The 51,329-nt window shown below is 35.3% G+C and overlaps 1 protein-coding gene and 1 pseudogene across 1 annotated transcript; both read right to left on the bottom strand.

Moving 5' to 3' along the window:
* Positions 1 to 24,823: 24,823 nt before the first annotated feature.
* Positions 24,824 to 26,064, bottom strand: LOC130933585 (uncharacterized; annotated as a pseudogene).
* Positions 26,065 to 26,648: 584 nt separating this feature from the next.
* On the bottom strand, positions 26,649 to 28,873 carry LOC130933594 (glutathione S-transferase T2-like). Its single transcript, XM_057863222.1, has 3 exons — positions 28,666 to 28,873; positions 27,314 to 27,456; positions 26,649 to 27,230 (listed from the first exon to the last, which is right to left on the bottom strand). The coding sequence occupies exons 1-3, from the start codon at positions 28,871 to 28,873 to the stop codon at positions 26,649 to 26,651; spliced, it is 933 nt and encodes a 310-aa protein (XP_057719205.1).
* Positions 28,874 to 51,329: the final 22,456 nt, after the last annotated feature.

Genomic DNA, 51,329 nt, shown 5'->3' on the forward strand with positions numbered 1-51,329 from the left:
TGAGTTGAGGTCTTAATATTAAAGAGGAACATTATTAGTTTAATAAGAATTGGAATTATCTATTAATTATTATTATTAATAGTAAGTTAGAAATAATTTTTAGGATTATTAATTAAATTTAGAAGTTAAAATTATTTGTTTTAGTTGGATTTAGTAAAATAATCTATGATAGTTGTGTGGTTTCAATTAATATGTGTTGTTGAGTTAGTTGTGCAAATTTTTTAATAATGAGAGTTAATTAATTGGTAGGTTGAGTTAGTAATTGTTAATGAACTGACTAATAATTTATTATGTTTTTGTAGAGTTTACGGATGTTGACATGTGATCACTCAGTCTCTCCGGATCGGTACAATGATAGGGTGGATGAGCATTTACGATTTACTGGTTTTTATCATGTGTCCCAAATTGGGGTAGTCCAATGTCAGAAAGCACTAGTAAATGCTCTAGTCAAAAGGTGACACCCAGACATACATACCTTTCACCTTCCGATTGGTGAATGTGTTGTGACGCTTGAAGATGTGGTTATAATTCTTGGTCTTTCGACGGACGGTCTTCCAGTCACAGGAATGACTATGAGTAGTTTTGAAGCCTTAGAGGTGGAGTATTTACACCAATTTAGAGTTGCACCGAGAAAGTCGGACTGTAGAGGAAGCTGCATAAAATTGACGTGGCTTCGGGATGAAAACAGTATACAGAGGTACGTTAAGTGTCACATTATGTTGTTGATCGGAACGATCTTGTTTGGGGGCAAGTTTGGGGCATCTGTGTACTGGAAGTTTCTGCCTTTGTTTCGTGATTTTGGCAGTATTGAACAGTACAGTTGAGGATCAACATTCCTAGCACACCTCTATAGGGCGTTATGTATGACATCTCGTTTTGACTGTAAGAAAATTGATGGTCCACTAACACTTCTGTTCAGTCGGACTTGGATCCGCCTGCCATATCTAGCGCCAGTTCCTAGAAAACCCCATTGTTTTCCACTCGCAAACAGGTAATATTATCTTACATTTACCCCATATCTTCATATTTAGAATCCATTTGTGTTAATAAAATAAGTCGTATTAGGTGGCATAACTGGGAGCGTGGAGACCGACACTATGGATATCTTACACTTGCTCACTTTAGGAAGGCCTTCGATGATTTTCAGGAAGGCCAGGTGTGTTTTCATTAAAGAAGTATTCGTTTCGGGTTTAGTGTTACTATTATTGTTATTGTTATTGTTATGTGGATTGTAATAATGGGTTTTCTTTATTTTTTTCAGTTTGTGTGGGGTTGCTTATGCTGTGGATCGCATGGATTCGGACATAATTCTTGCAGACATCTACATGCACTCAGTTGTGTGGAGTGCTACGGTGCCGTTAGTGTCTTTTGAATACATTGAGTGGCATGCAACCGATAGGTATAGGCGACAGTTTGGTTTTGTCTAGGAAATTCCTCATCAGGAACGAAATCTGGACAAGGCACACAGAGAAGTCCTGACTGGTCCTAAGGATCTTAACTGGGCCACGACCACAACTCATTCATTTTGGGTGATGTAGTGGACAAACAAGTATAATCACGTTCTTACTGAGCTTCCCATGCCTTCACAGCATCCCTTAGATACTTACATGTACTGGTACCGTACAAAATATTGGGGCCATTTGAACTTGTCAGATCTTATGGTTCAAGAGAATGACAAGGGTAATCAGGTTATGGATGATGACAATTAAGAGCAGAAGTCATAGTCACCGCCACCTCTACCTCCAAATCCAAATCCACATTCCTAGCACACCTATACATAAATCGTATCCAGCGATTAGTTTCAGCTCATTCAAAAAAAATTATAATAATCAACTCGGACTGTGTGATTTGATTTTCTCATTATTAAAAATATTAAATATATATACAACACGGATGGTCCAATTAGCTTGCTCCAAAATTAAAATTTTGCCTCCTTTTAAATCGGACCCTCCGATTTTTTCATCCAATTTTTTAACCAAAGAACTCGCATAGTCCGAGTTCTTCACACTGTAACTCAGAAAAGCTACCCACACATTTGTTTAGCACCCCCAGAATCCATTACCAAGCACAACACATACATAGCTTCCATAACAAAAAAAATGAGCCTAAATTTAGTATTGCTTATATAGTGTTTTCTTATACAAATATGTCAAGTTTAATCAATGACGATGTCAAAGAAAAAATTATAAAAAAAAAACTCTGGCATTTATTTCTTTACAAAAATAGCCACCGATTTTAACGACCAATAAAATCGGTTGTTATTAACGACCGATTTTGCGACTAATAAAAATATTTTAGAAAAAGAAAAAATTAGTTGCTAAATCGGTTGCTAAATTTTAATTAGCGACCAATTTAGTAACTACCCACTCTTGGTCACTAAAATTGATCGTGGTCAACAAAATTAGTCGCTATTTTTTAATTTAGTGATCAAATTAGCAACCAAAACAACAAAGGCTTTTCATGTCCGTTGGTAACTAAATCGATCGCTATATTTAATTTAGCGATTGATTTTGTGACCAATATAAAAACAAGCTTAATAATTGTTGGTCGCTAAGAAGTTAGTCACTAAATCTGTTGCTAAGTACTAATTTAGCGACCAACTTTAAAATGCTGCTTTTAAAGTAGTTGGTCGTTAAATCGGTTGTTATTTTATAATTTAGCTACCGAATTAGCAACCGATATTTAGTTGCTAAATCGGTTGCTAAGGGATAATATAGTAACCGATTTTAGCCTCCAACTATAAAATATGGGGTTAGAGCAATTGGCCACTAAATTGGTCGCTATTGTAATTCTTAGCGACCGAATTTGCGACCACTACAAAATAAGTTATAAATTAATTGGTTGCTAAATCGGTCACTATTTTTTTTGTTGATTAATCAATATATTAAATAAATTAAATTTTAAAATAAATTAAAAGAAAACATAACTTTTGAACCCTAATTTACACTGAGCTCTCTCCTCACACAGTGTCCTTTTCGCCGCCTCCTTCACTCTATGGCAAGTCCTGGTCGGCGTCGTTCTTGTTGATGCCATTCTCGTTGGTGCCATCTCGTCTCCTCGAGTCTTCATCATCATCTGCCCCCTCGCTGTGTTCTTCCTCTGCTTGTTCAGCCATTGTCGCAGATCGTCGCATCCCCATCCAGATCTGTCGTTGCTCGCATCGCGTCGTTCTTTTCTCAGCGCCGCCTTCTATGGTAACTTTTTTTCCGGTAACAACAGCAGTCTTCCGGTTAAGAAGATTTTCTCCTTCAGTCAAGGTACTTTATCTTCATATCTCTAATTCTGATTTCTCACTATAATTCAAGAAATTTTTTCACTATTTTGATTTTGATTTTGATTTGGTTTTATCTATTAGGATATTAATTAAGCCTCTCTAACTTGTTGTTGCTTATCTATTTCTCTGTCTTTTTGTCTATTATGTGCTTTAATTTCAAATTTTTAGCTTTGTCACAGATCATTGCATCACCGTCTAGATCCACTGTTGCTCATCGTCCGAATTCTCTAATGAAGATGACATGTATATAATTTTTTATTTTGTACTATTTTCGTTGTTATTTGCTTTTGGCGCTCTTTTCAAATTATTTACATTATGCAGTTTTTCATTTCTGGTTTTCATTTCTAATTCATGTACATATTAGGTCAGATTTTAGGTACTTCAATTTCTCCTTGAGGAATCGAGCATCAATTTCAGTGTCCTTTTCTCCTTGTGAAGGAGCTAGTGCAACTAATGCAACCTGGTGATCTTGAATTGCAGGACAATATAGGCAACACTGCCTTTTGCTTTGCTGCAGCGGTTGGGAATGTGCAAATTGCTGAGATAATGAGGAGAAAAAACAATTTGTTTTCACAAATTAGGGTGGAAGTGGAGTGACCCCTCGTCATTTTGCTGCTTTATAGGACTTTTCATTCAGATTTTAGGTACGTCAATTTTTTCATTTGGATCTTGATTTTTATGTGATTATTAGATTTTTGTTATTATGTTTCTGATTAATACATTTCGAGAATCTATGCAATTGAGTCAAAAACACTATCAGATAAAGGTACAAATAATGACTTTGACCCTGATTATAGTTGCATACAATTATGGTTAATGTTCATCTTAATAATGTGTGATATTGATTAAAATGTGGTTCATATTTCAAGAATCGGTCACTAAATCGATCGCTATTCCGATAATTTTTTGTAGTGTTTTTTTTTTTAAAATCTCGTGGAAAAATTACAACGGTTTAAACAGCAGTAATTTAAAAAATAAAACTACAATCGACAGTAATTTTATTTTTTAAAACTAGTAAAAAAAATAGTGACGACTATAAATTGTTGCAGCTTAATTACCTGCTTAACAACAATTATATGCTGAAAATCGCTACAAAATTGTTTTTTGGCACCTTAAAAGATGGCGCTTCATTAAACACCATTATTTTTTTGTGTGTGACGATTTGAAACCCCTATTAAATCTTTAAAAATTTGCTACATTATCTGTCGTTTTGCTGGTAGCTAGTGATCCATAAACATTTGTCATCACATTTCACTAATCAACTTGGCAAGGAGAACAATTAAATAATGAGTGAATCAATAAAATTATATTGTATATGTAAATGTTAATTTAATCCCCAATTTGTCAAGGAACTTGTATGTAAGAAACAAAAAATATAACTTTGATGTGAAATATTATTATCTTTGAACAATTCTTTGTAATGAAAGAACAATGGAGTTGAAAACTTGAAATACGATTAAAATGCAGAACAATTTATTGGACATTTTGTAATGCGATAAAGTATAAATTGAAGCACGAGAGTTTTCAGTTTTATAAGGTAATTAAAGATTGTTAGGAAATAATAATATTTAATTCTTTTATAATAAGGAGATTTAGTAGTAACTTTTTTCGTTAATTATTATTATTAATTTCCTAAAAGGTTGGTGACTTGCGTGAACAATAATTTCACTACTAAAGATTGTTAATATATAAAATTATATGAAATATTTTTTTTAGAAATGCTAAACAACTCAACTTTTTCTTTAACCAAGGTCAACAAAAGCTAAATTTATAATCAAGTTGGGTTGATCTAATAATTAACTTATTAATCTATTCAAGTAAGTGTCTAAAATTTAAATCTCGCGTTGTGAATACAACAAACCAGCAACTCATTCGCCAACATCAAACCCTTAAATAGAGCTCATAATCGCGATAGATTAGTTCTTGACTTGTCGAATTGGAAGTTAAATTTACATACGCGTATTTTTTATATTTTCATTCTAATTCTTTTTCTTCTTCTTCTTCTTCTTTTTCTTTCTCCTTCTCCTCCTCTTTTTTCATCTTGATTATCATTAACATCATCATCATCTCTTCCTCTTCAACCTCTTACTTTTTCTTCTTCTTCCACCTCGTTCTCTTCCATCTTCTTCTTTAATTTCTTTTTTAAATTATTCTTTTCTTTCTTTTTCCTCTTTCTCCTCCTTCATTATCATCATCATCGTCATTATTATCATAATCTTCTTCTTAATTCAATATCACACGATTAGTTTAATGATAGCAAAAGTAACACATGAATTTTTTGTTAATAACACAAGAAATCAGTTAAAAATGACACCAGAATTTTCGATAAATGATTCAAAAAATCTTTAAAGAACACAAATTCAAAATCTTAACTCACCCAACCAACAAAATAATTCAAATATATTTTGTTAGTTGATAAGAAAAAAATTACTAGACCTCTTATATATGAGTTCAATACTACTCAATTAATTCAATGATAATAAAAAATTACTTAAGAAATTTTCTATGTTACAGTTAAGAAAATTCGGTGTTAAAATTAAGAAACTTCTTATGTCATAATTAAAAAATTTTGATATTATTCTTCTAATAAATTCTAAACATTCAAAACCAGTTTTGTCTTCCTCCTCCTCCTCCTTAACATTCTCATCATTCTTCTTATTTCATTCTCTTAACAAGAATTTATGTTACGGTTAATAAATTTCAGTGTCAAAATTAATATTTATATGTCATAGTTAAAAAAATTTGGTGCTATTTTTTAAACATTCAAAACCAGTTTTGTCTTCCACCACCACCACCTCCACCTCCTCCTCCTCCTCCTTAACATTCTCATAATTCTTCTTATTTCACTCTCTTAACAAGAACTTGTGTTACGGTTAATAAATTTCAGTGTCAAAATTAATATTTATATGTCATAGTTAAAAAAATTGGTGCTATTTTTTTGATAAATTTTGCACAAGTCAAAATCCTCCCTCCTCCTTCTCTTTTTCTCCATGATCATATTCTTTTTTTTTCATCTTTTCCTTTTTGTTTTTCCTTTTCATAACTCTTTTTGTTTTATCCTCTTAACAAGAATAAAAAAAATAAAATAAAAAATACTGCAATAACCACCAGAAGATATAACAAAAGAAGAAATAAAAAAAATACAGCAACAACAATAGAAAAAAGAACGATGATGAGAAGAAAACATGCAAAAAATAAGAATAAATGCGAAGAAGTGTGTGATTCACGCGGGCACGTTGTGTGAGTAGTTTTTATTGTGTTTGAACTTTGAACTATCTTGATTGAAATTGATTGATAAAAACACTTAGATGTGTAGCAAAATTAATATTTTTCACATATATATGTTATGTAATATTTTTTTCTCTATTTAATAATAATAAAATGGTTAATTATTTTGTTAATCTCAATAGTTTTATCAAATTTTTAATTAGGTTCTTATACTTTTTTTTTTCAATTGGGTTCTTACACTATTTTTATTTTTGTAATTATTAGATCTGTTTCGTATCAAAAATATTAAAATTAACAGAATATTTCTCTAAAAAGTATGTGATCAAAGATATAATTAAATCTTAATTGTAGATATTTTTAATTTATAAAAAAATATTTTGTTAACTATAATAATTTTAATTACACTAATAAAAACTTAATTATAAAATAAAAAATAATATAAAAATTTAATTAAAAAATATATAAAAATTTAATTATAAATTTAATAAAATTATAAAAATCAACCGAGTAACTAAACCTAATAAAATTAACTAGAGTTTTCCAAAACTAGGGACATGAAACGAACGGTGAGGAATTTTGTGATGATAGAAAGGAATAAGATTAAAGGAAGAAAAAGGGGAATGGTTTATTTACTTATTGATTGTTAGGTTTTATGCCATAATTTGATTAAAAATTAAGCTAAGGGAAGGAGGGATTTACATTGATTCGGAGAATAAAGCAGTAAACATAAGGAATGTTGGATCAATTCTCCTATATGGCCATTTCAATTTTAAGTGAGCTTTCTTGTCGTACTCATTATTTCTTTTACTATCAAATAAAAAAATGAAAAAAAATTAAGTTATCAAAACTTATATATGAAGATTTTGATTACTTAATTTTGATGGCTAGGATCACTTTATACGGTGTGATGAATCTTAAGAGAGATCATTTGTCCACCTCATCAATTATGTCCTACTCAACAAGGTGATTATGATAAGTGAAATAAAAAAGGTAATAATAAAACAATAAAAAAACTAAAAGATACAAAAAAAATATTTAAAGAGATTATTTAAAAAAGTTATAAAAATAATTTTATAAAATATTTTTATATCTTTAAAAATTTTAATTATTTTCTTAATTTATCTTTTGTGCAAGAAAGTTCGTGAATAACAAAAACAAAACGTGACTGTATTTACATCCTAACAATATATAATTACTTTCTTAACTTTTAATTCATTTATAAAATTTTCATTATATAAAGTAAATTGTATTTTATAATAATAATAATAATAATAATAATAATAATAATAGCAGCTAACAAACGACCTAAAAACACTGTAGGTTTAAGTACACTAAAATTAGAAAATAAAAAAAAATCTTATACAATATTATTTAATCACACACTTCTTTTTCATATTTTTCTTCACGCATTTTTTTTATTGTTGTTGTTATTGCTATATATTAAGGACAAATTAATTCATGACTTTTTTATCTGCGGACATTTAAGTCTTTAAGGATTTGAAAATATATTTAAATTCCTGACATTCTTAAAATTTGGACACATCGACTCCAGATTCTAATTTGTCCCATTTTAAAAACTCTTTCACGTGGGTATCCGTATCGGCCAGGTCAGTACAATGAAAGTCACGTTTGATTTTTTCCATTGGGTTTGACAAACTCAAGTGAGCAGTAAGGATCAATGTGTCCAGATTTTGAGAATGTTAGAGATTTAAATGTATTTTCAAATATTTGAGGACTTAAATGTCCGTAGGCCAAAAGGTCAATGATCTATTTATCTTTTATTTTATTTTATTTCTTCTCCTCCTGCTTCTTTGGTATTATCACAACATTTTTTATTTCTTTTTCTTTTTTATTTGATTTTTTCTTTTTTTTTTCTTGTTTTTGTTCTAATTAAAGGGGCAAAATAAGAAGGATTATAAGAAAATAAAATAAAAAGGACAATTCACCTAAATAAAATAAATGGATCAAATATTTATCTAAATGTAACAATTGAAAACTGATAAATTACTTGTCCTATTTTTATTCTATGTAAACCATGGAATCCTTTCGACTTTTTAACAAAAACATTTAAACCGTGGTACCCCTTTCACGGTTTACGAGGAGTAAAAACTCTATATATACTCGGTGAAATCAATTGTATAGAAGAGTATTATTTTTACAATGGCAATTGAGGAAGAGAGTTTTCTAGTGCTAGTGCATTGCTCTGGAAAAATTCATAGAAGTAAGAGATACAGTGTGAAGTTCAATAACAGAGAACACTTGAGTGTATTTATCACTTCATCGAATACGCTGTCAGATCTAAAGAATAGCATATTGCAGAAGCTTGGGGTATTGGGAGCAAGTAGGTGAAGAAGTTATTTTATAAGATCCCAATCGCAGTTGTGCAAACCGGTGAAGTATGATACGTTTGTGATAACATCCAATGAAGATCTTCGGGTTCTGTTTCATTGTTGTAGGAGTTTTTCAGAGATCAGAATACACGAGTTGTATGCGAAGTTGAAGGTTGGCGTCGACAGTTCTGGGGCATCAGCTCCAAATTCTCAGTCGACTGCCATGGGCGGTGCTTCAAGTTTGATGGCTGCAGTTGCACCAGCTCGTTCGTCCGTTGCATCTCCTTCCTTTGTAGTTGATTTAGATCGTACGGATGCAGTTGATTCTGTAACATTAAAGAACCATTCGGTCCAACAGCAGACAGTTGAGGTGGCTAGTGGTATTGGCATTATTCCTGATGTTGTAGGGTTGGAGAAATCTGATCGAGTTGAGAATGCAATGCAAGAGGATAATTTAGACCAGGAGTTGATATAATTGGGGACAATGATAATGATACAGGTGCCAATACACGTACACAGCATGACCCATCAAGTTCCGGCATACAACAGTACCCTCCCCACTTTTTGACTCTAAACTTGGAGGCTATGGGGCAACAGCCGGACGGTGATGCTGCTGTTGAGGGTTCTTCTATAGAATTTCAGATTGGACAATCATTCTAGAATAAAGAGAAATCTGTTTTGAATGTGAAGGATTATAGCATCCGTCGAGGTGTTGAGTACAGGGTCTTAGAGTCAGATCATCTGAAGTATCACGGAAAATGCAAGGAGTTCGACAAAGGATGCACTTGGTTGATTCGCATCTCGCATCGTGCACGAAAGGGCACTTGGGAGGTCAGAAGGTATAACGGTTCGCACACTTGCTTGGCTACCTCGATTTTGAGCGACCACCGGTAGCTTGATTACCATGTTATCTGTGTGAGGATCTATCCGTTGGTTAGACCGGATACTGCGGTTACGATAAAGGTGTTGCAGGAAGCAACAGAAGCAAATTATGGATTCAGGCCTAGTTATAGGAAGGTTTGGATGGCAAAGCAGAAAGCAATAGCACATATATATAGAGATTGAGAAGACTAGTATGTGGATTCGATAAACAGCAACAACTAAACAACTTACGTCTCAATCATGCAATCTGTCTAAAGAAAGACGAGTTAACACCACTCTTTGCTCCCTGGCATCGAAAGTCGGTAGATATGTTGCCCATCTATAATATTCGTTATAAGCATTGGATAGAAAACGATAGTATATCAAAATAGGCATTTCTGTTTCACAAAACATTAATCCATACTTGGAGGCTAGCGGAAATCCAAACATGTCAAAACACTAGGTCTCAGCGTGGGAAACTTCTAGAAAATTCAGGACTGCAGTAGTTGAAGTGGTCCACCAAATTAATGACATTTCTGTTTGTCACTCGACACATACATCTATACGACTAGGCCAGTGTGGCTGATCCACAGTTGTATTTTTCCAAGTCGTCCATCGACGCCACAAATAGAAACCATCGAAGGTGAACCCAGTTCGCATTCTTGTCTCCAAACAGCTGAGTCGACAGCAACATCATAATGTAAGCACGCGCTTATACACGCACTGTCTCCTCACTCGTATCTAATGGGAGCACCCGAAACCTCTCATGGAACCATGTGAAGTGAACCGTCATCTGCTTGATTTTATTTGGTGGTGGTAGCTCACCGAATAATTCCTAAAACCACTTCTACGCTGGTCTTCCATTGTCCATGAACTACTCAAAGTCAGTGAGGCACCCATTAACGGCCTCCCCATCAATGGATAAACCCAACTAATACGCCACATCTTACAGAGTGATAGTGCATTCTCCAAATGGTATATGGGAAGGTGTGCGTTTCAGGACGCCACCTCTCAATGAATGCGCTAAACAGAGGCTCATCAACCCAGAACCAATGACTGTTTAGTCTAGCCAAGTGATACAGACCCGCAGTTTCCAAGTACGGCCTGATCCGTTCATGTAGAAGCATATTTTGTTTTCTCCTAACACTACAAATACACCTAGTCGGCTACAACATATGGGAAAAAAAATTATTTCAGCACTAATCAAATTTTAAAAATATACAGTTCATTAACGAAAAAATTAATTCAACACTAATCAAATTTAAAAAAAATATGGTTCATTAATAAAAAAATTAATTCGATACTAATCAAAATTTAACGTACAAATCACTACACTATAAATTATTTACGAATTACACAAAGCATGCATAACATTCTAACAAATAAATTAACAAAAAAAAAAAATTAACTCCTTACTAATGAAATTTTAACATATAAAAAACTAATCTCTTGGTTGATGTTTCCAGCCACGTGAGCAACACCGTTCAATCGGTATATGCGATCTTAGTTTTCTATAACCCCACCATGCTAGAGTCTCGATGCCTCCAGATTCTCTCCCAAATGCTCTCACCTCCAACAACTCTAACACCCAACAATATAATATGTCATTCGGTTTAGCGGATTATGTATATATACCTCTTCATAAATGGTGAAAGGGGGTACTACGATTTATACTCACAAATTTCTCTTTGTAAACCGTGGAAGGGGTATCACGGTTTACATGATTTTGTTAAAAAGTGAAAGGGGTTCCACGGTTTACATAGAATAAAAATAGGACAAGTAAGTAGTCAGTTTTCAATTGTTGTATTTGGATAAATATTTGGTTCATTTGTTTTATTTAGGTGAATTACCCAAACAAAAAAGAGAAGATGAAGAAGAAAAGAAGATGATAATAGAGGAGGAAGAGCTTTGAATTGTGCGTGCAGAATTTATTAAAGAAATAATGCCGAAACTTTTTAAGTGTGATACAAAAAATATTTTAATTTTGATATCGAAATTTCTTATCTGTGACACAGGTTCTTGTTAAGAGGATAAAACAAGAAGAGTTATGAGAATGTGAAACAAGAGGGATAAGATGAAGAAGAAAAAGAAGAAGAAGATGTTGAAGAAGATAGTAGGGAGACTTTTAAATTGTGCAGGATTTATGAGAAAAAATAACATTGGAAGTTTTTAATCATGAAACAGAAAGTTTTTTAATTGTGGCACCGAAATTTCTTAATCGTAACATATTAAATTTCTTAACCAATTAGAAGTTGTCAAAAATAAAAACAGTATCAAAAATTTTTAACCACGATATAAAAAAAATTTAACCGAAAATTCTGAAGGTTCTAAACTTGTAGTTCTTTAAAGATTTATTGTGTTGTTTACCAAAAAATTTGGTGTTATTTCTAACTAAATGATGTGTTAGAACCAAGGTTGCGAAAATCGAACCAATCAATAAACCGATCAAGTAACTGGTTCGATAGTCCAACCAGAATCAAAATATAATTGGACCGGTTTAATATGTTAATAGGTTATTAATTAATATCTATATCCTATCATACCAATAACAAAGAATTTAGAATCACAAAAAAAAACATCAACAAAGACTTGTAATCAAATATTCAATCCAAAACTCAGAATTCAGAATCACAAAGAACGGCAACAAATACTTCTAATAAAATATTTAACAATAAAAAATATTCAGAATCCAAAATCCAAAATTCAAAATCACAAAGAATATCAAGAAACACTTCTAATCAAGTATTTAATAATAAAAAATTTAGAATCTAAAACACAGAATTCAGAATTACAAAAGAACATCAACAAACACTTCTAATCAAGTATTCAACAATCAAAAATTCAGAATCACAAAAAATATCAATAAAGAATTATAATCAAGTATTCAACAATAAAAAACTTTGAATCCAAAACCCAGAAATTCGAAAATAGAAAACTTAAACAAAAGATACAAACTCATTATCCAAATCAGCAACAATCCAAACTCAAAACACAATCTTAACTCAAAATCTAGTACACAAACTCAGCTCAGAATCTTAAAAAGTAAAACTGAAGAAGGAATGGCTTATCGGAGTGATGATTGGATTTTTTGACGGTTTACAATTTCACAAATGAAATCTCGTTGAAGTATAGTCTCTAAACCAACAATAATCCTCTAATGCAAAAATTTGTTTGTCACAAGTACAAACCCCTAAAATCTATAAACCGAAGTATTTAAACCTCGGGTCGTTCTCCCTAGGATTTACAATAAAGTGTCTTGTTATTGGTTAGAAATGTGTTTTGGGGTTTTGGATAAGAAACATGAAAAGTAAATGGCAATGAAAATAAACTAACAACTATAAAAGGCTCTTGGCAAGGTATGAAAATTAGAAGTCCTATCCTAGTTATCCTTCTCAATTGTGATAAGAATTGTTCATTGCTACCACTTAGTTAACCCTTACTAAATAAAGGAAAGTCAAGTGGATGAATTGACTTGAGCCACAAGTCCTAGCCAACTCCCAAGGAAAGACTAGCTTTAGTGCACTCCAAACCAATTAGCAATCTCTCCAATTACCAATCAACAAAGGAATTAGATAACTCAAGTGTCACTAATTACTCTACCTAGGCCAAGAGGAACAAAATCTATACTATATCTAGAAGAGGCATTTCAACAAACACATAAAAGGCAATAAAAGTAAACAACATAAATTGCAAGAATTAAAGAGAGATCTAACTACAAAGGCAAGAGATCAACAATAGAAAAGCAAGAAGAACAATTATTATGAATTACCTCTTATTGAATTGAAAGAAAATGGAAGGAACAATAGTAGATCTACAACAAAGTATAAGAACAACATAAAGGAAATTACAACAAAAGAATGGAAGATGAATGTAACAACAAGGAATTGAAATGATAGAAGTAGAAGAAGATGAATTAAAATCTAGATCTAAGAATTAAACCTAATCTTAATCCTAATCCTAGAGAGAAGTGAGAGCTTCTCTCTCTAAAACTACTCTAAACTAATCCTAATGAGTGGGAATGAACTCATGATCACAAGTATGTAAAGTATGTTGATTCTCCTTCAATCCTTGGCTTAAATAGCATCAGAAATGAGTTGGATTGGGCCCACAAGGCTTCTAAAATCGCTGGCCACGTGTTGCATTAAATGGGTCATGTGCCACCATCGGCGCGTCCGCGTACAGTGCGTGTACGCGCCCCTATGCGCGATGCAACTATAATAAATCTTATATCGTTTCGAAGCCCCGGATGTTAGCTTTTCAACCCAACTGGAACCGCATCAATTGGACATCTGTAGCTTAAGTTATGGTCGTTTAAGTGCGAAGAGGTCGGCTTGACAGCTTTCCGGTTCTTTCATTTCTTCATGAGTTCTTCAACTTTTCATGCTTTCTTTCTTCATTCCCTTGATCCAATCTTTGCCTCCTAAACCTTAAATCACTTAACAAACATATCAAGGCATCTAATGGAGTCAAGGTGAATTAAATTTATTTATTTTAAGACCTAAAAAGCATGTTTTCACTCTTAAGCACAATTAAAGGAGAATATACAAAATCATGCTATTTCATTGAATAAATGTGGGTTAAAGCTGATAAAATCTCCTAAAATTAATACAAGATAAACCATACAAATGGGGTTTATCAACCTCCCCACACTTAAACCAAGCATGTCCTCATGCTTAAGCCAAGAGAGAAACAAAGGGTATCAACATTTATTCCATGTAAATAAACTATATGCAACCCAAACTATATGCAACTAAATGCAAAATGATTTTACCTACTTGGTTAAAAATAAATCAATCCTCCAAGTGGATGTATAAACGGGTAGGGCTAAGGTCATATGACGATTCATGAATCCTACCAATTCAAGTGTGGAAATGAAGTTCAAATAGACTTGCGAGAAGAACGCTCATGAAAGCCGGGAATCAAGGAATTGAGCATTGAACCCTCACCGGGAGTGTTTGCACTCTAGTCACTCGGTGTTTGGGGTTGGTTCTCTCAATTCTCCCCTAATCATGCTTTCCAAGATTTGTTTTTCTTCTAACAATCAACAATTATTCAATGCATGCATACATGTATCATGAGGTCTTTTCTTTAGGTTGTAATGGGGCTAGGGTCAAGGTAGGATCATATATGGCTAGTGGACTTAGGATTTGAATCTTTGATTAACTTAAACTTTCCCACCTAACCTATATAATGACCTATACAATTAAGTACTAATCTAACTACCCATTCCTCACTTTTTCACATACTCATGCATTTTCTTTTCATTTCACAACACTTATGCATTGATTCTTATTGAGCTTCACTTTGGGGCATTTTGTCCCCTTTATTGCTTTTATTTTTTTTCTTTCTTTTTCTATATACATTTTCTTTTCTTTTCTTTTCTTTTTTTTTCTTTTTCAATTTTATTTCTTTTTCTTTTCATTTTTCTTTTTCTTTCAAACTATACACAAGAACATCAATGCATAAGGTCTATACATTTAATCAATACATGAGTATGTACCCAATTCCCAATATTTACACTAATAATACAAAACTACCCTTTTATTCACCCAATGTCCCAAGGTTCTCACACTTGAATGATACTCACACACACTAGCCTAAGCTAATCAAAGATCCAAATAAGGACTTTTATTGTTTTTCGCTTTAAGGCTTGTAATATGCTAAATTAAGAACAAAGTGGGTTAATCGTAGGCTCAAATTTGGCTAACAAAGGAAGATAAAAGGTAAGGCCATTTGGGTAAGTGAGCTAATGAAATGATGGCCTCAATCATATAAACGCATGAATACACAAAATAATGGACATAAAGAATCAAACAAATCAAAGATTACAATCATAGAAAGAGAATAATGCACACAAGAAGGACGATAAGTGGTTATAAGATATAACCACACCATTAGGCTCAAATCTCACTTGCTTGTGTTCTTAGCTCAAAATCCATGTTCCAAAGTACATTCTTTCAAGCAAGTTCAACAAAAAATTTTTTTTCAAACTGGTAGGTTGCCCTAAAACGGTTTCTTGGGAAAGAAATCATCACCCTAACCAAGTAGTCCTAACAAGAAAGAGTGGTAAAAATATGTACAAATTCTAACTAGCAGGCAACCTATCATGCAAATGCAACAACTAACTAACATTGGTGTTGAAAAGGAAATTGTTACCCATGGAGATCGGTCGAACGACCTCCCCACACTTGAAGATTGCACCGTCCTCGGTGCATGCAAAGAAGAGCAGGGTGGACGGGTTGCTATAATTGATGAGCTCCTCAAATGGTTGTGCAGATGACTTGTTTGTTGCCCCATTTAACAGCTTTTCTTTCTCCCTTCTTGGTGGCCAACCTAAAAGGAAAGAAAAAGAAAGAAAGTTAAGCCTATAACAAAGATATCAAAGCAAATAGAACATAGGCGGGGGCTAATGCCAAATAAACGTATGGTTCTCTACTACATGGTAGCTACACTTGTAAGTGAAAAAACAATATAAGCTAATGGCATATCAATGATACTTGATGCAAGAGTAAAGTTAAAGCATGAAAAATATTTTGAGCATCAAGATCAAATAAGAATTGACACAAACAAGATTAGTGATAAGCATGAGGGCATTTGGTCCCAACCTAACTCAATGATGATGAAGCACAAAAACAAAGGACAATGAGTTAGGAAGGACTAAAGCACTACCTTGTGTGCGGAACAAACATTTCAATTAATGTTAAACAGGTCACAAAGCACCAAGATAAAGCAAGAGAGTCTCAATAATTGAGTATAAGAATTCAACACCATTATTGAAATGACACTTAGAAAAAAAAAACTGAAAACATGCTATAGAAACAAAATGAAAATGGAAAGAGTAGAAGTATGTGAATGTAATGAACAAAAGAAAATGGAAGATGAGAAAAAAAACTCTTTTTTACCGACGCGTGCGCGTCATGCGTGCTTACGCGTCGATGTGCATATTGGTTGAAGGACGCGTATGCACCAGGTGCGCGCACGCGTGCATCGAGTTAGGCCGGAGGCATAATGTCGGCCCAAGTCTGGCACAACTCTCGGGTAAAAGTACCAGGAGTGTGGATCATGCAATCAACGCGCGTGCGCACAGTGTGCGTGCGCGTGCATTGCCAATTTAAGATCATGTGCGCGTACGCGCCAAGTGCGCGCACGCGTGCATAGACTTGTGCCTTAGGCCCAATGTTCGCACAGTGCAGGCCTAACTCTCGGGTTTTTGGCTGGGGGTGAATTTTTTTTTGCATCCACGCGTACGCGTACAGTGCGCGTCCGCGTGGATGGTCGAAAAATGCTCAGGTGTGCGTACGCGTTATGTGCGCACACGCGTGGATGGTGTTCTGTTTTTTTCAAAAAAAATTTCTAAGTTCTTGCACCAATCCAAGCCTTTCAATCTTCCAAACAGCTACCAAAACACCCTAAAACCTTATTTATCATATTATACTACTTACTAAACTCAATAAAACAATAAAAACAGGAAATTAAACTAATTCTACCAATATTTACAAAAGATAAAAATGAAAATGAGAATCTACCTACAATGGCAACTCAATTCACTTATTAACAAAACTAAAAGAGTATGGAAAGAGTTTACCATGGTGGGGTGTCTCCCACCTAGCACTTTTATTTATTGTCCTTAAGTTGGACTTATGGGGAGCTCTTCTCAAGGTGGCTTGTGCTTATACTCATCTTGGAACTTCCACCAATGCTTGAATCTCCAATAAGCTCCATTCTTCAATTTCAATATCTTCAAGCTTTGATGGAGTTCTCCACAAACCATGAGCTCCCAAATTTGATTTTTATTGTGCGATCCGGGATCCCACACTTTGTTTTGACACCCGTCCTTAAATTGATCGTCATTATTCCATCCGGGTGGTACGGCCTTGGAATTCTCAAAGAAGCTTCCAAACAACTTCCTAGACCCATGCAATTTGGTTCCACACCAACCATTGCTCTTGAATTTTGAGCTTACAACCGTCATGAGCTTAGAATGATGTTTCCAACCACTACACAACTCTCTTATACTTTTGACTCCACAAAGAGCTCTAAGTTGACCATCATTTTCAATTAAACCATATTCAAGTGAGAAAGTAAGACTTAGGGATAAGAGTTTTACCCACTTGAATGTTGTGTTGGATGGTGACTTGGGGAGGGAAACCTCCCCACACTTAGACAATGCAAGGTCTACTTCTTTAGGCTCTTCTTTAGTTGTTTCCACCTCTTCACAAGCTTCTTCAATTTCAACCTTTTCCCTTTTTTCACTTGGCTTGGTGTTGTCTTCAAGAACTTTATCTTGTCCAATGGGAGGTGAGTCAATTTTGGATAGGAATTCATTGATGAATAAATCCATCTCTTGATTAACCTCTTCATATTCTTCAATTTCGATATACACCATGCCAACTTTTTCCTCTTGGTAGCTCTCTTTCGATTTACTCTCTTTCTCATTGCTCACCAAGGGTATGGGAGGTTGTGCACACTCTTCTATAATTTCAACTCCATGTCCAATGGGAGATGATTCGATTGTAGAGAGAAATTCATCCATGATTGAATCCATCTCTTGATAAGCCTCTTCCAAGTCTCCACCGATGATATGCCTTGGAGGTTGCGCACCCTCCTCAACATCAATATCAAGCTTTTTGGAAGAGTGCTCCATGATGCTACATTCCCATGGACTTTCAACATCTCCTAAATCTTCAACCACTTCTTCCTTTTCTTCAATGATCATAGGCTCCTCCAATTGTTCTAACACAAAATTTGACTCTTCCTTTTCCACCGAATTTTCCAATTTCTCCTTCATGCTTTGCTCTTCGTTTGACTTTTCACATGTGGTCACGGAAGTACCTTGAGTATTCAAGCATTGGTGGGCTAAAGTGTGCACCACCTTGGTCAAATTGGTCACAAACTCAAGTGTATCCCGCTTCATAGCTTCTTGTCCTTAGAGTAACAAAGTGAGAGGATCGTCTATTGGGGCTTGGAGTGAATAGGAAGGTTCATTATTTTGGAGAGAGGGTTCATAGTAGGAAGGTGGTTCCTCTTGGTAAAATTGTGGAGATGGTGTGTATTGAGGTGGTTCTTGGGAGTAATCTTGATAGGGTTGTGGTGGTTCTAAGGGTTCTTGCTCATAATGATCATGAGAATATGGTATGGATGATTGGTCATATGATGGATATGGATCATAGGGCGGTGTTTGGTAATGAAAGGCTTGTGAGAATGGTTGAGGGTCATGTTGAGGATGAGATTCATAGGCATATGATGGTGGTTGTTGAATGTCACAAAAAGAGTCATCATAGCCATTAAATTGACATGCATTAGGATGGAAATTATACCTATAAGTATCCGGAGGTTGTTGCCAATAGGAGTGATCAATTCCTTGAGGCTCCTCCCATCTTTGTTGGTTCCATCCATGGTACATGTTGCCATTAAAGTCCACATTTCCTACAACACAATTAGAACTAAACTCAAAGCCAAAGTGAGAATTCATAGTGAGAGAACAAAATAAAACTAACAAAATTTAAAAAAACAAACAAAAGATAAACCTATTCACAATATTCACATATGTACAATAACCAATAACATAACACCATTGCAATCCCCGGCAACGGCGCCATTTTGATGATTGGATTTTTTGACGGTTTAGAATTTCACAAATGAAATCTCGTTGAAGTATAGTCTCTAAACCAACAATAATCCTCTTATGCAAAAATTTGTTTGTCACAAGTACAAACCCCTAAAATCTATAAACCGAAGTATTTAAACCTCGGGTCGTTCTCCCTAGGATTTATAATAAAGTGTCTTGTTATTGGTTAGAAATGTGTTTTAGGGTTTTGGATAAGAAGCATGAAAAGTAAATGGCAATGAAAATAAACTAACAACTATAAAAGGCTCTTGGCAAGGTATGAAAATTAGAAGTCCTATCTTAGTTATCCTTCTCAATTGTGATGAGAATTGTTCATTGCTACCACTTAGTTAACCCTTACTAAATAAAGGAAAGTCAAGTGGATGAATTGACTTGAGCCACAAGTCCTAGCCAACTCCCAAGGAAAGACTAGCTTTAGTGCACTCCAAACCAATTAGCAATCTCTCCAATTACCAATCAACAAAGGAATTAGATAACTCAAGTGTCACTAATTACTCTACCTAGGCCAAGAGGAACAAAATCTATACTATATCTAGAAGAGGCATTTCAACAAACACATAAAAGGCAATAAAAGTAAACAACATAAATTGCAAGAATTAAAGAGAGATCTAACTACAAAGGCAAGAGATCAACAATAGAAAAGCAAGAAGAACAATTATTATGAATTACCTCTTATTGAATTGAAAGAAAATGGAAGGAACAATAGTAGATCTACAACAAAGTATAAGAACAACATAAAGGAAATTACAACAAAAGAATGGAAGATGAATGTAACAACAAGGAATTGAAAGGATAGAAGTAGAAGAAGATGAATTAAAATCTAGATCTAAGAACTAAACCTAATCTTAATCCTAATCCTAGAGAGAAGTGAGAGCGACTTCTCTCTCTAAAACTACTCTAAACTAATCCTAATGAGTGGGAATGAACTCATGGTCACAAGTATGTAAAGTATGTTGATTCTCCTTCAATCCGTGGCTTAAAGCATCAGAAATGAGTTGGATTGGGCCCACAAGACTTCTAAAATTGCTGGCCACGTGTTGCATTAAGTGGGTCATGTGCCACCATCGGCGGGTCCGCGTACCGTGCGCATGCGCGCCCCTATGCGCGATGCAACTATGGCAAATCTTATATCGTTTCGAAGCCCCGGATGTTAGCTTTCCAACCCAACTGGAACCGCATCAATTGGACCTCTGTAGCTCAAGTTATGGTCGTTTAAGTGTGAAGAGGTCGGCTTGACAGCTTTTCGGTTCTTTCATTTCTTCATGAGTTATCCAACTTTTCATGCTTTCTTTCTTCATTCCCTTGATCCAATCTTTACCTCCTAAACCTTAAATCACTTAACAAACATATCAAGGCATCTAATGGAGTCAAGGTGAATTAAATTTATTTTTAAGACCTAAAAAGCATGTTTTCACTCTTAAGCACAATTAAAGGAGAATATACAAAACCATATTATTTCATTGAATAAATGTGGGTAAAAGGTGATAAAATCCCCTAAAATCAATACAAGATAAACCCTACAAATGGGGTTTATTACGGAGACACGACAAGTGTGAAAGGACTATGGTGGCAAAGTGATCTCGAATAGAGAATGAGTTCGGAAGAGGATTAGTTCACGGCGGTGACGATTTGTAGAGATTTCAAGGAGAGAGAGGACGCACTTGAAGAGGATCGAGCAACCGTTTACGAACGATAAAAACAGAGCTAGCAAGCCATTAGTCGAGACCATGTAACCATTTGCGACGATGATGCTAAGAGCGACCAAGTCATCGCACGACGAAGAAGAGAGGAGGATCATAGAGAAGATGGCCGAATAAAAAACCGTTTTTTTTTCTATTTTTACTCTTACTCTTTTTTTTCTTTGTTGTATATTTTTTTTTCTTCTTGTTTTTTTCTTTTATGAGAGAGAGAAACAAAAAATAAAATAGAAAAAAGGAGAAAAAGAAAGAGAAGATAGGAAAATAAAAGATCAGACGACGATAATAATGTTAATAATAAAGATAAAGAAAAAAAATAGAACGTATTTAAATCTAGAAAGAGTTTGAGTACATAAATTTAACCTAATTAAATTTTGTTAGGAAAAAAAAATAGTTAGTCTAACATTTATGTATTATTAATGCTATTATTAGGACATCTTATATCTTAATACATACAATTTTGGTTCTACATACAAGAAAAGTATTGTTTGTATTTATGCATCCGAAAGCAGAGTTGAATTGTGGTAGTAACAAGTAACCCAAATAAATCCACCATCTCATCGATCTCTCTCGTTATTGCCACTGAAACCAGTGGCCAATGCAAGTAGCCAAGTAGTAGCTAGCTAACTAGCTAGGGTTTCGATCATAAATTCCATGATATTGCAGTTCTACTAATAATATTGCAATAGAATTTCGTTAAAGAGTCAATAGAATATTTGTATAATGTGTATAATAGACTATTTATTTAGTTTAATATGAGTTAAAAAATGAACATTTAATATAAAATATTATTAATTTCTCAAACACAATATACCCATACTATCCAGAATAACCATCCGGATACCAGAAATAATAAACATCTGATATTCTATTAAATCGAACATTCCTAAACTTCATTGTACATATTGTACAAATACTCTATTAGTTCCTTATACTTTCTCATCGCAATAATATCCATCATGTGATGGTTATTCTGATAAAAATATCGAAAGCAGCAGTCTTAGCTTATTGCATTCAAGTGTAAGTCATTGTTAAATTTAAAATAAAGATTTAATTCGGTCTTTTTTTAATTTATACGAAAGACAATATGATTTTTTACTAAAAAAAGAATATTTTAACTCCTAAAATTATTATTTTAACATAATATAAATTTTTGAGTAAGATTTAATCTGGTTCTTTTTATTTTTATGAAGGATAAAGTGTTTGAAAAAAAGAGAATACTTGGATTTTTAATTTTTTTATTTTAGAATAATATGATTCTTAAAAAATTTGTTAAATAATAACGAAAATTAATTTTGTGTAAATTTATTTATAATTTTTAGAATTTTAAACTCAGACGAAATTCTTTTTAACAATATGATTATTTACTATTAGTATTATTATCAATTTTTTTCTTTTTTATTGTTATAACTTTTACCTCTATTATGTTTGTTGTGCAATGAAACTTTATTATTATCATTATCTTTTTTACTACCATTAATACTAGCACTAATATCATCAACATAATTATTTTTTTCTCTCATTTATAGTGTGATGCTATTTTTTCTTTTTAAAAAATTTTTGTATTTTAATTCCTTTCTTTTCTTGCAATACCACTTCGTTGATAATTTTTTCACTTAGCTTTCGTTGGCAAATAAATTTTTAAAAATAAATTTATTAATTTTGTAGGATTAAAACCACCACTACAAATTACAGAATTTTTTTTCAAAATAATAATATTGTTAAAGACCGTAATGGTTTTTTTTTTTTTCAAAGATCGAGTTGATTTTTGTGAAAATAGACAAGCTGAATTGGGTCTTTATTCAATGAATTTATCATCGGTGGCTAGACACACCTTCATACAAGTCTCAAAAACAATTATATTATTTAGGACAATTGTATAGTGTTATGAAATGGCCCAAACCACCCAACTGGAATTGCACCTCGGCCGAAGTACAGATCCTCAGGTCCACAACCAGCCTGGGAGAATTCAAATCGTGTCCCAGCTAAATCCCCTCGATGCAGTTGAAATTTTGGTTGAGTGAGTCTTTTAATATATTATATTCGAATTTAAATTTTGACGATAATAAAATAATAGATAAAATTCTTATCTGTGTATAGATGCGGTGTGTGTGAGTGTGCTCTAAAGATTAAAAGTTGATTTGTGTAAAACTAGGAAAAACTACCAAAAGTACCCCTGAAGTTTACGAACGCTGACAAAAGTACCCATAAACTAAGGAAATTAACGTTGTACCCATGAAAGATGGATTCCGTATGACAAAAGTATCCAAATCCTAAATTTTAGTTAATTTTTTAATAAAATTCCTAAACTACCCTACACTCAACCTCAACTCACTTTTTCAACCTTTCATAACCCTATCTGCACCAACCCTTGCCATGGAGTCCGAAACTACTCCTACAACAAACTAGACCGAAATCAATGGTGGTGGTGGTGGTGGAGAATCGAACCTCAACCGATTCACTCATAAGTTTACAATTCATATCCAAACTAAATCAATCAAATACAAAAAATACTCAACATATAAAAAATTTCAAATTCATTCATCCAATTTCTGAAAAGAAGAAAAATGAAATAAAAAATGTTAAAAAAAAAGAAATACCTTTTCTTCGCCGGCTGTAACATCGTCAATGGCAGAACCTCCATCCACAGCGCCACCCCCCTTTCTTCTTTGATTTCTCTTTACCAAACCCTCTTCCTGCATGCAAGAGCACCACGACCCCTCTCTCTTCTCAGACGTGCGATGATGGTATTCTCCTCTGCTGGGTCAGGCGCGCCACGATGACGTTCTCCTCGATTGCAACAGGTGCGCTACGGCAATATTCTCCTCAGGTTGGATCACAGGCGCGCGATGAAGGTGTTGTAGTCACCTTAAGAGTGAAAGGGAGAAGACTCTGTGAGGGTTTTTGAGAGAGGGATAAGTGAGGAAAGAGAAAGAAGTAAGAAGAGAGGGAGTGACGGTAGAATGGGGCAAGGGTGGGGTAGTTTGAAAATTTTATTAAAAAATCAACAAAAATTTAGGATTTGGATACTTTTGTCATACGGAATCCATCTTTCATGGGTACAGCGTTAATTTCCTTAGTTTATGGGTACTTTTGTCAGCGTTCGTAAACTTCATGGATACTTTTGGTAGTTTTTTCGTAAAACTATTTTTATAAAGAGTAATGTTAGGGAGACAAAAAAATAGTCAAAACTTATTTTATTTAGTATTCATTAATTGTCGTAATAATTAATAAATGTTAAATAAGGCGAATTATAGAATATCATCTCCTCTGTACTATTTCATGTCAGAGGGCCCACCATCCGTGTATGCCGGTTGTTTGTCTTCCCACTTCACATCCACCAACTTTGATACTTAGACCATCTCCAGTAGGAACTCATTCCAGTTCCTGTTTATAGTCCACCTGTCATAAAAAGTAACTCCACATCAGCTTTTGCGTCATAAACAGTAAATAGGAACTCAAAGCATCTCTCTCTCTCCTCCATTAGGAGGAACTAACTTTAGTCCCTGTTGTGGTCCTACTTAATTAATTAATTAAAATACTTGAAATTAATGTAATTAATTTTTTTCAATAATGTAATTTAAATATTTAAATTTAAAAATAATTCACTATTAAAAGATATTAATATTAAATAAATTCATATATAACAATAATACACAATATATAATTCGGGATTACACTAATTTGTAAAATTACTTAATACAAACAAAAACATAATTAAACTCTATAGTTGACGACAAGCATTGTGAAATTGTCATATGTGTTCAATCAAGTCCTCTTTCAATTGTCTATGATGCTGCCTATTTCAAAGTTGGGCATTTCTTTGGAGAAATTGATGGTATGTTGCAAAATCTTCTTCTCCCAACTGAGGTTGTGATAAGCCATTTTCAACATCATCGTACTCTAAGTCTTGAGCAAAATTTCCTGCATAAGTGTCTCTTTCATCCTCAACAATCATATTATGCAATATAATACAAGCTCTCATTATGTTGGCAAGCTTATTCTTTTTCCAAAAAACGAGCTGGACCACGTATAATTGCAAAGCGTGCTTGCAACACTCCGAATGCTCGTTCCACATCTTTTCTTTGCCCTTCTTGGTATTGTGCAAATAATTTGCATTTCTCCCCCTTGTGGCTTTGAGATTGATTTGACAAATGTGGCCCATTCAGGATAAATACCATCTGCTAAATAGTATCCCATTGTATAATTATTACCATTAATAGTATAATTTACCTCCGGAGCATGGTCATTTAGAATATCATCAAACACTGGAGAACGATCTAACACGTTGATATCGTTATTTGAACCAGAAACTCCAAAGAACGCATGCCATATCCAAAGGTCTAAAGATGCTACGACCTCAATTACTATGGTTGCAACCCCACGATAACCACTCATGTACATACCTTTCCATGCCTTTGGACAATTTTTCCATTGCCAATGCATGCAGTCAATGCTACCCAACATGCCAGGGAAGCCACGACCCTTCGCTATTTGTAGCAGGCGTTGTACATCATTTGGATTGGATTTTTGCAAGTATTCATCCTGAAACACGGAAATGACACCTTCAACAAATTTTTTCAAGCATTCAATTGTAGTGCTCTCGCCTATGCACACATAATCATCAACAGCATCAGCTGCTATGCCATATACTAACATTCGTATCGCAGCGGTACATTTCTGGAGTGGCGACAAGCCTCTTCTTCCAGTTGCATCAACCCTCTGTTGGAAATACGGATAGACGTTTGAGAGAGTGTCTACTATCCGAAGGAACACATCTCTTCTCATTCGAAATCTCCGTCAGAAAATGTCAGCATTATACACCGGTTCATCTGCAAAGTAATCTTGGTAAAGGCGATCATGTCCTGCTTCTCGATCTCTGTTGATCCATCTACAAGTAATTGGGATAGAGCTTCTATCGATATCTTCTTCTTTTGAATCTTCGAGTAAATACTCATCGATCCAATTATCTATGAGTGTGTTATCTTGCCGTCTTCTTTTGCCATACAAAGCCTCATTAAACATATCATCAAAATTTCTAGCCATATCTAGAAATGTAATTTTTAGTTCTCTTTCGAGGTGAGAAACAAGAGTTGAAGTGAAGTTGCGGAGTCATTGATAGTTGATATTTATAAGTGTGTCTGCAATAAGTATCTTAACGGCTAGTTAACGGCTAGTTTTGCAACGGCTAGTTTTGCATGGCTAGTTAACGGCTAGTTTTGCAACGGCTGGTTAACGGCTAGTTTTGCAACGGCTAATTAATGGCTAGTATTTGCAACGGTCACTTTCATGAACAATAACGACACAATAATATTGACTAATTTAAAAACTTACATCAGAAATAAATAAAACAAACTACATCACATACCAGTAATACACAATAAAAATAAGAACATACTACATAACTCTACGAATACAAGGAACCATTAAGTAAACCACTTGGCGATTATTTTCTCACATGCAATCTCATGAAGAGCTCGTCGTTTTTCACTCATTGTAGACGTGTCAGCATTAAGTATTTGCATATCCATCTCCCTTTCCCTTTCCTTGGCCATCCTTTCCATTTTCCTTTCTTTAATATACCTCTGAGTTTGTAATTCTTTTTCTTTCATTGCCGCTTGAGCTTGTAATTATTGTTCTTTCATTGCCGCTTGAATTTGTAACTTCTTCTCTTTGATTGCCATAATCTTTGCTCTATGTTCCTTCTCCTCTTCTCTTTCTTTTTCCATATCCATTAGTTCTTTTTCTCTAACATTCTTAATATCTTCCATGAGAGATAATTTTTTGACAACCGATGATTTTCTTTCGCTAAAATCTTCAGACATCTGTGCTTTTTCCTTACCTTTTCGCTTGCTCTTCTTTGATCCTTGTGGGCGAACGGGAGAGTCCACACCGGATTCGTCAGTCAACAGTATTTCTGGGTTTGATGAGGATGAGTATGCTCCAGTTGCACTAACCTTGGTTCTCTTTGAGCCGCCACTCTGTGTAGATAGTTGGCTTCTCCATTTTTGCTCCAACCGAAGCATGTTCCAATGCCTCTCAAAAGTGAATTTTTGACCATAATTTGTGGAATAAAGTTTATAAGCCAACTCCTTTATATCATCAACGTTCGAACCACTCCTTATGTTTCGACTAGCTTGATCGTAGCAACCAGCAAATTGTGCAATAGCCTTGTTGATCTTATACCATCGTTTCTTACATACAACTACCCCCTTGTCATGTCGGAGCAAAATTCTACACAGTAGCTATGAATTGGACTCCAAAATATTTCCCCCTTTTGATCGGTCCCAACTACAGAGTCAGTTGAAACATTTAACCATGCACTGATCAGCATCTCATCCTCTTTCCAATGCCAGTGTTGAATACTATCTTGCCTCCGATCTTCAATATCATCATCATTGAGGACGATAACATCTAATCCACGAGGGTTGGCAAAATCTGAATATTACAAATTTGGACTAGATTGTATAGGAGTCTGAGAGGATGGGTTAGAAGAGTCACCAACACCAGATGAGTTATGTCTTGATGCACTGAATTGAGTTGGAAATGGCAAGAAAGTTTGAGTAACATTTCCGATAGAGGGGTTAAATATAGATGAAAATGGAAAATGGGGTGTTTGTGAATTTTGATTTTGCGGTTGGAATATAAGAAATTGATTATTATAAGGAGCTTGAAAATTGAAATTAGAAAGATTTTGTGGATTTGGATTTTGAAATATATTTGGTAGTGTGAAGTTTTGATTTGGAACTTGAGAGTTTGAAGTTTGAGATTGTTGGGTATTTAGAATTTGAGGAAAGTTTTGTAAGTAATTGAAGAAAGAGTTGAGTTGGTTTGGATCCATTTTTTCGAACAAAAAATAATAGTAGCAGAACTTTGATTTCGTAAATTTGGAAGAAGATGAAGAAGAGTAGTAGAGAATGTGAGAATAGAAGTGTATCTAAGTGGTATATATAGAGTAACAAAATATTAATTTATTACTAATAATGGTAACATAGTAACGGCTAGTTTCTAACGGCTAATTTTACAACGGCTAGTTTTGCAACGGCTAATTTAATATAATAATATAAATATAAATAATATTTAATATTAATTATGATATAAATAATTAATATAAATTATTAATTAAATAAAAATTGGTTTAATTACTCTGTTAGTCCCTATAGTTTCGCAAAATTTTCAATTAGGTCCATATACTTTTTTTCCTTTTAATTGGGTCCCCATACGTTATTTTTTTTTCAATTAAATCCCTACTGTGACAAAAACGTCTAAAATAACAGAATATTTTCTTAAAAAAAACGAATATTCTCTCTTTTAGAATAACAAAACACTCTTATATTTTTAAAATTCCAAAACAACCCTTCTCACTTCAACACTCAGATATAGCTCTCTCTGTTTGCAATTTATATATAAACCCGAACAATAGTGGCACGTGAGCTCCACCTCCTCAACGGTCTCACTCTGACATACTCTCCCTCCCTTCGCTTCCTTCTGCAACCTCTCTTTGTGGTTCTTCCCTTACCACACCACTACTCCCTCCTCTTTCTTCTTCTTCTTTTTTCTGTTTTTGTTTCACAGTAATATAGTTTTAGGGTTCATCTTCTTCCCGCACATTTCAATGCCGGAAAAGTCCAGGAAGGTACCTTTCACGGTCTCCTCCGACAACATCTCCTCCAGCGGCGTCTCCTCCAGTAGCGACCTCCTTCTGCGACGTCTTCTCCAGTGACGGTCTCCTTTGGTGACGTCTCCTCCTGTGACTTCTCCTCCAGCGGCTTCTCTTCCAGCGAGTTTCTCTTTCGGCAGACTCACGAGTAGGTTCTTCTCTCTCTTTGTCTTTGTTCTCTTGAAAATATTTCATTCTAATCGATGGCTTAGGCTTGCCTTAGATTAGATGAACAAATTTAATTAAAATTAGTTTGAATCTCAGTATAGTAGTCAAAATGTTTCTCGTTTTTTATTCTCAGCATGTATGTGCTCTATTTTGTTGTTCAATTTCCATAAAAGAAAAGAGAAAAACACTCTTTGTAATTATTATATTCTTGTGATTTGCTATAAAATTATATCATTGCTTTGCTTTTCTGGATGAGTTATGATTTGAGTACGACAGAATACTCTTAAAATTAACTTTCTAAGAGATTATATTTAGTTTATTGAACTATAGCAATTTCTCATGTTAGTATACTCATCTTTGTCAGGGCTTTGTCCTGTCTGATCCAAATAATAGGATGTTCCTTTGCAGTACTTAGTAACTATGATTTTTGCAAGTTACTTGAGCCTGTCTTCTGTATAATTGCACAAGACCATACCACTCCTTTACTCTAGTTTGCTGAGCACAAGACACCAATTTTAATTTCTGTTCATTACAAAATTTGGCTCAAGAGTTTGAAGATCAAATTTTTAATCATGGGAGTTGAATGTTCATGAAATGATTAAGTAGTATATTTTAGTTTTTGATTGTTACCATGGGAGTTGATTGTTTATGAAATGTGTGTATCATCTGTAGGTTTTCTTTCCATTGTTTCTTTCCTTAAGTCACTAGAGAAAGGGGCTGCCTTTTGTCTTCTTTTTTTTACTATCCATAATTTTCTAAATTTAGATTTAAGACTAAGCACCCAGATTGTATACTTATGTATAGATGTAAAATATTGAAGGTTACTGCTTAATGGTTCACTTTGTCTAGAGTGTTATCCCATATCTTTAGATATGTAAACTCAATGATGATGAATGCATGTCTTGGGTTTACTAAATTATCTCTTTTCTGATGTTTGATGCAGCAGCCGCTATAAGAATTTTATTTCAATCTATGATCTCACCTTCACAGCTAGGTTGACAAGTGAGTGGTGATGATCTGTGTGGACAATATTGAAAAGGCATAACATGCTCAAACAACCGAATAGATATAAAACTCTAGACTAACAAGTAAACTTCAACGGCAAAGGCTTTTCTTTTTTCTGGCCAGGAATGCTATTTATAATTTAACCGTGCTATCTTTTATATATATTGTTGAGCTTCAATTTTGTTCATGTAATAACTAATACTATGGGAAAGTAAATATGTAAAGCAGATATATTGGTTCATATCATGGCATGGAAAGAAATTGAAGGCGATTTTATTATCTTTGTGCACTGCACTAAATTACAATACATCTCCACAACAGTTTTATGTTTGCCACTTACCTGGAAAGAATGATGATTGATGGCCACTCCAAACAATGTTTTTATGATGCCATTTTTCATTAGATCTTGAGGCAGAGTTCTAATGGTTTTTCATATGCTATTCTGTTCATACTGCACTTTACACAACTCTTTTTATATCTTATCTATTTCAATTTAGTCCCTATATTTTTTTTTCTTTTCAATTAGGTCCTTAAGGGTATAAAAGTAATTTCACAATTCACTAACATTTTTTTGACATTTAACGTTAATAGGGACTAAATTGAAAAAAAAAATAACGTATAGGGACCCAATTAAAAGGAAAAAAAAAGTATATGGACCTAATTGAAAATTTTACGAAACTATAGGGACCAACAGAGTAATTAAACCATAAAAATTTAATTATTTAATCTACTTATTAATTATTATAATTATTAATAAATTATTAATTAAATAAAAATATCAATATTTAATATAATTAATCATTATAATTATTATTAAATTAATTATTATTTAATTATTTAATATAAATAATTATTATAATTATTATTAAATTAATTATTATCTATTTATTTAATATAATTATTTATTATAATATAATTATTTAATATAATTAATATAATTAATATAATTTTATATAATTATTTATTTAAATAATAACTTGCCACTTGGCAAGTTATTATTGGCTTCTCAAAGTCCCTGCTCAGAGGGACTGGTTCCCCCAGAAATCTGTGTGGGGACCTTCTCTTGGCTTGCTCCAATGGTTAGGACCTGTTAGGGTCAGACAAAACTAAAATTGGGTCTCCGCATTGGACTTGCTCTTATTATACAAGTAGTGTATAATCAAATTTAAATGTTACTAAAAATAAAAAGTTTAATTACTCTATTGGTCTCTATAGTTTCGCAAAATGTTCAATTAGGTCCCTATACTTTTTTTCCTTTTAATTGAGTCCTTGCACCAAAATTTTTTTTAATTAAGTCCCTATACTTTTTTTTCCTTTTATTTAGGTCCCTATACCAATTCTTTTTTTTAGTTGGGTCCCTATAAAATTAAGCTAATTACTACTAAGAGGGACTTAATTGAAAAAAAATTATTACAGGGATCCAATTAAAAAGAAAAAAAGTATAGAGACCTAATTAAAAATTTTACAAAATTATAGGGACCAACAAAGTAATTAAACCAAAATAAAATGACACGTTATTTTATATAATAATATTATAATCAGTAAATATTATTATTTTTTGTCAGTATTTAATTAATAATGATTTGTATTTATATTTATATATATTTTAAATACAAAAAATATATAATTTATACCTATATTTACTAAAATTTTACACATATAAATCAATACAATTTGTATCCACATTTTTTAAAATTTATATACATAAATTAATAAAATTTATTTATTAAAAATAATTTAATATTTATACTAGTCAAATAATTACTAAAAATACTAAAATTCAATAGTCCTAAAAATTTCTCTATTCTAAATAACTATTTAACTATATATTAAAAAGAATTCGTATATTTTTTTATTATTTTTCTCTTCACTACATTGTTACAATAAATTTTAGAAAATTAAATTTAACAGTATTTAAATCATTTTTTGAGTGTTTGAAAATATTCTAAATAGTTTTGGAACGTTTTAAAATATTCTAGAAGGTCTTGAAATATCCTAGAAGATTCTAGAAAATTCTAAAAGATCATAGAATATTCTAAAAGAATGTGGATGTGTATAGAAGTATGAAGAATAATATAGAATAATTTAAAATTATTAGAAAAATATGGTAGGATAGACATTTATAGTGAAGGTTCTAGATGATCAATCTGGATTCTTGATTATATTTAATTTTAACCATCTATTAAAAAGGTGAACGACTATAAATAAAAGTGAGAGTTAGAGTTTAGATACGTGAGTCATTTATAATAAATACTTGAATAATAAAATATTTTTTCTACCAAAATTTCATTTCTTTTGTATTTTTGTATTTTTTTATTTTTTTATTAAATATTAAAAATTAAATTGACTTGGTCTTAACTCTTGAGATTAAGTAAATTCAAAGTAATATTAGAGTGTATTAAAGATCGTGGCAACATGTTCCTATAATCCTATTATTTATTGCCATTTTTTCATGACTTGTGTGTTATTATTATTAGAGTAAAATCTCTCGGTTCCTAATCATTTATGAAAAAGATCTGACGCCTTTTGACCATTAAAAAATAATAATACGATCCTTCTCTATTCTCTCCGTGTGATTAAAAAGACCCTCTTAACAGGTCCTTTTCTAAATGGTTAGAGACTGGAGAAAGATTTTACTTAAAATTCAACTGTATGTCCGTAAATAATAAAAGTTAAAGCCCAAAACTAAGATTTTTATTATTGGACTACACCAAAATAATTATGTCAGTATAGACCACAAAAATTTTATACTACTAACAATAAAAAGTCATAAATGAATTGGAAAATAAAAAAAATATTGTTTTAAGATTTGTATCTAATGCATTTTGCCATATTTTACATGTGGATGGAGAGCAAACAACATTGAGTTTAATAGATAGCACGAGATCATTAACAATGAGACTTAACACAAAAGTGATCATTATTTGGGTTGATTAAGCATTATTATGTCTTGAATTCAGGGTTTTAACAACGATATGTATGTTCTATATTGTTGAACCTAAAAAAAAAGTTAGTTCAAGATTATTATTCCATACACCTTTTTCTAGAAAAATTAAACTGCTTTTTTTATTAGTGGAATTAAATTCATCAACCATAATTTTAATAGTAGGGTTATACGTAGAGACTAAATATTTTTTTAGATTTTTAGAAGTGATTATTTGCTTCATCCAAATGTTCGTAATATGATGAATTAATTTTAATTTAATTTTATGTATTTTAATTTTATTTATTTAGTAACTAATTTGAATTTTATGTCAGAGAATTTAGAGTTTTCTTTATTTAACCTGAAGTTGAGTGAGTTTCTTCGATTTAATTTCCAAACCAGTGAACAAATTAGATTGAGGTATTTCTTTCTTGTTGCATCAAGAAATTGAATAAAAAATCAACTGATTTTCTTTGTATTCAATTTTAAGTAAAATCCCTACCCGGTCCCTAACCATCTAGAAAAAGACCGGGCGCCTCCTGACCATTAGAAAATAATAACACGGTCCTTATCCATTCTCTCCGTGTGATCGAAAGGATCCTCTTGTCGATTTTCGGGTAAAAAGTAACCGGAAGTACCAGTAAGAGGGTCCTTTTGGTTATACGAAGAGAATGGTTAAGTGTAAATCTCGATAAATTAGTGAATAATTAGTCAGTAAATTAATTTTTAATAAGGAAGATTAGAAATGTAAAAATAATATTAAATTAGGATAAATCTCATCAAAACGAAAATTTTGACACTAATTTCGAAGAAAACGGTCCAAGATTAGACCGAACGGACCGAATCGATTGAACCGGGTCCAAACCGAGCTGTGGGCCCAATTAGTCCAACAATTAAAAAGAGCCACGGGCTCTTCTTTCTCTTCATTTCCCTCAACGACGCAGCAAGCCTCCCAGGGAAGAGAAGAAGAGAAATACGTTTACGGTGAATTCGATTTCCCATAACTTCTCCGTCCGAGCTTCGATCGCCGCACCGTTCACGGCCATGCGACCACCGCGTCAAGCTCTACATTTCTATCAGAACAATTTCATAGGTAACTCGTTTTTCTGTTCCCAGCCATCTCTTCCCCCAATTTTGGAAAATTAAGTGGGGATATTAAATTTCTTTGATTTATGATGTTTTAGGATCCAATTCGCTTGAGGAAAATATTCACTCTTGCTTATGTGAAGTTTGGGTAAGGTGAGGATACAATAATTTTATTTTAATTTCATTAAATTTGAGTTTTGAGTATTAAATTGGATATATATGTGTTATGAATGTGTATTAGGTTGTGAATAAATAATTGGATCTTGAAATTGTGAATATTGGAACTTAGAGGAAGCTGATTAGTTGAATTTTGAAGGGGCTGCCTTGGTTTTAAATAATTTGCTTTGGTCGTTACGTGGAAATCGGCCAATGTATGGTTTAGGTTTCTTGCATTTAATATATAATGTTCTGTGAAAACTTAGGCTAGATGACCATAGGATAAGTTGGATTGCATGTGTATATTTAATACTTAGTATCCTCTTGATGAACATGGTTGGTTTGGTGCTTGTTGATTAACTAGTGATTTGGTGAATTATTGATTTGAGGTATAACTATTGTGGAGGTTGTTGTGATAATGAGGTATTTTGTGTTAAAAGCCTAGGATTTGTGAACTATAATTCTTAGTTGAATTTTGGTTGTTGGATTTGAATATTGTATGATCTGAGGTAGATTTATTGTGGTGATTGTTATGATGATGAGGAAGGGCATGTTGAATTGAAAGAATGCAGGTTTGGACTCAAAAAGGGTGGCAAAGTCCAAGTTTTAAAGGAGATGCTGCCGAAATTTTATAAAAATTAGAGATTTTGTTTAGATGATTATTTAAAAAGATTTAGATTCAAAGGTTATATGGTTTGATTTTGAGTTATTAAGCAAATGAGTATGTTTTAAGTTTGATTCATTTAGAAAAGAATGAATTATGCTTTGAATTTGAACTATTGATAGACGGAATGGGAATTGTGATAATGAAGGATAATGATTGAGTATTATTCCGAAGGTTACCTGAAACTGTAGGCCGATCTCGGATGAGATCTTCTGTGAGGGCTGGAGATGTTGTGTTCGACTTGTTGGACTTGGTGATGGTGCGGATCCTTCGTCCCCGGAGGGTGGGGGGTACCTGCAAGGGACTCCGATGCTTAAGTTAGCAAGGGTATTAAGCAAGTTTTAAGTAGAATCAGAGTATGAGTTATACCTGGGTGCTCCAGTGTATTTATAATGGCGTAGAGTGACCTTCTTAGATAAGATAAGTTAGTTATCTTATCTTATCTTATCTTATCTTTTGGGTGAGGTCCTCGTATCTTCAAGGGAACCGCCCTTATCTCCATAGGCTTGGGCTGCCTTTGGATTAAGGTCGTGTTCCTCTATTTGGGCCCTTTACTGGGCTTTCCTGGTGGTTTGGCCGAGCTCTTTGGGAAGAGGTCGGATTGTCTGACCTGGAGAGGTCGGTCATTTTGTCAGTAGAACATCCCGGATCGGTTAGCTCGACCCAGGGATTGAACAGTGCCCATGCTCGAGCTTGGTCTTTTATCTGGAAGTCGAGCCTTAGTTTTAGGATTTCGAGCCTTCTCGGAAAAAGCCGAACTCGAGCATTTTGTCGCTTTATCTTTCGTAGAGCTCCTTCTTGAATGTGGAACGTTTCTTTTCCGTTTCTTTTGAAAGCGCGCGCCTTTGCATTTAGTGTTTTCTCTTTGGGAATGCGCGAGGGTTTTTAATGCCCCCAATTAATTGGTTTTTGTTCCGTTTCTCTTGGTTTCCTTTATTTCAAATTTTGTATCCAAGAGACGATTTTCCATTCCCTGTAACTTCCCTTCTTTTTCGTCGTTTCCTGTCCTGTATTTCTCGTTTTCTCTCTTGTGACGCTTTGGCATTCGCTTGGTGCTTCCGTTTTTGTGGTCGATTCTCCGCTGCTCCTTTTTAAAGTTTTCTGCCTTCTTCCAAGTTGGCTTTGCTATTAACTTTACCTTTTTATTTCTGCTACTTTTATTTTTTATTTCTTTGATGATGCTCTGATTTTGTACGTTGGAAGGTTTTGAACCTTTTTCTTGTTTATGTGCTTGGTCTATTGCTGTGATGCCTGTTTCCTGGTCTTTCTTTTTGTCTTTATGTATGCTTTGGGTGATTTTCCTGGTTCTGGCTTCCTTTTAGGGTTGATTTCTGTACTGCCGTTTTGAAAAAGGTTGTTCCTTTGATAACTTATTTGCTTCGTTGATGATTTTGCTATACTGGTTGATGACTGCTCTTCAGTAGAGATGATGGTTTTTGATGACTTTCCTTTGACTTTTCACCTTTTTCTTCTCGGGACGCTCTTTTGTTTGAAAAGATGATTTTATCTTTGTAGCTCTTTCACTCTGCTATTGCCTCCAAAGGATGCCCCTGGACCTTGGTGTGCGTCTTGGGGTTTTCCTTTTACTGTTTTTGTGTGCTTTAAGGTCGCGTTTGCTCGAGTTGCTTCCTTTTTGTCCAGACCTGTTTTTTGGGGTTGGTAACCCATTTCCTTTTCTTTGTAGGATTAGTTGGCCATGTCGTCTCGCAAAAATATTGTTGAGGCGTCCTCTAAGGTACCTGAGGGAATGTCCGAGTGGTTGGACTCCCTGGTGTTGCTGTGTGTATCCCTAGCTAATGCAGAATTCTGCACAGAGCTTCTGAAATACCATCGTATCTGTAGTAGCGAGAATCAAGAACGCAATTATGAGTTGGTGGAACCCGATTCTGATGACAGGGTCTGCTTTCCTACTTCGACCCAGGGGAGCGTCCTTTCTTTTATGCTTACGATTTCTTCTTTAGCCAGATGGGAATTACCCTTCCTTTTACTTCCTTTGAGACCGACCTGTTGTGGTCTTGCAACGTGGCCCCCTCTCAGCTTCATCCGAACTCTTGGGGCTAAATCAAGATCTTTCAGATGGTTTGTCATGAGTTTGGCGTTAAACCCTCTTTAACCCTTTTTCTGTATCTCTTTGTGTTGACCAAGCCTGGGACTACCAAAAAGAAAGCTTCTTGGATTTCTTTTAGGTCGGCCCAGGGACATAAAGTCTTCTCCATGTATGATGAGTCTTTCCATGATTTTAGGAATTATTTTTTCAAGATCCGAGCTGTTGAAGGAGCTCGTCCTTTCTTCCTGGATGAGAATGGTGAGCCTCGTTTTCCTTTAGAGTGGCAGATGAATGTAGTTGTGTCTAGGTATACCTGGGAGATGTTAGACGAGGTCGAGCAGGCCTTCGTTGCTGCTTTAGAGGACATTTGGGGGGAGCCTCCTCATCTTGAGACCAAGAAATTTCTGGGGGATCCGTCCTTGATTCATGCTATTCTAGGTATTTTATAAACTGTGTTTCCATGTCTTTTGTTCTCTGCTTTCTTTTCTGGGTATTCACAAGTTGTTTGTATTTTTATGTTTTTCAGAGATGTCGAAGAATAATGATTCACTGAAGGCTTTTAAGAAGGCGAGGAAGGCTACCGCGGCTCAAAACATCCCGGCAAAGGTGGTCGGGGAAGGGTCTTCCCAAGTTTTATCGAAACCGTCCGTCCCGAGCTCTCCTGTGCCAAGGAGGATGATCCCGACTCCCCGGGTTCATTTGGTCGACCTACCTCAGCCTTCAGTGGGTACCTCTGCTCCTCTAGTTGTTCCTCCTCCAAAAAGACCTCGGACTGTCGAGCCGTTTAATCTTGGTGCTCCCGATTTTGATGCCGTTGGGTTTGTAGACCAACAAATTGCTCCCTATGGTGTGATGCCTACCGACGATGTATCCATTCTTCATCATCTTGAGTTTATTACTCGGAGTGGTGTTACTCTGGCACACATGGGGCAGCTTTGTACCGAACTTCTCAAGATCTTCCTATTCATGCTACCAAGGCTTTTATGGAGGAGGCGAAATCAGAATTTAACCGAATTAAGGGTTTGAAGGAGGAGCTCGAGGTGGAAGTGACCGAGCTGAAAAAAGAGCTAAAGGGGAAAAAAGCCCGAGCTGTTGGTCTGGCGGCTACTGCGTAACTGGCCGAGGATACGGCTCAAAAGCACAAGGATAGCTATGTTACTACTTATAAAGAGGTGATGGAGCTCAGGAGTAGGTTGGAGTCTGTTCAGGCTGATTATTCTGAACTTCAAAGTCATCTCGTAGGTAGTGTTACTGCGGCTTATGAGAATTTGAAAGAGCAATTCCAAGTTCTTGCGCCAGATCTCGACCTTTCCCTTATTAGTCTGGATAATATTGTTAGGGATGGTAAGATTGTCCCTGACGACCCCGATGATGATGATGATGCCGTCCCTCCTCCAGTTACTTCTGTCAAAGCCTCTGTTGTCCCGTCTTCCTCAACCTCGGCAGTTGAAGCTACTCAGCCGGAATCTGATCCAGACGTCCAGATTTTGAACCGGGATGACGGGACAGTGGACGCAGTTCCCCTTCAGACTCGCCCTCATTCTCCCCAAGATGCTGCTACTGGGAAGCCTTTGGATCCTCGATAATTTTTCTGATATGTTTTTGTATAGCCCGGTTTTTGTGGGCTTTTGAACTCTTTATTTTTGTAAGTTTGTGATCTCTAACTTTGGATGCTCCAGTTGCTACTTTAGCAACTTTATTTTGAAAAACAAAATAGTTTCTCCTGCTCTTGGGGTTGTGATGAGCGGATAATTTATACGCTTTTTGGCATTATTTTTAGGTAGTTTTTAGCATGATCTAGTTACTTTTAGGGATGTTTTCATTAGTTTTTATGCTAAATTCACATTTCTGGACTTTAATATGAGTTTGTGTATTTTTCTATGATTTCAGGTATTTTCTGGCTGAAATTGAGGGACCTGAGCAAAACTCTGATAAGAGGCTGACAAAGGACTACTGGTGCTGTTGGAATCTGACCTCCCTGCACTCAAAATGAATTTTCTAGAGATACAGAACTTCAAATGGCGCGCTCTCAACAGAGTTGGAAAGTAGACATCCAGAGCTTTCCAGAAATATATAATAGTCCATACTTTATTTGGAATTTGACGATGTAAACTGGCGCTCAACGCCAGTTCCATGCTGTATTCTGGAGTCAAACGCCAGAAACACGTCACGAACCAGAGTTGAACGCCCAAAACACATTACAACTTGGCGTTCAACTCCAAGAGAAGCCTCAGCTCGTGGATAGATCAAGCTCAGCCCAAGCACACACCAAGTGGGCCCCGGAAGTGGATTTATGCATCAATTACTTATTTTTGTAAACCCTAGTAGCTAGTTTAGTATAAATAAGACTTTTTACTAGTGTATTAGTCGTCCTTTTGACCACGTTACATCTTTGGTCTCAGTTTTATTTTATTATTCATCTTAGGAGACTATTGATCATGTTTTGGGGGCTGGCCATTTGGCCATGCCTGGACCTTTCACTTATGTATTTTCAACGGTGGAGTTTCTACACACCATAGATTAAGGGTGTGGAGCTCTGCTGTACCTCAAGTTTCAATGCAATTACTATTATTTTCTATCCAATTCGATTTATTCTTGTTCTAAGATATTCGTTGCACTTCAACTTGATGAATGTGATGATCCATGACACTCATCATCATTCTCACCTATGAACGCGCGTGATTGACAACTACTTCCGTTCTACCTTAGACCGGGCGCATATATCTTGGATTCCTTAATCAGAATCTTCGTGGTATAAGCTAGAATTGATGGCGGCATTCATGGAAATCCGGAAAGTCTAACCTTGTTTGTGGTATTCCGAGTAGGATTCCGGGATTGAATGACTGTGACGAGCTTCAAACTCCTGAAGGCTGGGCGTTAGTGACAGACGCAAAAGAATCATTGGATTCTACTCCAACCTGATTGATAACCGACAGATGATTAGCCGTGCTGTGACAGAGCATTTGGACCTTTTTCACTGAGAGGATGGGATGTAGCCATTGACAACGGTGATGCCCTACATACAGCTTGCCATGGAAAGGAGTAAGAAGGATTGGATGAATGTAATAAGAAAGTAGAGATTCGGAAGGAACACAGCACCTCCATGCACCTATCTAAAATTCACACCATTGGATTACATGAGTAACTTTATCTTTATTTCCTGTTTATTTTATTTATCTTTTGAATATCTAATCCAATCATATTTGAATCAGCCTGACTGAGATTTACAAGATGACCATAGATTGCTTCATACCAACAATCTCTGTGGGATCGACCCTTACTCACGTAATGTTTATTACTTGGACGACCCAGTGCACTTGCTGGTTAGTTGTGCGGAGTTGTGACTAAGTGTAATCCACGTGTGAGAGCTACCAAATTATTGGAGCCATTGTTGATGATCACAAAATCCGTGCACCAAGTTTTTGGCGCCGTTGCCGGGGATTGTTCGAGTATGGACAACTGACGGTTCATCTTGTTGCTCAGATTAGGTAATTTTCTTTTCAAAAACTTTTCAAAAATCTTTCAAAAAATTTTTTATTCCTATTTTCGAAATTTTTTTCAAAATAAATCATTCTATGGCTTCAAAACATTTAAGAATGGATTCCAGAGTTTCATGAAGCATGTTGAATCCTGGCTGGCTGCAAAGCCATATTCAAACTCCTTTGGAATTGGTCTTCAACTAATCACCACAATGCATGTAATTCCATCCTAAAGCTGACTGGCTATTAAGCCATGTCCAACCCTTTGATTGGAGCTTTGGGCTAATATTAAAAGATTCCTGGAATTCTTCTTAAAGATTTTGAATTTCTTATTTTCTTTTTCCATATGTTTTTCGAAAAAAAATAAAAGAAAATACAAAAAAATTAGAAAATCATAAAAATAAAAAAATATTTTGTGTTTCTTGTTTGAGTCTTGAGTCAATTTTTAAGTTTGGTGTCAATTGCATGCTTTAAAAATTTTTCTTGCATTTTTCGAAAATTCATGCATTCATGGTGTTCTTCATGATCTTCAAGTTGTTCTTGACAAGTCTTCTTGTTTGATCTTGATGATTTCTTGTTTTGTGTTGTATGTTGTTTTTCATATGCATTTTTACATTCATAGTGTCCATGCATTAAAGAATTTTAAGTTTGGTGTCTTGCATGTTTTCTTTGTATAAAAATTTTTTTAAAAATATGTTCTTGATGTTCATCATGATCTTCAAAGTGTTCTTGATGTTCATCTTGACATTCATAGTGTTCTTGCATGCATCATGTGTTTTGATCCAAAATTTTCATGTTTTGAGACATGTTTGTGTTTTTCTCTCTCCTCATTAAAAATTCAAAAATAAAAAAATATCTTTTCCTTATTTCCCTCCAAATTTTCGAAATTTTTGGTTGACTTAGTCAAAAATTTTTAAAATTAGTTGTTTCTCATAATTCAAGTCAAATTTTCAATTTTAAAAATCCTATCTTTTCAAAAAAAATTTTCAAAAATCAAATCTTTTTCATTTTTATCTTATTAATTTCAAAAATTTTAAAATTATTTTCAAAATCTCTTTCTTAATTTTATTTCAAATTTTTGAAATTACACTAACAATTAATGTGATTGATTCAAAAAATTTAATGTTTGTTACTTTCTTGTTAAGAAAAGTTCAATCTTTAAATTCTAGAATCATATCTTTTAGTTTCTTGTTAGTCAAGTAATTAATTTTAATTTTAAAAATTAAATCTTTTCTAACCATATCTTTTTAATCATATCTTTTTATCTTATCTTTTATATCATATCTTTTTCAAAATTTTATCTTTTTTTTTCAAAAATTTGATTTTAAAATATCTTTTCTAACTTCTTATCTTCTTATCTTTTCAAATTTGATTTTCAATTTTTTTTTCAACTAACTATTTGACTTTTTGTTTGTTTCTTATCTTTTTCAAAACCACCTAACAACTTTTCTCTCTAATTTTTGAAAATACCTCCCTCTTTTTCAAAAATTCTTTAATTAATTAATTAATTGTTTTAAATTTAAATTTAAATTTTATTTCTTATCTTTATTTTTTGAAAATCATTTAACTCTTTTTTAAAATTTATTTTCAAAAATTTCTCCTTCTCTCATATTATTCTATTTATTTATTCATTCACTAACACTTCTCTTCACCTCTCTTCATCTCAATTCACTACCCCTATCCTTACCCTTCTGTTTGGATTCTCCTTTCTTTATTCCATTTCTTCTTCTACTAACAATAAGGAACCTCTTTACTGTGACATAGAGGATTCCTCTTTCTTTTCTTGTTCTCTTCTTCCCTATATGAGCAGGAACAAGGAAAAAGGCATTCTTGTTGAAGCTGACCCTTAACCTGAAAGGACTCTGAAGAGGAAATTAAGAGAAGCTAAATTACAACAATCCAGAGACAACCTTTCTGAAATTTTTGAACAAGAGAAGGAGATGGTAGCCGAACCCAACAACAATAATGCAAGGAGGATGCTTGGTGATTTCACTAAACCAACATCCAAATTTGATGGAAGAAGCATCTCAATTCCTGCCATTGGAGCAAGCAATTTTGAGCTGAAACCTCAATTAGTTGCTTTAATGCAACAGAACTGCAAGTTTCATGGACTTCCATCTGAAGATCCTTATTAGTTTTTAACTGAGTTCTTGCAGATTTGTGAGACTGTTAAGACAAATGGAGTAGATCCTGAAGTCTACAGGCTTATGCTTTTCCCTTTTGCTGTAAGAGACAGAGCTAGAACATGGTTGGACTCACAACCTAAAGATAGCCTGGACTCATGGGACAAGCTGGTCACGGCCTTCTTGGATAAATTCTTTCCTCTTCAAAAGTTGAGCAAGCTTAGAGTGGATGTTCAGACCTTCAAGCAAAAAGATGGTGAATCCCTTTATGAAGCTTGGGAAAGATACAAGCAGATAACCAAAAAAATGTCCTTCTGACATGTTTTCAGAATGGACCATATTAGATATATTCTATTATGGTCTATCTGAGTTTTCCAAAATGTCATTGGACCATTCTGCAGGTGGATCCATCCACTTAAAGAAAACGCCTGCAGAAGCTCAAGAACTTATTGACATGGTTGCAAATAACCAATTCATGTACACTTCTGAAAGGAATTCCGTGAATAATGGGACGCCTCAGAGGAAGGGAGTTCTTGAAATTGATGCTCTGAATGCCATATTGGCTCATAACAAAGTGTTGACTCAGCAAGTCAACATGATTTCTCAAAGTCTGAATGGATGGCAAAATGCATCCAACAGTACTAAAGAGGCAGCTTCTGAAGAAGCTTCTGATCCTGAGAACCCTACAACAGCAGAGGTAAATTACATGGGTGAACCTTATGGAAACACCTATAATTCATCATGGAGAAATCATCCAAATTTCTCATGGAAGGATCAACAAAAGCCTCAACAAGGCTTTAATAATGGTGGAAGAAACAGGCTAAGCAATAACAGGCCTTTTCCATCATCTTCTCAGCAACAGACAGAGAATTCTGAGCAGAGCCCCTCTAATTTAGCAAATTTAGTCTCTGATATGTCTAAGGCCACTTTAAGCTTCATGAGTGAAACAAGGTCCTCCATCAGAAATTTGGAGGCACAAGTGGGCCAGCTGAGTAAGAAAGTCACTAAAACTCCTCCCAGTATTCTCCCAAGCAATACAGAAGAAAATCCAAAAGGAGAGTGCAAGGCCATTGATGTAATCAATATGGCCGAATGCACAAGGGAGGAGAAAGACGAAAATCCTAGTGAGGAAGACCTCCTGAGACGTCTCTCAAACAAGAAGGAGTTCCCTATTGAGGACCTAAGGGAATCTGAGGCTCGTATAGAGACCATAGAGATTCCACTAAATCTCCTTTTGCCATTCATGAGCTCTGAAGACTATTCTTCCTCAGAAGAGGATGAAGATGTGACTGGAGAGCAAGTTGCTCAATATCTAGGAGCCATCATGAAGCTGAATGCCAAGTTGTTTGGAAATGAGACTTGGGAAGGTGAACCTCCCTTGCTCATTAGTGAACTAGATACATGGGTTCAGAAAACTTTACCTCAAAAGATACAAGATTGGTGCACGAAATTGTGATATCTTCTTTTCACAACTCAAATAATCCCTAGTAATGGCCCCAAAGACTTGGTGCTCAATACCATGGCATAAGCACAACTTCGCACAACTAACCAGCAAGTGCACTGGGTCGTCCAAGTAATAAACCTTACGCGAGTAAGGGTCGATCCCACGGAGATTGTTGGTATGAAGCAAGCTATGGTCACCTTGTAAATCTTAGTCAGGCAGACTCAAATGGTTATGGATGATATATGAATAAAACATAAAGATAAAGATAGAGATACTTATGTAATTCATTGGTGAGAACTTCAGATAAGCGTATGAAGATGCTTTGTCCCTTCCGTCTCTCTGCTTTCCTACTGTCTTCATCCAATCCTTCTTACTCCCTTCCATGGCAAGCTGTATGTTGGGCATCACCGTTGTCAGTGGCTACAGTCCCGTCCTCTCAGTGAAAATGTTCAACGCACCCTGTCACGGCACGGCTATTCAGCTGTCAGTTCTCGATCATGTCGGAATAGAATCCAGTGATTCTTTTGCGTCTGTCACTAACGCCCCACAATCGCGAGTTTGAAGCTCGTCACAGTCATTCAATCATTGAATCCTACTCAGAATACCACAGACAAGGTTTAGACCTTCCGGATTCTCTTGAATGCCGCCATCAATTCTAGCTTATACCACGAAGATTCTGATTAAAGAACCCAAGAGATAAACATTAGAGCCTTGTTTGCTTGTAGAACGGAGTGGTTGTCAGGCACGCGTTCATGAGTGAGAATGATGATGAGCGTTACATAATCATCACATTCATCAAGTTCTTGAGTGCAAATGAATATCTTGGAATAAGAACAAGCTGAATTGAATAGAAGAACAATAGTAATTGCATTAATACTCGAGGTACAGCAGAGCTCCACACCTTAATCTATGGTGTGTAGAAACTCCACCGTTGAAAATACATAAGAACAAGGTCTAGGCATGGCCGAATGGCTAGCCTCCCAATGATCTAAGATAGCATAAAACTACTCAAAGATAGCTACCCAGATATCAAAATACAATAGCAAAAGGTCCTACTTATAGGGAACTAGTAGCTTAAGAATTACAAAGGTGAGTAAATGACATAAAAATCCACTTCCGGGCCCACTTGGTGTGTGCTTGGGCTGAGCATTGAAGCATTTTCGTGTAGAGACTCTTCTTGGAGTTAAACGCCTGCTTTTGTGCCAGTTTGGGCGTTTAACTCCCATTCTTGTGCCAGTTCCGGCGTTTAACGCCGGGCAGTTTTGAGCTGATTTGGAACGCCGGTTTGGGCCATCAAATCTTGGGCAAAGTATGAACTATTATACATTGCTGGAAAGCCCAGGATGTCTACTTTCCAAAGCCGTTGAGAGCGCGCCAATTGGGCTTCTGTAGCTCCAGAAAATCCACTTCGAGTGCAGGGAGGTCAGGATCCAACAGCATATGCAGTCCTTTTCAGTCTCTGAATCAGATTTTTGCTCAAGTCCCTCAATTTCAGCCAGAAAATACCTGAAATCACAGAAAAACACACAAACTCATAGTAAAGTCCAGAAAAGTGAATTTTAACTAAAAACTAATAAAAATATACTAAAAACTAACTAAAACATACTAAAAACATACTAAAAACAATGCCAAAAAGCGTACAAATTATCCGCTCATCACAACACCAAACTTAAATTGTTGCTTGTCCCCAAGCAACTGAAAACCAAATAAGATAAAAAGAAGAGAATATGCAATAAATTCCAAAAATATCTATGAAGATCAGTATTAATTAGATGAGCGGGGCTTTTAGCTTTTTGCCTCTGAATAGTTTTGGCATCTCACTCTATCCTTTGAAATTCAGAATGATTGGCTTCTATAGGAACTCAGAATCCAGATAGTGTTATTGATTCTCCTAGTTAAGTATGATGATTCTTGAACACAGCTACTTTATGAGTCTTGACCGTGGCCCAAAGCACTCTGTCTTCCAGTATTACCACCGGATACATACATGCCACAGACACATAATTGGGTGAACCTTTTCAAATTGTGACTCAGCTTTGCTAAAGTCCCCAATTAGAGGTGTCCAGGGTTCTTAAGCACACTCTTTTTGCTTTGGATCACAACTTTATTTCTTTTTTTCTTTTTCTTCTTCTCTTTTTTTTTTCGCTTCTTATCTTTTTTTCTTTTCTTTCTTTTTTTTTTGTATTTACTGCTTTTTCTTGCTTCAAGAATCATTTTTATGATTTTTCAGATCCTCAGTAACATGTCTTCTTTTTCATCATTCTTTGAAGAGCCAACATTCATGAACAACAAATTCAAAAGACATATGCACTGTTTAAGCATACATTCAGAAAACAAAAGTATTGCCACCACATCAAATTAATTAATCTGTTATAAAATCTGAAATTCATGCAATTCTTCTCTTTTTCAATTAAGAACATTTTTCATTTAAGAAAGGTGATGGATTCATAGGACATTCATAACTTCAAGGCATAGACAATAAGACACTAATGATCACAAGACACAAACGTGGATAAACATAAGCATAAATTTTCGAAAAACAGGAAAATAAAGAACAAGGAGATTAAAGAACGGGTCCACCTTAGTGATGGCGGCTTGTTCTTCCTTTTGAAGATCTTATGGAGTGCTTGAGCTCCTCAATGTCTCTTCCTTGCCTTTGTTGCTCCTCTCTCATGATTCTTTGATCTTCTCTAATTTCATGGAGGAGGATGGAATGTTCTTGGTGCTCCACCCTTAGTTGTCCCATGTTGGAACTCAATTCTCCTAGGGAGGTGTTGATTTGCTCCCAATAGTTTTGTGGAGGAAAGTGCATCCCTTGAGGCATCTCAGGGATTTCTTGATGAGTGGGATCTCTTGTTTGCTCCATCCTTTTCTTAGTGATGGGCTTGTCCTCATCAATGGGGATGTCTCCCTCTATGTCAACTCCAACTGAATAACAGAGGTGACAAATGAGATGAGGAAAGGCTAACCTTGCCAAGGTAGAGGACTTGTCCGCCACCTTATAAAGTTCTTGGGCTATAACCTCATGAACTTCTACTTCTTCTCCAATCATGATGCTATGAATCATGATGGCCCGGTCTAGAGTAACTTCGGACCGGTTGCTAGTGGGAATAATTGAGCGTTGGATAAACTCCAACCATCCCCTAGCCACGGGCTTGAGGTCATGCCTTCTCAGTTGAACCGGCTTCCCTCTTGAATCTCTCTTCCATTGAGCGCCCTCTTCACAAATGTCTATGAGGACTTGGTCCAACCTTTGATCAAAGTTGACCCTTTTTGAGTTTGAAAGGGACCTCGGGGATCACCTTCTTCAAGGCCACAACTTCATAGAAGTGGTCTTGATGCACCCTTGAGATGAATCTCTCCATCTCCCATGACTCGGAGGTGAAAGCTTTTGCCTTCCCTTTCCTCTTTCTAGAGGTTTCTCCGGCCTTGGATGCCATAAATGGTTATGGAAAAGCAAAAAGCAATGCTTTTACCACACCAAACTTAAAAGGTTTGCTCGTCCTCAAGCAAAAGAAGAAAGAAGAGAGTAGAAGAAGAAGAAATAGAGGAGATGGAGATGGCTTATGGTTCGGCCAAAGGGGGAGAAGTAGTGTTTAGGTTGTGTGAAAATGAAGGAGTGAAGATGGGTTTATATAGGGGTGGAGAGAGGGGTAGGGTTCGGTTATGAATGGATGGGTTTGGGAGGGAAAGTGGTTTGAATTTGAATGGTGAGGTAGGTAGGGTTTTATGAAGGATGGATGTGAGTGGTGAAGAGAATATGGGATTTGATAGGTGAGGGGTTTTTGGGAAAGAGTGGTAGAGGTGATTGGTGAATGGGTGAAGAAGAAGAGAGAGGGTGGTAGGGTAGGTGGGGATCCTGTGGGGTCCACAGATCCTGAGGTGTCAAGGAAAAGTCATCCCTGCACCAAATGGCGAGCAAAATTGCTCTTCATGCCAATTCTGGCGTTAAACACCGGGCTGGTGCCCAATTCTGGCGTTTAACGCCAGCTTCTTGCCCTTTCCTGGCGTTTAACGCCAGTCTGGTGCCCCTTTCTGGCGTTAAACGCCCAGAATGGTGCCAGACTGGGCGTTAAACGCCCATTTGCTGCCCTTACTGGCGTTTAAACGCCAGCAAGGTCTTCCTCCAGGGTGTGCTATTTTTCTTTCTATTTTTTATTCTGTTTTTGCTTTTTCAATTGATTTTTTGACTTCTCATGATCATCAACCTACAGAAAACATAAAATAACAAGGGAAAATAGATAAAATATAACATTGGGTTGCCTCCCAACAAGCGCTTCTTTAATGTCAGTAGCTTGACAGAGGGCTCTCATGGAGCCTCAAAGATACTCAGAGCAATGTTGGAACCTCCTAACACCAAACTTAGAGTTTGAATGTGGGGGTTCAACACCAAACTTAAAATTTGGTTGTGGCCTCCCAACACCAAACTTAGAGTTTGACTGTGGGGGCTCTGTTTGACTCTGTTTTGAGAGAAGCTCTTCATGCTTTCTCTCCATGGTGACAGAGGGATATCCTTGAGCCTTAAACACAAAGGATTCTTCATTCACTTGAATGATCAATTCACCTCTGTCCATATCAATCACAGCCTTTGCTGTGGCTAGGAAGGGTCTGCCAAGGATGATGGATTCATCCATGCACTTCCCAGTCTCTAGGACTATGAAATCAGCAGGGATGTAATGGTCTTCAACCTTTACCAGAACATCCTCTACAAGTCCATAAGCTTGTTTCTTTGAATTGTCTGCCATCTCTAGTGAGATTCTTGCAGCTTGTACCTCAAAGATCCCTAGCTTCTCCATTACAGAGAGAGGCATGAGGTTTACACTTGACCCTAAGTCACACAGAGCCTTCTTAAAGGTCATGGTGCCTATGGTACAAGGTATTGAAAACTTCCCAGGATCTTGTCTCTTTTGAGGTAATTTCTGCCTAGACAAGTCATCCAGTTCTTTGGTGAGCAAAGGAGGTTCGTTCTCCCAAGTCTCATTACCAAATTACTTGTCATTTAGCTTCATGATTGCTCCAAGATATTTAGCAACTTGCTCTTCAGTGACATATTCATCCTCTTCAGAGGAAGAATACTCATCAGAGCTCATGAATGGCAGAAGTAAGTCCAATGAAATCTCTATGGTCTCAGTGTGAGCCTCAGATTCCCATGGTTCCTCATTAGGGAACTCATTGGAGGCCAGTGGACGTCCATTAAGGTCTTCCTCAGTGGCGTTCACTGCCTCTTCCTCCTCTCCAAATTCGGCCATGTTGATGGCCTTGCATTTTTCTTTTGGATTTTCTTCTGTATTGCTTGGAAGAGTACTAGGAGGGAGTTCAGTAATTTTCTTGCTCAGCTGTCCCACTTGTGCCTCCAAGTTTCTAATGGAGGACCTTGTTTCAGTCATGAAACTTTGAGTGGTTTTGATTAGATCAGAGACCATGGTTGCTAAGTCAGAGTGGTTCTGCTTAGAACTCTCTGTCTGTTGCTGAGAAGATGATAGAAAAGGCTTGCCATTGCTAAACTTGTTTCTTCCACCATTATTGTTGTTGAAACCTTGTTGAGGTCTCTGTTGATCCTTCCATGAAAGATTTGGATGATTTCTCCATGAAGGATTATAGGTGCTTCCATAGGGTTCTCCCATGTAGTTCACCTCTTCCATTAAGGGGTTCTCAGGATCATAAGCTTCTTCTTCAGATGAAGCATCCTTAGTACTGCCTGGTGCAGCTTGCATTCCAGACAGACTTTGAGAAATCAAATTGACTTGCTGAGTCAGTATTTTGTTCTGAGCTAATATGGCATTCAGAGTATCAATCTCAAGAACTCCTTCTTCTGATTTGTTCCATGTTCACAGATTCCTTTCAGAAGTGTACATGAATTGGTTATTTGCACCATTTCAATTAGTTCTGAGCTTCTGTAGGCGTTTCTTCAGATGAAGAGATCCTCCAGCAGAGCTATCTAAAGACATCTTGGATAGTTCAGAGAGACCATCATAGAAAAATACCTATGATGCTCCATTCAGAAAGCATGTCAGAAGGACATTTTCTGATCAATTGTTTGTATCTTTCCCAAGCTTCATAGAGGGATTCTCCTTCCTCTGTCTGAAGGTTGGACTTCCACTCTAAGCTTATCAATTTTTGAGGTGGAAAGAACTTTGCCAAGAAGGCATTGACTAGCTTTTCCCAAGAGTTCAGGCTTCTTTAGGTGTGAGTCCAACCATATCCTAGCTCTGTCTCTTACAGCAAAAGGGAATAGCATAAGTCTGTAGACCTCAGGGTTAACCCCATTAGTCTTGACAGTGTCACAGATTTGCAAGAATTCAGCTAAGAACTGATGAGGATCTTCCAGTGGAAGTCCATGGAACTTGCAATTCTGTTGCATTAGAGAAACTAATTGAGGCTTAAGCTCAAAGTTGTTTGCTCCAATGGCAGGGATAGAGATGCTCTCCCATAGAAGTCGGGAGTAGGTGCAGTAAAGTCACCCAGCACCTTCCTTGCATTGTTGGCATTGTTGTTGTTTTCGGCTGCCATAGGTTCTTCTTCTTTGAAGAAATCTGTTAGGTCCTCTACAGAGAGTTGTGCTTTAGCTTCTCTTAGCTTTCGCTTCAAGGTCCTTTCAGGTTCAGGGTCAGCCTCAACAAGAATGCTTTTGTCTTCGCTCCTGCTCATATGAAAGAGAAGAGAACAAGAAAATATGGAATCCTCTATGTCACAGTATAGAGATTCCTTGAGGTGTCAGACGAAAAGAAAAATAGAAGGAAGAGGGAGAAGAATTTGAACTTAGTGAGATAGAGTTCGAATTGTGCATTGAGGAGGAGTGGTACTCCATAAATAGAAGGATGTGAGAAGAGGGGAAGAAATTTTCGAAAATTAATTAAAAACATTTTGAAAAATTGATTGATAACTTTCGAAAACTAAAAGTGGGAAAGAAATCAAGTGATTTTTGAAAAAGATTTTGAAATTAGAAATCAAAAAGATGTGATTGAAAACTATTTTGAAAAAGATGTGATTAAAAAGATATGATTGAAAAGTTATGGTTTTAAAAAGATATGATTGAGAAGATATGATTTGAAAAACAATTTTAAAAAGATTTGATTTTAAAAATTAATGACTTGGCTAACAAGAAAAGATATGATTCAAGCATCAAACCTTTCTCAACAGAAAAGGCAACATACTTGAAATGTTGAATCAAATCATTAATTGATAGCAAGTATTTTTGAAAATGGAAAGAAATTAATTTGAAAAAGATTTGATTGAAAAGATATGATTTGAAAAAGATTTAATTTTGAAAAAATTTTGAAAACTTGAAAAAAATTTGAATTAAAAACAGAATCTTTCCTCTTGTGCCATCCTGGCGTTAAACGCCCAGAATGGTGCACATTCTGGCGTTTAACGCCTAAAGCACTACCCTTTTGGGCGTTAAACGCCCAGCCAGGCACCCTGGCTGGCGTTTAAACGCCAGTTTTTCCTTCTTCACTGGGCGTTTTGAACGCCCAGCTTTTTCTGTATAATTCCTCTGCTGCATGTACTGAATCTTCAGTTCCCTGTATTATTGACTTGAAAATAGAACCAAGATC

This window comes from Arachis stenosperma, chromosome 1 (genome assembly GCF_014773155.1).
Source record: "Arachis stenosperma cultivar V10309 chromosome 1, arast.V10309.gnm1.PFL2, whole genome shotgun sequence".
NCBI classification, from domain to species: domain Eukaryota; kingdom Viridiplantae; phylum Streptophyta; class Magnoliopsida; order Fabales; family Fabaceae; genus Arachis; species Arachis stenosperma.

Coding starts and splice junctions, on each gene's coding strand:
- LOC130933594 (XM_057863222.1), bottom strand. CDS start 28,873: ATGAAATATTTTCAAGAGAACAAAGACAAAGAGAGAGAAGAACCTACT. Junction 27,457..28,665: donor AGATGTTGTCGGAGGAGACC/GTGAAAGGTACC, acceptor TGTAATATTCAG/ATTTTGCCAACCCTCGTGGA. Junction 27,231..27,313: donor TAAATGTTTCAACTGACTCT/GTAGTTGGGACC, acceptor CGACATGACAAG/GGGGTAGTTGTATGTAAGAA.